The sequence below is a fragment of the Myodes glareolus genome, chromosome 20 (assembly GCF_982192425.1).
Source record: "Myodes glareolus chromosome 20, mMyoGla1.1, whole genome shotgun sequence".
Classification (NCBI taxonomy): Eukaryota; Metazoa; Chordata; class Mammalia; order Rodentia; family Cricetidae; genus Myodes; species Myodes glareolus.
The window spans coordinates 5,796,842-5,868,930 of NC_142045.1; the positions used below are offsets into that span (position 1 = coordinate 5,796,842).

Here is a 72,089-nt window from a genome sequence, read left to right on the forward strand (position 1 = left end):
CCTGTATCTTTCTGAAACATCTCTGGCTACCTCCACTTTGCTGCTCCTTGTGTTTGGGTTGGGCCACCCTTCACCTAAAGAGTTCCTTCTCTTCATCTCTCAACCCCAGTGATTCCTCCTTGGTCCAATCCATCTTTCTCACAGAGACTACCAGCTCTCTCCAGGTGCCAGAGAAAGCTCACCTCTGAATTTCGATACTCACCCCGGGGAGGGTGATGGCTGTCTGAGCTTCCTGCCTGTGGTTCCTTCTTCCTCCAGTGAGCAAGCGCTGGAGAGGCAAACGCAGAAGCCCACAGATAAAGGCTCCAGGGACAGAGTGGTTTTAGTTGTGTGTATGAGCACCACGGAGGCGCCAAGGAGGTCGGAAGAGGACAGGAGAACCTCTGGGACTAGAGTTACAGCTGTGAGCTGCCTGGTGAGAACCCAGATCCCCAACAAGATTAGTGAGTGCTCTTGACTGCAGGGTCATCTCTCTGGCCACAGGAATTAAATTAAGAGACAAACAGAAAAGAAAACAAAAACCCTCGAGTGAAACTGCATCCACGAGAAAGAGCTCACTGTATTCTACTTTACATAAACTAGAAATTTTAGTAGGAAACTCATTTTGGAAAGATGGTGTAAAGCACAAACTTCAAAATTTCAATTCTTTATTCCTGGTGAACTGTTCGGGAGTGACACCCTCAGGAGTTGAATCCTTCCCCACAGGTAGACCACTGGATATAGTCCATGCGTGGTGTTACTTCTGAGGCTGAGGCCTATGTGAGAGCCATGCATGGGGTCTGTGTGAGAATCATGGGCACTAGAAGGGTTTTCCACCTAAGTCCAGGTCTGTACCTGCTAGAGGCCTTCAGAGAAAAGCGTGTGAAGGTCCATTTCATGAAAGTTGCAGTTCTTAAAATCCCACGGTCAGGAATTCCTACATTCCATGAAAGCCTTCTCTCCTTGGCGCAAACAGAGGGAATCTGCTTTCAAAAATACTTTCATGAGGAAACTTTCACATTGTTTAAAGGAAGAGAAATTGGATGTTTAAGAAAAAAGAAAAAGACAAAGTTGCTCTTCCAGAAATTACAGCCCTGCCAGCTTCCTGGGGTCATGAAATAATGCCGTTGGCAATGACATTGAGGTGTTCTGGCACAGGCTCTGGAAGCTTCCTCTCCCCTGGGCCGTATTTTACAGTTACGGCTTCTACGCCCCATTGGCACAGACATAATTTATTATTTGTTTCCATGTTTCATATACTAGGCTAAGGTAGAAAACTAGTGATGCTGTATTGTGAGAGAGGGGAGAGAATATAGTGTGGGAGAGAGAGTGAGAGGTGGGAGGGGCAGACAGACAGACAGACAGACAGAGGGAAAGGCTGTGTGACTGTAAACATACATACATGCTCACTGAAAGGCTCAGGGGGACCTAACACATTCTGAGCCTCTAACTCATCACGGCACAAGTGGCCTTTTCGTAATGACCAGAACCTCCTTGGGCTCCTGGCTTGCATCCAAAGTGTTCCGTACCCCAGAATCTCAGCTCATTGTCTGGGAAGCAGGATGGCCTCAGGGAGGTTCAGGCTCCCATTGGACATGACTCCTCAATCCCTCCTTCAAATCATCATCTCGTGGAAAGATCTGGAAGGGACTTGTGACAACGTGCATAATGCCTTCCCCCAGGCATCTCTTCCCGTGAAACAGACAAATATGTCCACGGCAGGCACAGGGAGGTCAAGGATGTAAAGAATGAATCCAGGGATGGCGAGATGGCTCATCTGTTAAGAGGAATTGTTGCTTTTCCAGAGGACCTGGGTTCAATTCCCAGTATCCACATGGCAGCTAAGAACCATCAGTTCCAGGGGATTTTGGCTTCAGAGGGTAATGTACAAACGTGGAATACAGACATACATGCAGGCAAAACATTCATATACATAAAAAAATCAAAATAAAAATCTAGAAATCCTGACAGAGAAGAAGGTCTATGCTTATTCAGTCACCCACAGCTCTTTACCTGGACTCAAACAGGTCACTAGGACTCAAGAGGTTCACCCCTAAAGAACAGAGAGAGATAACTTGTTTCCCAGAGCTGCTTCTGATATCAGACCAATGGAAAAAAAAAAATTCAGCCAGATCTGGAATGTAACAAAAGTAGCTGAATTTAGTCTCCACACTGTCAGAAAGAAAGAAAAAAGGAAGGAAGGAAGAGGGGGAGGAAGAAGGAAGGAAGGAAGGAAGGAAGGAAGGAAGGAAGGAAGAGGAGGAGAAGGAAGGGAGGGAGGAAGAAAGAACAACAGCAAAGCCCGTAGTAAAATGGCTATTTATAAATGTGCAGTGTGTGTTACCCACAGGGCTGGGCTGTAGCTGAATGTAACTGAGTGTAACTGTGTATCTAAATAGTATACACAAGACCCTGGGGTCAGTCCCTAGCATCATTAAATGAAGTTTAAAAAAAAAAAAAAGAACACATGTTGCCAACTCTCATGGTGTTTTCAAAGCATATGCTCAAACAGCTTTGGGATGTCGAAACAACATTCAAAGGCAGTTCTTTGGCAAGATCGTTAGTACAATAATAGGTGACCTCTGTTCGTTAGAAACCACTTTGCATCCTCACCACAGACATCTGTGGCACTCACCGGTGAGACATCTGCATCACAGGTGAGAACGCAGGGCAGTCTGTTTAAGAAACTTGGCAGTTTTCTTGCTTTGATCTAGTGCTGGACTTCCTCTCCCTGGCACCTCCGGTATTATTTGGGTAAGGAAATCAGGCCCGATGGGATGAGTGGCTTGCCCGAATTCACAAAGAGAAACAGCAATTAAAGTCGATCTGAATGCTAGATCTGTGTTCTTACCACTCAAAGACATCCCGGGGATGGATGACAAGGGCAAATACCTTTAGGAGGCGGGGTCCTCTGAACCCAGGCAAAAATGTTCAGTAGGCGGCGCCGGAGAGCCCAGATGGTAACTCCCTTCCCAGCTCCCTTCCTAGGGGCCCAGTCGAAGGGAAGGGCTTGGAATTTAATCCTCAGCATTCCAGCCAGGGTTCCTGTGACATAATAAAGCCCAAGGAGGGCTCTCGAGTGACTTGTCAGCAGAAGCCCCAGAGGGATGTTCTATAGATAGCCAGGGCGTGTCGCAGGCTCAGTCCCTCTCTGCAGAGGAAAGTTCTTTCATGCCTGGGCTGGGCAGTGCGGTGAGCCGCAGGTGGAAGGGTGGGGACCTACCAGGCACGGGCCCAGAGGACTGTGGGGCTGGGAAACGTGTGTACGGGGGTGGTGGTAGGAGCCCAGGCCCAGGAGGGAATTCCAACTATGGCGTTTTGGAGAAAATGTTTTGTTATTTGCCCTGGCTGACCCCACTCCACGTTAGAACGACTGCTGCAAAGGAGAAGTCCCAAATACAGAGACTGATACAGCCTTTGATGTGGGCTCTGAGAAGATTCCCTGGAACGCGCGCCAGGCTCTCTTTTGGGGAGAGACGTGCCAGGAATGTTGGTGTGCCCCATGCTGTGATTGGAGGTTGCTGGTTTGAGAGTCCCCTCATTTGCATGGTTGAGTGGTAGGTGTGAACATTGTTTCCTACCAGAGACTATTTACCTTCCCACTTCCAAGCCAGCAACTGTCCTATCAATAAAGTCAGATAAATACCGGAATGACTGCAGAGACTCTAGCCATTACTAATATTCTCTCCCACCCCCCGCCTTGTTTGCTGGAAAAGAGAAACTCTCAGAAGCCATGCATATATTTTACTTAAAATAATAACTGAGCTGCCAAGGGCTTTAACGATATAATTTCATCATGGGATTGTGGACTCCTTGGTTTATGTCGCTGTCAGACCCCCAAGACAGGAATTAATTCATGTAACTGGTTCAAATCCAAGTCCCATTTTGTGTATTCTCCCGTAGGGGCGACACACTCAGCTAGCTATTCTGATGGCCCAAACATTGATGGGTAGGGTATGAGATGCAGAAAACCCCCGTCCTGGTGTTCTCATTAGCTTCAGAATCAATTCATTCATGTGGAGTCACATACTGTCATTGTGAAAATCCTGCACACTTGGGTCAAAGAGCCTGGGTTTACTTGAGTCGTGAGTTAGCAAAGCTGAGAAACTTGAGACAAGTTCCTCTCACCTGTAGTTAGTGGCTGTTGGTACCCAGTTCCCGGGGGATGTTGGGATAAAATCTGTGCACAGCTGATGGGCTGGATGAACCAGAGACCTATGAAAGGTCTGTTCCCGGTGCCTCGACAGAGCTGAGCTAGTTCCTGACCCCTTTGAAGATCCCAGGAATCTTAGCCATCCCATCCAGAAGTGTCTCTTTTTAGCCCCTAAATTCCTCAGATGTTCTGCGTATGTGAATTGTATTCTTCCCAGCCCCTGCCCTGTCTGGAATCTCAGGATCCCCTGAGAGAGTCTAGCCCAGCTGCCTGCTGCAAGCAATTTAGGGGATATGAAACAGAGCATACTGTAATTCCACAGCAAGGTTCCGAGTGGACTTGCACAGGTTCTCGTGGGTGTGCTGAGCTCTGCCTGGAAGGGCCCTGCCCCCCCCTACACCCACCAGGCCAGAAGCAGGGGCTCCTCAAGTGGCACGGACTATCAGGCTTCCCCTTACAGCCGGGGCACAGAGTTTCCCCAGTAAGGTGTGTGGGAGAGCTTCCTGGTAGGTGTAATCATGGCTCTTGCCTGTGAGCAGCTCATCCCTCAGTAATACAAAAGGAGGGCCTAGGAGCTTTCCCATTCTGTTAGCTGGGACCCGGGGCCATGTTTCTGAACTTGTTTATTTTGAAATCTGCAAGACGGGAGAGACTAGAGAAAGGTTCTGTGAAATGAGCGGGTCCCAGTGTGTAAAATAGCTTCTAGCATGGGCAAAGAGAAGTAATGATGATAATAGAAGGTAGGAATTGTCCGGGCAACTGGTTGGGATGGGGTGTGGGACCAAAGAAAAGGAACCACTTTCTGAGCCGAAACCAGAGAAGTCTGTGGGCCTCTAGACAGCCTCTCCTGTCAGAGGTCAGAGATGCCAAAATGTTTTGGGGCTCTGCTCCGATTCCTAAATGATTTTAGGGTTACCTTTGGGGAGGGAGGCCCTAGGGTAAAAGATTTCTTGAGGAAAGAGGACCTTTGGCCTCAGTGAAGACCTGACATCCTAGCTGAGCCTGGTTCTTCACTTGGCCAAGGGACCATCCCTAAGAAGAGGGTTCACCTGAAGGCTGAAGTGGGAGTCAGGATAATAGTCTTAAATGAAAGACTGTACTTCACTTCCCAGAATCCCTATGCTGAGTGAAGCCACTTGCAGGCCTTCAGTAGCGTATGGACCACAGCCACGTAGGTTATAAGCCTTCCCACATTTCTGAATGGTTGATGGAATTAATGAGAAAACCATAACTTTTCCATTTCTTCCATGTCTTCTTAAGTACGTTTTCCCTAACACTTTGCCCCTCCCCCCCCACAACAACAACAACGACAACAATAACAGCATTTTGGGCTTCCTTGCTCTTCCTTTAAAGCCCCCCTCCCCATCATGTGGTTGCTTATCTACCTTGTGCCTGGCCACCGCGACAATTTAAAACTCCATGGCCTTTTTCCTTCTCTCCTCCGTTCCTCTTCTCCAGGCAGTCCTGAGATTTCTACAGGTTGTCTGCCCTGGGGTTTTCTTTCAAATTCTAATTAAATTCCCTGAGTTTCTATTTGAGTCAATTCCTACATTCTTTTATTGATGAGACTAAGACTCCCCAAAGGAGGACCCCAATTCCCCTGCATTATCAAGTTCGGTGTAATAGGCCCCTAGACCTTAGCACAATGGACACAATGACAAAAGTCCTGGTCGGGCCCCGGAACCCAGCATGTGGACAGCAACACAAAGACTCAATCCATCGTCACCCACAGTCTGGGAAAGTTCTTAAAGTACTACAACCTTGATATTTTCGTGTCTGCAGTTCTGCTTCTGGTTAACTGTTCTTGCTAGCTGAGGGATGTCAACCCAGGATGCAGGTTTTGTGCTTCAAAGTTCTCCCCAAGAAAAATCCAGGGCTATCCTAGGATCCTGAAGGCTGGGATAGTCATAGGCTGGCTAATAAAGACTTTCTCTTGACTCAAATGGTGCCTTAGGAGTCTTTTCTGGTGGACGCTTCCCTTGCAGGACATGCTCAAGCAAGCTGCAGGACTCCCCCACCCCACTCCCCATTCACATCTCTCTCTTTCTTGACCTTTTTTCCCAGTGCACCAAATTAGGTGATATGAGAAAAGATGTTTCAAGTATTCAGATATTGCTTTTAACAATCAAAGAAAAGGAGATTTTGTTCTCAAAAAAATGATTTTTTTTTTTGGGGAGAGATATAAAATGTGGTTGCAGTATTTCTCCAGAGGCCAGAGTTGGAGCTCATCAACGGTGGGGTTCAGAGTTCTCACATACTCCTTGTGAGGCAGTAGCGGCTTGAAAGGGTAGGGAGCGGTGCATCCCACAGGTGGTGAAGGGTCTCGTGCAGGATTGTGACACATTTGCAGCTGGGGAATGGCAGCCTCTAACGGCCTCTGATGGATGTCTGCTTTCTCCGGTCCTTCCTACTCATTTCGCTCAACCTTTTCTTACAGAGTTCTGCTCTGCTTATAAACATGTCCCTCTCACCTGTCTGGGGAACTGGACACAGTCATTTTTAGGAACTGTGAAATGGAATTGAGTAGATTTGCAGGTCAACTTGGCAGCTGCCAAGTGCCCAAAGCGGATCTTTGGAAATAAAGAACCTCGGCCGCAGCGGAAAAGAAATGGAAGCCTGCTGGTTTTCACCTCTGTGGAAGACACCACACCTGGTAAGTCCTGTGTGTTTCTCCACAGCACCCTGGCCAGTTCTTTCTAGTGGTTGCACCTAGTGGTTGATGTTCCATAAATAGTACATTTCCCTCTCAGGTTCGGGAAATAGCTGTGACACACGGAACGAGGTGAGGGCTGCCTCAAGTGGATGCCTCTCTTTTTAGCGGTGTCTTGTTTGCAATTGACACCGTCCTGAACCACAGAGGACGAAGTAAGTCTACAGTTTTAGTTATTCTGAGAAAGTATCGATATAAAAGATGCTCCGGAAAATGGTCCCTGGGTAGAGGACCTGTTGCTGATCATCACAGACACTTGATAAGCTGTGTGCCATTCCTGGTACCCGAGATACCGGCAATGGTGCTAGAAACCACTGATCCCACACCGCCTCTATGTTTGCAGTGAGCCAGCATGCCTCTTCCTGAGTCTCTTGGCCTTTCTGGGTTTCGGTTATATAACAGATCCTTGCCCTTTTCATGACTCTTTCATCCCCCAAAGCTCTCCCCTGAAAACCAAAACCACCTTTCTGCTCCTTTAATTAAGCAAGATTCCATGCCAGTATACAGCAATGTATTTACTTAACAGAGACCTGAGCGGAAATTAGACAACCCTTCTAGATGCGGTCTGGTTACACTTTGCCTGGTGATGGAATAGATTCATTTGTAAAGTTTTATACACTAAAGAGCTTTGGGTTTGACCAGGCTGTGCATTAGTCACCTCCAAAAGCAGTGGCATTTAATTTCAGCTTCATTTTGAGGCATTAAGAAGTTTATGTGTTAGATTGCTTCTCACAATGTTTTTTTTTTTCTGCATGATGACTTTCCCCCCTCCCAGCCCAGATTCATGGAGTTGTTTGAAAATTTGATGCTAGGGCTAGAGATACAACGTTCCTTTCATCACCAAAATGGGCTTTTACTTTGACAGCTCATCTTCTCGGACACACTTCTGTACCACCAATGAGCAGTCAAGCGACTGTTCCACGTACAGCTGGGCACAAGTCCGACAGAGCTGTTCTCATGCTAACTTCTAGGTATCGAAAGGCCATTTTAAGAGATGCCAAAGGCTGCTGTTTTGAGTGTCTGGCACCCCAGATGACACGAATGTTTAGAAGCTAGTGATAGTGATTGTGCCTGTTTATCCAGCTGTGTAGACAGAGACATTGATTCAGACCCCTATCCTCAAGCCGCACAGCTGTGACTTCCTGCAAAGTCTAGACCAGAACGTGGAGAGCTGGCGACGTTATAACACAAGTCAGATTTGACCTTCAAACTTTCACTTCTGGAAAGATAAACACCAAAGCCAGGCTTGGGGAAGCATGCCTCTAATCCCAGCTGAGGCAGGAACAACATGTAATCCAGGAAGCTGAGGCAGGAACAGCATGACTTTGAGGTCAGCTTGGGCAACATAGCAAAGTCCTGTCTTTAAAATGTCCAAACGTACGAAGGACTGCCCAGCAAGATAACTCAGCAGGGAAAGGTGCTCACCATCAAGCCTGATTGACTTAAGCGTGATCCCTGGGCCCCACATGGTGGAAGGAGAGGACTGACCCTTACAAGTTGCCTTCTGTCTTCCCTATGGCCCCCACACTGATGGCCTGCCTCTATGGTGACTGTAGGGTTAGGGAGGTTCCTAGAGGCTGTTTCATGGGGCATCTTACTGCCAGTCTTTGGATAATTTCCTATCCTATCTCCACGAGCTCATTCATTGCTTTGAAGTTTTAGGGAGCCTTTATGGTGTGTGTTGCATTCTAGCTGGAGTTAGGGTTATTACTTCAGAGAAAACCCGAGGCTATACTTGAAAGGAAAGTATCAGCTCAGGATCCCTGAGGCCAAGTTCTCAGCACAAATGAGATTTACTTGCCCCAGAGGGACAAAGGGCAGGGAATTATAGACAAAGACAAGAAAGAGAGGAAAAAGGAGAAGGGGAAGGAACAAGGGAAAGAGGAGAAAATGGGCAAGGGAAAGGGGTAAGACATATTTGTCCCAGAAGAGGGCAGAACAAAAGACTGGCTCTGGACAGAGAGGAGCAGACAAGGCTCTTCTGCATAGGAAAAAGGCAGTTTAATTTTTTTTTTTGCAAGACAGGGTTTCCCTGTGTAACAGTCCTAGCTGTCCTGGAACTAGCTCTTATAGACCAGGCTGGCCTCAAACTCACAAGGATTCTCCTGCCTCTGCCTCCCAAGCATTGGGATTAAAGGCGTGCACCACCGGAAAATGGCAGTTTAAAAGGTAAAGGGGAAACCCCAAGTTAAGATGGAGTGTTTAATTTTAATTGGGTATGTTAATTAGCTGAGTCAAAGGGGGCTTTTGATTGCTGAACTTCAACACTTTGATAGCTAAACCTTGGTAGTCAGCCTCAGGAGGAGGGATTGGCCAAATAAGGGAATAAACCTTAGTTGTTAGCTTGAGAAATGTAATCTAAGGGTTTTTTTCTTAGCAAGGTAGAAGGAATGGGAGAGAAGGCAAGGTCTGCCAGAGCCCTGTTCGCCAGGTCCGGGCTGGCTAAAGTCCTTTCAGTATTTTTCTTCACAGAGCTGATAATCTACTAGGAGTTTTTAAAAATAACGTTGCTTATATAAACATCTCACATTGTGCAAATTTTGGCTTCCCAAGGCCTGGGAATCCCTTACCCAGAACATTCCTCATCGTTGAACACTTCTAATAGCAACTGTGAGGCTCCTCAGGCGAGATCTTCAGGAAAATCAGTTTCCCAGGCAGGATTCACACAGGGCTAGATAAGGCCAGGAGCACCCTCCCCTGTGTCCATTGATGGAAAAAGACAGAGGGTCAGTGACTGGGAGCTGAAAGGCCTTCAGAGCATGCCACAGCAGGACATGACGTGACCACTCGAACAGGAAAGACATAAGACCACTTCAAACCAGCGGGAACCAGCATGGCTGACCAGGAGCCCCACTGCTTCTCACTATCGTTGGCTTTATTGTAATGCCACACCCACCAATAGCCTTCAGAAATAACTGTTGTTGTCATAACCCTATGCCATGACACATTAAAATAAAACAAATCCCCTTTCCTCGACAACAAATTTATCAGGACAGCAAAGGGGAAAACAAACCTTATTTCAAACAACTTCCTCATGCATTCTTGGAATGCATCTCTCTCTCTCTCTCTCTCTCTCTCTCTCTCTCTCTCTCACACACACACACACACACACACACACACACACACATTTTAACTCATAAATAATATTGGTTCACTATTCAAGTTTGTCCTTAAGAGGAGCCATTCATTCCCTTGCCCTGTAGTCAGACTGATGAATATCTTAAATATCACCATAGAACCTTCATCCAGCAACTGTTGGAAACAGAGGCAGAGACCCACAGCAGAGCTCTGGCTGAGCTCCCAAAGTCCAGCTGAAGAGTGGAAGGAGTGATATGAGCAAAGAGGTCAAGACCATGATGGGAACACCCTACCTACACTATCCTGCCCAAGGAAGTCCCTGTGAGCTGTGTAATTAGAGTTAGATGAGCTGAGTTCAAACCTCAGCTCCGCCCTTCATCGGCCACGACCCTCTAGTGTGATTTGAGATAAATCACTCTTTCTACCCCACTCCCTGTCCTGGATGTCTATGTATTTGTTGTTTTGGGTATTTTTATGGCATGGCACTGAAATGCCTTTCTAGGACTGACATTCAAATTGGCTAGAGTAATAACTGTCCCAAGACTTTATAAGGGAAGGAACTGTCCCCTGTGCCCAAACCCGCCCTCATTCTGTTGCCCCACAGATGACAGCCTCGAAGCCTGTTGATGTTTTCAGTTCTTGTGGCTTCTTCTCTTTTCCAAATGGTATGTTTATACTGCCCTACCTGGATCACCACCTTAGCCTACATCATCTACTGCTTCAATCCACCGGGAAGTCGTAATTCACGTCTCCCACTCCCTCCAAGGTTTTCAAAGGTTTTGTCATTTTAGTTTCTTTCTCTGTGGCTGCTGTAATTATAGATAAATCTTTAGTTCCTACCCTATTGACAGCCAGTGATTCATTTGACTTCTCTTTCTGCAAGAGGAGGAGCAAGGTGCCTGTTTCCTCTACTCCCCCTCTCTCTCCAAGTCCTGGCTACTCTGTAACCACAGTGGATTTCCTCGGCTTTGTTTATAAGTTGATTCTAAAAACTGAAAACCAGAGAACAATGCTTACTTACAACTATGTAAATATATTTAATTACAGAGCAAGTAGCATGCCATGATTATGTTTCTTCTCTCTAGTGCCAATGTCATGACCTGTGTGCCCCTCCAAGCTAACTGTTAGTATCAGACATAGTCTTTCTCGCATCCATCCGAATGCTAGAAATAAAGCTACACTTCCGTTTCTATTTCAGTTATGACTTAGTTATAAAACCTTTTGTTTTTCCTGGGTTTTGATTGCTTCTTTTTTTCCTTGATAGTAGATTATTTTTTCCTTCATCTCCTGAGCCAGCTTTTACTCATGTTCATTTATTCCTAGTAGTGGAGTCCAGTCTTCTTAAAAAGTATTGCTCTTGTAACCTGCTGATATTGTTTTAATTCAAACAAATCTCGGTTAGATCAGTTGACATCTGGTATCCAGGAATTTCCTGGATAAATTTAATCACCTCCTATATCAAAAAGGTTTTCTCCCATATCAGAAAGGTTTTCCTTTCCTGGGAGTTTAAATTTGTATTTCTGGTGTCTGTACACTGGGCTTCTTGAGACGGAAATTGCAAATATAAACTCATTCTTCACTATTGGGTCTGAATTCTGATCTGCTTACCTTTTACATGCTTGTTATTTTGATAGAGAATTGTAGTTTCCAAACAATCTCTTCTCGGAACTTTCAAAGATAGTTTTCCTTCACAGGAGTGTGGCTGTGAATTCTCTTTCCTTCCAGGGACTTAGTTCTCTTTCAAACCTTGTAGAATATTCTGTCCCTTGGTTCTGAAACTCCACAGTACACCGAATGTGGTTTCTTTGTTAAGGACTTGGTCGACTGGTATTTTGAAAGCTTCCAGCCTTCTTTCTTCTCTATTCTCTTTGGTTTGAATTCCTGTTGATTTTTCCTTTTCTCTTTGGACCCCCAACAGCCAGAGCCATGGTTGTCTGTGCTTCCTTCCTTTGCATTTCCATTTTCTGTCCCCTCTGTGTTCTGAAAGTTTCCCCTCAACTTCTTCTTCCATCATTTCTATTGCTCTCCTAATTTTGGAAACATGGTTTTTAATGATTTGTTTTTAATTATGTATGTATGAGTCAGCAAGTGGGTGTGTGCATATAAATGCAGGTGTTCACAGAGGCCAGAAGTGTCAGGGCCCCTGGAGCCTGAAGACACAGGCAGCTGTGAGTCACCCGGTCTAGATGCTGGGACTCAAACTGGGGTTCTCCAGAAGAGCAGTGAGTGTTCTTGACTGCTGAGCCCCTCTATCATATTATTTTTAATTTCTGAGGATTTCTTCTTGGTTTCTGGTTAATTACCCCCTCCCTCTTTCCCCACTTCCTCCAGGAGGCAAATGAGTATGCCCTTGAATTTGGTTAGCGCTTCATTCCAGTTTATTCTACTGCTGACTCCTATCCTTCACTCCCTTACAAATGTGCAGGGACCAGCCAGAACCAGAAAGCAAACAATCTCAATATGGTGGGAACCAGTGCTTCTGGCGGGATGGCCTCCAATTCTTAGGAGAGCTTTGAAAGTAATAGTTAGCCGTAGAGTTCTGGGGCAGGAGGTAAAAAGCCTATTAATAGTCCTGAACCATTTAAAGCCTTGATTTTCTCCTTTTGAATGCTTGAGAACTAGTGTTGGGCTGCTTGGGAAGCCTGCAAGGCTGGAGCCCGTTCTAAGTTCTTGCACCTTCTCTGACAGGCAAGTCACACTGTACCAGCTACATGTTCATGACTCTTTGGATTTTTTATGGCGCATAACAAGCTTTTTCTCTACACCCTTGGAAGGGGGAAGTAATACTTAAAAGTTGACAGCACCAACACGTGAATATAAACTAAAATATCAGTAGCATAACAAAGGAATGAAAGGGATAGAATTAGCACAGTCAGAAAATACAGAGATGAAATTAAATATTACACATTAACAATCCCCCCAAATAAGTGACTCTTGCATACCAAGAACATTTATTGTACACATATTAAACAAATTATTGTTATTATTATCCTTTTTATTTAGGATTTTGAAATATTTCTATTAGTTTGTTGTGAACTTCATATAATGAGTTCTGATCATATAACCCCTCTCCTAGGTCCTCACAGACCCAGCTCCTTTCCCCCACCCAACTTTGTATTCTCTTTTCTTTTAACACACATGATGTCCAAGTTTGTGCCGCCTATATATTCTCAGGTGTGTGGTGTCACATAAGAGCAAGGTCGAGTCAACCAAGGGGAAAGTAAGGAAAAGTTCCTCTCCCTCTCCAGGACGGTATCAATTGCCAATCTGTAGTAGCACGCTGCTTGTTGGTTCCCAGCCGCCCACCTAGCTTAGACCTGAAATATTTGTTGCGAAGAGCCACTTGTTCGTCAAATCCTCCCAGAACCGAAATAATCACATGGAACTGTATTAATTAAACCATTCCTTGACCCATTAATAGCTTTAGCTTCTTATTGGCTAACTCTTACATCTCAATTTCTTCTGAAAAGTTCTCACTTGTTTTGGATCTGGAATTGTGAAACTATATCTGTCTGTTTGATGTCTCTTTCTCTAATTTGTTTTAATTGACCAATAAAAACTGTATCAAAAATCTGTATCTATTTCTCATGATGTTGTCAATATGTATCCATTGTGATATGACTAAATTAGACTAGATAACTACTTTGCACACTTGAACGTGTGCGTGGGAGGGGGAGCATGAAGTTCATTCTCTTCAATTTTCAAGAACACAGTACCAATGTGGTCAGTGTTATACAAGATCTCTTGAACTTCTTGCTTTTGACTGAAATACTTGGACTTCCATCCCTTTGTTACTCCATATTCCCACCCTTACCTCATTCTTCTCTCTACTTCCCTCAGTTAAAATCTTATGGATGTCCCGTGTAAAGGGAATAATGCAGTATTAGTCTTTCCATGCCTGGCTCATCTCACTAAGTATACTAAAAGCAATGCCTTCTGTACTCATCCATGTTGCCTCAAATGACTTGATTCCCTTCGTTTCTAGGGCTGAGCAGAACCACAGATCATTTCCATATTTGACTGTTATGAATAATGCTGCAATGAACATTGACTTAATTTCTTTTGGGTGCTCACAAAAGTGTGATGGCTAGATCACATGGTAAATACTAGTCTAAATTATATTGCCTCCCAGAACTGGCTCTATTAACCCTCCTCATCAATGACCCAGAAAGGGTATATGACCTGCGTAAACAGGAACTTCCAAAACTATAGAAAAGACAGAGACATCTGGCTGGCTGGACATTCACCCAAGGTTCCTCTGCAGTGGTGGGGCATCCATCTTCAACAAACAAGGCCTATAATATCTAACAGACTTTTTTTTGAAGGACTGTCATTGCTTGTCTTGGTAAAATTCAGCAATCACCTTTTTTTTGTGTCCTGCTTGTCCAATCTGAAAATGTTGTGAAATGATCTTTTTGTACACTGTGAAGATGTGTCTCTGCTTAAGGCACCTGTATGGTTTAATAAAAATCTGAATGGCCAATCTCTAAGCAAGAGAGGTTAAGTGGGATTTCTGGGGAGAAAGAGGAACTGGGGAAGAATCTAGGCACACAAAAGACCAATAAGACACTGAGGACATACATTATGGAAGATAGGTAACTAGCCAGGTGACAAAACATAGATTAATAGAAAACAGGCCAATTAAGTTATAAGAGCTAGCTATTAACAAGCCTAAGCTAAAGGCCAAGCTTTTATAATTAATAGTAAATCTTTGTGTCATTATTTGGAGACTGGTGGTCCCACTAGAAAGTTCAACAATGTTTGGCATCCATCATCCTTTCCTAAAGTATTTTGATTCTGCCAAGAGCTGATGTGTCTCACTGTAATGAAAAATCTTGTTATTAAAACATCTCAAATGTCATATGCTATAGGTCTCTGAAGTGTTTGAAGACTATCTATTGATCTAAAACACATCTGTTTGACCTTGAAAACATATGTAACATGGCCACAAATTGAGTGTAATAGATGACTAACATTTCTCTTTTTTTTTTCTTTTAACTCTAACACAGTAAAACTATATACAAAAAGAACAATTATCAGGTAAGAATTACATTTACAATGTCCAGTTTATTTGTATTTGGCAACTTTGGAGAAAGTACTCTATTATATATACTAGCTTGGTAAGTCTAAAGTTTTGTATCTAAATCATTTTCTACCATAACATGTATTACCAGTCTAAAAATACCTCTCTCACCAGAGGTCCTGTATAACTTCTCTTGTCTAACTATTGACCATTTATCTCTTTATTAAACCATTCAGGTGACTTAGGCAGAGACACATCTTTACAGTGTGCAAAAAGAAAATTATCCCACAACACAAATACCTTTGGTGTTAGTGGTCTTTTGTGCTTCTTTATGATTTTGAGATGTTTGTTCTATTTCTCTGAAAAATGTCACTTTGATAAAGACTGCATAGAATCTGTCAATTGCTTTGGTTACAATGGAATCTTTTACAATATTAAATATGAACTTTATTGTGCTAATATATATAATTATATAATAAATATAATTAAATATATAAATATAATATATAATTCCTTTATGCAATTTGTTGATTTTATTTTTATTGGCATGTATGTGTGGCATATGCAGTGTATATGGAGATACACATAGGAAGGACATAGGCCACTCTCTGCCTTCTTACTTTGAGGCAGGGTCTCTCACTGATTCTGGAGACTGTTTAGCATCCAGACAGCCTCAATGATCCTCTTGGCTCTGCCCTCCTTTCTCCTCATCACTGGAGTTAAGGCAGATACATGTGTACCTTGCTTTCCATCATTACTGTAGATTTAAACTCAGGTTCTCCTATTGTACAGAAAGTATTCTTTACCCAAGAACCCAAAGTGCTTTCTTTTTCTTTCTTTCCTTTTTGTAGTTATTAAAGGGATGTCAAAATTTCCCAAAAGCTTATACACAAACACACACCTATAAGAAGGGAGAGGGGGTATGCATAGATTTTTCTCTTTCATTCTGCCGAGGACCATATCATATTTGTAGATCCACATGTTGAACCAGCCTATGGTGATTCCACCCAAGACCAGCTTGGTAAACCAATGGGTTTTTCAAGTCACACACTGGCACAAGAGCCAGGAGTTCCTTTGAGGAGCATGTGGACCCCATCGTGACTGTTACTCAAGAAAGCTGCATTCAAGGAACTTCCTGGCCAAGCTGTATCCAATTCCACCAGAATCTCTTCTGCTGATGTTCACTGGGACAGTCTCCTGGAACTTCTTTCTATGTAACTTTCTGAGTTTTGTAACTTCTCCTTACTTACCAAGTCTTAGGAAGGTCCATTTTCCCTTTGGGAAGAAATGTTTCCATTTGAAGAAAATGGTTACACAATAAAACTTAAAAACAAACAAACAAGCAATCGATTATAACACGGAGCATTGCAATACCACAGAAACACCGAGGATCGTAAACTACTATAAACAATTCTAGGTCAACAAAACAGATAATCTAAAACAAACAAATAATGAGAAACACCTAATTTACAAAGATTGCTTCAGGAAGAACCAGAAAACCTGAACAAAAAACATTGATTGGAACCATACAAGGTCTCCTAATGAAGAAGATCGCTGGACTTCATGGCTTAACTGCTGCTGGATTCACCAAAAATTGAAAGAATGAATATTAAGCGTTTCAAACTCTTCCAAAAATGGAAAATGAAACATTTCTAAACTAATTTTGGGATGCCAGGCTTGCCCTGTACCAAAGCTAGAGGATATTAGGAAACAAGGCACTGGTGACCATCTCTGATGGACTCCGTGAGGGAAGGATCCTCAACAAATCAGCAAGCTGAATGAAAAAGAACATCACGGAGAATACTCACCATAGCCAAGTGGGGTTTATCCGGGCATGCAAAGTTGGTTTGAAACGCTGATTCATTGTATGGAAAGTGGATTGTAAAGTACAGTTTGTTTGATAAAATATTTGCTTTTAAATCATGGGACCTAAGTTCAAAGCACAGACCCCATGAAAAGAAGGTCAGGTATGGTGGTGCATGCCTGTCGTCCTACTGTCAGGGAGTTGGACACAGATGGCTGGAGTCACTGTACCATTTTCCCCTTCATAAGGTGCACGATGACACCTTTTCTGTTTATTTTTCTGGCAGATGGTTCTGGTTGAAGCTTAGTAACCCTTCTCCTCCATCTGTTATAGGATCATCTTTCCAACCACTTTTCGGTGGGACACATGACAACCCCGAGTGACTTAAACTCCCTTGCAGCTAGATGTGGCCATGTGACTCGAGTTCTAGCCTCTAGGCATCAATGGACGGGTCATGTGACAGCTGGACCTGTCTATCGGAGACAGTAAGCATGCACCTTTGTCTCTTATCTTCCTGCTCCTCTGCCCAGCCATCTCTACAGTGGCCATGACATCTCCACAGATGTAGAGAACTTGTGTTTCTGCCCCATGGAGACCAGCACTAGGCTTCCACAGGACAGGGAAGTTGTGTTTTGCTTAAGGAAACGCTACTGTAAGCTTTTTGTCCCTACTGCTAAGTCAAAACCTAACAAATATGATCTTTAAAAATATATCTGTGGTACCGAAAATAATCACTGTGAAAGTGATTTATAAGTGATAAAGGGCTATTCAAATGTCAGGAGCTATTTTTATTCCTCATACCAACTAGAATTATAGCTGCCCCGACTGCAAGGGACGACCCTTAAATTATTCACTCCCATCATCAACAGCTGGCAGAGCACTCGCTGTATTTACTTATGAAATGCATTTTAAGATATTCAATACATTTATGTATTGAACGTACTCTAATGTTTCCAGTATATTTACCAAGTAAATATATTTATAAGTAGAATTCAATATATTTACTTATTAAATAAATGCCTTCACTAATTATTAGCTCTGCCAAAGAATTACAAAATCACAAAAAAAGACAAAAGAAAAAAGGTTAGAATATTTTCAGCTCATTAATCTCTGTGATAAGGAGCGTTAAAAAATTAATAGAACAGAGTGAGCCAAGGACGTGGTATTGAAGGCAAAATGCAAATGATCCTTAAATACATGGAAAGGAGCGCGGCCTTGCTGGCAAGGAGGCTACTGCAAATGGAAAGGCACAGCGACACAGGGTTCCTGAGTCCCTAGGTCATCCCACACCCTAGGTGTGTCTCCATGCTGTGTGAGTTGGTTGTGGGAAGCGGGCATCCTCCCACAATGCCCTGGGAATACAACATGATACTCCTCCATCATGGAGAACCTGTAGACAGCCCCCAAGATGCTGGAGACATTATTCCAGTCACTCAGGAATCCCACTTCTGGGAATCTGCTCAGTTTACCTGGTACTTGTGTGAGTGTGTTCATCCTAACCATGTCATGGGAACAGACTGGAAATGACCCAAATATTGATGGGGCTATATAAATAAATTACAGTACCATGTACAATGGAATACTACACATCAGTGAAAGAGAATGCTATATTCTGTAGAGGAAAGCATAGGAATTAAAAATATCATTGATGTTTTAAGTACTAGGATATAGAAAGGTCAAATGATATTTTTAATTGCTATGTTTTTCTCTACAGAATATATTATTCAAGACAAACTGCAATTTTCTTGCTTCCCTCACTTCTCAAAATAGTTCTCATGTCGATTCAAAGATGGGGGAGAAATCTTGGTTTTGTTTTAAACAAAACTGTATCAATGAAAAGGAAAACATAATTTTAAAAATTAAAAACAGCACGAATGTGATTTCCTTTCTATAGCAGTGTCTAAAGACTGTAAGCCTACTAGAGTTCCTTGACATACAAAGCTTGACCATACTGCTTCCGACTTAGAGAACCAAGGGTAGGTAACAGCATTTACAACCCAGAGACCTGCTTGTTTCTATTTTTTCCATTTTACAGATTAATAAGCTGAGGCTCAGGGAAGTTGACAACCTACTCAAGGATACACAGTCCTTCCTAAAAGTCAGATATTACTCCAGCCAGTCAGTTCCAACTGTATTTTCATGGCTCTGTTCACCCCAAGACTATGTAGGTCACATAGTGATGTAAAATCTCATATCATACTGCTTGAACCTGACTGGAAGCTACTACCCTTAACTAGTTACAAGCCAAGGAGATCTTGTCTTGTTGTGCTACCTGCCTACTGTCTCTCAATAATCCTGTCTTTAAGGAGATAAGACCATTTAGTCCTTGTGGGCTATTTTCCAGGCTCTGTCTTCTGCCTCGTAGGAAATTTTAGTACTTGCTTAGACTCTAGGTCATCCAACTTGCAACCTTGGCGAAAGTCAGCTTTCAAGAAAGCTCATGCTTGATGTCACATTCTAGAGGTATTTGGTCAACCACAGTAGTGATATGCAAGCCTCAAATGTGGAACTTTACATTGCAGAAAACAGCAGATAGGTCACCTTCTGAAAACCCTCAGGGGGCAGATATTCTATCCTATACCTGTGGATATCCCATACCTGGTAATGAAGATGCTTGTGGGGAAATAGTTATTGCTCAGTTCCACCCAGGCTGCGCTTTGGTCGTCCAATCCTACTTTGATGCAAGCATCCATAAGAATACAGATGACCCCCGGTGGCCCAGGTAGGAGAGAGGGCTCCATGGTTATGAGAGCCACATGGCTAACGCCAAGGGCCTAGTGGGTTAGCCACATGGCTAACGCCAAGGGCCTGGGCTGGGTTTCTAGCACCCACTTCAGACAGCCCACAACTGCTTGTAACTCTAGCTCCAGGGAATCTGATGTTCTTTTCTGTCCTCCACAGATACCCAACACACGACACAGGAATGCACACACATACATAATAAAATAAAAACCAATACATTGTCACAGAATGACTTTTCTTTGGAAACAAATACAGGTGACTCTGGAGCAACAAGGCCCAGAACTGTTTGTGTGCACGCACAGGCAGAAAACTTGGAGGGAGAGAGGATTAGATTTAAAACCTTACAGATAAGTCATATAGCCTAGAAATACAAAAACTTAAGAAAGCGATGAATAGGTCATGAATACATATTTAGAGATAATAGCCTATTGCATCATTTACTTTCAATAATGCACACGAATATAAAAACAGAAATATCCTGGAGGCTCAGGAGCAGCTCAGAGATGGAGCTTTCATGAGGACTCGGATTAAATTCTCAGAACTACCAAAAACAAAATCCAAATCTATCAGAACTTGTTCACACAAATGCTTAAAAGCCATAATAATGACATAATTCATGGTCAGGAGAAACACAAACAGAATTAGAGAGACGGGGCTGTCATCAGCTGCAAGGGGTAGAAGGGTAATGGCTTCGAGACCCCTTGTTATTGTTGAAGGGAGTCAGGGTTGTGTGCAGACATTTGGTTTCATGGGAGACAATGCTGTAACCCCTGCTGGGGACACCATGTATGGGTTCTTCTCCTTTTCCTGGGTTCCTGGTTTCTGAAGGTTCCAATGCAGTATCAAACTTACATGAAAATCAACTTGCATGCTTTTATCTTGTTTGTGGTAATCTATTCCAGAGAGTCTCAGCCACCAGCCTTTTGACAGATGAGTCCCCACAGCAAGGCCCAGAATCGCTACTCATCACATCTTGGGGCCATAGGAACCAAAGGTAGAGTTTGAAGTGAGAGACCACCAAGGAAAAAGGTGTGTCACCAGAAGGGTGAAGGGAAACTTATTGTGGAGATGAACCTGTATCTATCAAGGTCGGTTAGGATAGCAGATAACTCCCCAGGTGTCTCTTGCCTACGACAACACACATTTTCTTTCTTGTTGTGAAAAGCTTTCTCCAGCTTTGGCTCACTGTTTGCCATGAGCTCGGTGAGATAGAAAGAGTTGGAGATGGTTGATCTCCTGTTGTTGTTTGCTTATGAGACAAATGGCAGTGAACCCCAGCAAATAGATTCATAGGACAGATTCCTAATACGTCACCTTTTGGCTAAGTTATGGGGTTCCTGCTGTCCTCGGTGTCCTAACTCCTGTCCCTTTAGTGCCATGTTTTCCCTAAGTTGACAGCTCAGTGAAGTGGCACCTGGGCTGCAATGTGGAATTACATGGCTTTTATGAAGCGGGGTGTCAGAACTCCCGAGAGGTACATGAAGACCTGAGAAAACAGTTCTCCAGGGGTCATGGTCACTGGGTGCTGGGGGACCACTGCTCAGGACAGTCCCCAGGATGAAGAAACACATCCCACACAGGTCTGTCCTTCGGGATAGTAATTTGACCAAAAGTCTGTCTTTAATCCTCTGAGCCCGCAACACAAAGTCGGAGGTTTTATTTGTTCAGGAAGTTAAGTTTATTTTGGGGTCAACATATAAGCACTCTGTAAATCAAGGGGAGACAGTTTTTTATTTGGCTTGGAGGATATTTTGCTATTGGGCTGTGCTCATCCATACTTATGGCTATCACGTTCGTGGGGTGTCACTTGGATACGAGCATATGAGCACTCCTCTAGGCCTAGGAATGTGGCCGCATGTGTACTGAGGTCTGTGTCATTCCCCTGGAAGTTACTGTCCCTTTGGTTCTCTTAAACAGTAGCTGGGTAAGCCACTTGTTTGAATTATAAGTGCACATGTGGGGTTCATGTCAGAAGGTTGGGGAGTGTGTTCGTCAGTTTTCTACTGCTGTGAAAAGACACCATAACCAAGGCAATGGTTAGAAGAGTTTCTTTGGGTCTTACAGGTTCAGACGGTGAGTCATGTTGGGAGCATAGCAGCAAGCAGGCTTGGTGCTGGAGCAGAAACTGAGAGTTTATATCCTGACCTACTAACATGAGACAGCGAGAGCAAAGTAGGAAAGGTATGGGCTTTTGAAACCTCAAAGCCCACCCCCCCCCCCAGTGGCACAACTCCTCCAACAAGGTCACACCTCCTAGTCCTTCCCGAATGAGTCCACCAACTTGGACTCAAGTATTCAATCATAAGAACTTACGGGGGCCATTCTCATCCAAATCACCACAGGGAACATAGTAAGCATTTGTTTGGGGATAGGGCACTGTGTCTGATAGTCTCAGGATTATTCCTTGTGCACATGCTTAGAAGGTGACAGCATGCATAGCAAACCTGCCGTGCAAAAGGCGTGGGTAAAACCAGCTAGGTAAAGTCAGCTCCAATTATAACCCAGTTTAATCACTACGTCGCCGGTAATGATCAGGTTTGGGTACCCCTGGAGCGGCTGCAAGGAATCAGTCTGGCTGCAGGCCTGCCTTACCCGGAGTTCAATAGTCAGCCTTGGCTGTAATATAAGGGGTTGGTAACTGCGTATGACAGATCAGCAGAAGTCGTTCCATTTGCAAAACACCTGGGCACACTTCCGAATAGACCACGAGATGATTGTCACCTGATGCATATGTGTAACAGAAGAACAACGAATAGAAGTTAGGGGACTCTGGCCAGTCTGCCTGTGTGGGGAGACGCTGGGAGACTCACTCACCTCTGGCTCCAGTTCCCAGCTGGAGACATATTTTCTCCCCGATCCATCACCATCACCATCATCATCATCATCAAAACATAATCTCGCCGAGTGTTTAATCGCCGTCTCCAGCAGCAGTTCAAGACACCACTCATCCAGCTAACGAGGAAAGCGATCACGATAATTTTTATTATCCGACTTGCTTATTCCACATTCAGCAAATGCCTATCAAGCACCTAAACTGCACTGGGCCAGGGACTGTCAGAACAGAGTCGTGCATCCCAGGCAGGAACAGACAGATGTGTCTGCTCAAGGACTTCACAGATTCGGGGAGGAAGGAGACAATTGCGAAGTTAGTTGCTTTTCTTTGAAAAGGGAGTGAAATTTCTCGGATACCTTTGGGCCCCGAAACTTATCATTTTGCTTCCCCAAGCTTGCTGCTCCCCAGATATTCAGTCTGCGTTCTTTGCACAGAGACATGACTCATCCTAGCAATTACTTCTCTGCTACTTTCCATCTCTGACATCCAATTAATCACCAAGGACTGCTAATTTTACCTCCCAAGTGCTTTTCTGATGTGGCCCTTCTATCCTCACACCATACTGTGGAAGCTCCAGATGGCCTTTAACAGGCCTCTCAGGAGCTTTGTCCTGGTCAGGACTCGGCTGCAGCGAACCAACTCCTCTTTCTTCCGTGTACGTGGAAGGCAATGTGGGAAGGTGACAAAGGGCCCATGCCATTGTTGGAAAGGCCAGAGAAGCAGGCTGAGCTTTCCAAAGTGCCTTTTAAAGTCACATTGAAGAACTTGAATGCCCTTGCTGCCCCTTGCACAGCAGGTCACTTCCGGCCAAAGAGAGAAGCTATGCTTTGGCTGTCAGCTCCAGGACACACTTCCCACACTTCCCATCGGTGTTGGGGTACGAGGAAGATTGAGATGCACATTTAGGAAACAGCCACAATTAGAAGCAACCATGATCATGAAGCCAGAACATAACAGCCCTGCACCTTCACGAGCCGGCACATGAGCAGCAGGAACAACCAGCATCTTCGTGAGCCGCAAACCTCTTATGGAGCATTTTCTGCCCTCTACTAACCTCTGGCTTGGTAATAGGATTTTACTACAACTTATTCACCCTCCTGTCTTTAGACTTATTAACAGATACCCTCACCGTACAACAATGATGATGAGGTATTATCCGAGAAGGCACCTACCAAGGACACCACACACCCACCATCCAAAAAGGCCTCCACTATGGAATAATCCTATTTATTGTATCTGGTCTTCTCTGTGGGCTTCTGATGATGTAGGAGAGTCTTATGTATTTCTGTTGCTTTCATTGGCTAATTTAGAAAGAAACTGCTTGGCCTGATGGGTCAGAACATAGGTGGGTGGAGTAGACAGAACAGAAGGCTGGGAAGAAGGGAAGTGAGGTAGTCTCCATGACTCTCCTCTCCAAGACAGCCACAGGTTAGAATCCTCCCGGTAAGCCACCACCTCGTGGTGCTACACAGATTATTAGAAATGGGTTAATCAAGATGTGAGAGTTAGCCAATAAGGGGCTGAAGACAATGGGCCAAGCAGTGTTTAAAAGAATACAGTTTTCATGTAATTATTTCAGGTAAAGCTAGCCGGATGGGCGGCAGAAAGCAGCCTGCTGCTTCTACTACAGAGTGGCACCCAACGTGGTAACTAAATACACTTAAAATTCTGAGAGAGCTTTAAAAAAAAAGAAAAAGAGAGTTTAACACAGCTTTTTGCTGTTTGTTGGCGGCATGCGGCAGAGAGAATTTCCTGACTCAGCAGCCCTAAAAAAAAAACAAAAAAAAAAAACACAAAAAACTGCCTGTTTACAAAAGGCGTCTTCCTGGGTCCTGCCTGGACCCTGCCGCTGGTGCAAACTCCGGCTATTGAGCATTTCTAGGCCCAGATGTTTATGTTCCTGCTCAGCCTCGGGATCGAGAGAAAAATACTGTGAGGCCATGCCTGGTCTCCCCACCTGGGCAGACTGCGGGACCAGGCTTAGGCAGACGGGAGAGCATGGAGGATTTCTGCCACCATACAGAGAGATGTTTGCAGGCTGTGCATTGCTCTGCATCTCAGATTTGGCTGTAACTTGGATGAAAAGAGTTTCTGTGCTGCACGCTCAGTCTCAGAGTTAAACTGTTGAGTGCGGCTCCAATGTGGACCTGCTGTGTGCCTGGAACTGTGTGCTGCTCTGAGGTTGGAGCGGCTCTGGCTCCACCCTGCCACGCTAAACTGTGCTGACCTCAGGCAGAAACGGTTGTAATTATCAACTGGGCAGAAAACAGGTGGTACCATATTACCCCTATGCGGCACAAGCTAAAGTTTTTAAAAAGTGCTTAGCATTTTAAGAACTGCTCCTAAACAATAAAAAAATTACAGATTCACAATAGGACAGATTCAGACATAAAAGACCTCTAAATGGGTCACAATGTTGGATGACTGTACATAGGCTTGGGAGAGAGAAGAAAAAAAAATAAAAAAATACTGTTAATGCCTTAAAAAAAGTAAAGCCTTTAAAGAGACAGAGTACAGATAGTTATAGATTAAAAAATAAATAAAAATAAGCCACGTAAAAATAAAAATTTCACAGAGAGTCTGGATTATGTACATTGTGTTATCTTTAAATCTTTTGACTGTAAAGGAGCAAAGTACAGAGAGACATTTCATTATATGGGCTGCCACACTAAACCAGAATGGATATCATAAGGGTATTATGACTTCAAAATTTGGATCTAATGATATGATACTTTGAAAAGGAGGTTCTTCTTTTGTTTTCACAGAGGATGAAACCCTGTGGATTGCTTCTATCCCAATATGGTATGATAGACCACGCCCTCCTAAAAGGTTGCTATGAACACCCTCAAAAAATTACTTCATTTAACTGCCAACTGAGATGAACCTAGCACACAGGTTTTACCATAAAAGACCTGATTAACAGTGCCCCTATACAACAGAAAAAAGTTTGGAGAGAAATAACTACGTCCATATTCCCAAATATTGTTTACATGTGTTCTTTTACATTTAAAGGGGGATACGATATAGATATAAATAATTTGCATTGGTATGGATTTTAAGGTCAATTTTGTTATGTGTATATGTATATCTGATATTGAATAAGGTATTATGATTGTGTAGTTCATTTTAAAAATGTAATGTATAATTAGGAAATATAGGTTTTTAATGGATAATCATCGATAATAATCAAGCTTGTAGTCATATTAGTTAGACTTTCTAGATATATAGAGATATATTTTAGTTAGATAGACATTCTTCATATCTTTCAAATACTACAGAATACGGCTTTTTAATGTTTTAATAACTTAGGGCTTTTCATGACAATGAGACACGTCTGCTCCTGGCAGTACCAGTCTACTTCAAGAGGAAGATGGGCATTGAAGAGGTTCCTTATGGAGTTTGATAGCCATTTGGGCAAGAAGCTGCTCTTGCCTGGACTGTTGCATAAACTGGACACAGAGAAACCACAGAAAGAGGACTGCTGAACTTGCCTAAAGGTGAGATGGTCTTTCGGGGTTCCTGATTCATGAAAGAGTCTGCGAGACATTCTACAGGACACAGCAGATAGTGACTAAACTGTCTTTAAAATTTCCTGCTTCATAAAAATGTCTGCTGGATACTATGGGCCTGTAGGCCAAAGATGGATGCCCCAATGGTACAAAAGAACTTTGGATGACTGTCCAGGCAGCAAGATGTCTCTGTCATTTCTAGAGTTTGAAAGTTGCTTATTTCTTGTTTAGGTAATATTATATCCTTCTGGAGTCTTTGATGGAGTTGAAGAATGGATAAATAGTTATAGTTTTCTTTAGTTATGATAGAAGATAAAATAGATATAAATATTGTAACTAATTCTTGCTTGATAACTGTTTTGTTATATGTAATTTTACTATGTTAAAGTTAAAGCCTTCTTTTTTTTAAAACAGAAAAAGGGGAAATGATGTGGAAGGGTCTTCTATCTATCTGTTGCTTTCATTGGTTAATTAATAAAGAAAACTGCCTGGCCTGATAGGTCAGAACATAGGTAGGCGGGGAAGACAGAACTGAATTCTAGGAGGAAGAAAGCAGAGTCAGAGAGCCGCCTGCCATGAAGCTGCCCGGTCAGACATGCTGAATCTCTCCCGGTAAGCCATGACCTCATGGTGAGACACAGATTATTAGAAATGGGTTAAATCAATATGAGAAAGTTAGCCAATAAGAGGCTACAGCTAATGGGCCAGGCAGTGTTTAAAAGAATATAGTTTCCGTGTAATTATTTCAGGTAAAGCTAGCCGGGCGGCAGGAAGCGGCCTGCCGATCTTTCTACATTCTGAGCTTTCTATCCCTCTAGCCTGGTGCCTACACATAACTTAGGAGGCTGCTGGCCATCTACAAGAATCACTCCTCTTGTCCCCTCAAAGTTCCACTACTTACTCCCTCAGTACTACTAGCATCAAAAGTCTCAATCACACGCATTCACCACAGTCTAATAGAAAGAAAATGAGACCATTTAAATCAAGCCTTACTAATCACAATTATGCTCATACACGACTCCCCAGTCCTTCACCTCAGAATACTTTGGAACCCTATTTTTGAGCTCAGACATCATTCGTGGGTCCACATTATTTATAACAACTGGATTCAACAGTCTCCATGTAATTATTGGATCAACATTACTAATCGTATGTCTTCTACGACAACTAAAACTTCACTTTGCATCCAACTTCAGTTTGACTCTGAAGTAGCAACATGATGCTGACACTTTGTAGACATAGCTTGACTCTTCCTAAGTGCATCTATATATTGATGAGGACTGTACTTTCTTAGTATAATCAGTACAGCTACTTCCAATCAACCAGGTAGAGCGTTAATCTAGAAGAAAGTAATGAATCTCTTCATAGTTATTTTGACCTTCGTGAGCTGATTCACCAGCAGCAGGAGCCTGCATTTTCTGCCACTGTTCAGATCTTGGGCAGATTCTTCTGCTGGGTGAAACCAGAGTGATGGGTCTGAAGTACAGATGCCACCGTGCCTCCGCTGACCGCACACAGCACACATTCAAGTTAAGGACCTGACTCCTCCTGTCTCAGCACATCATCACAGCCCTTCACTCTTGACTATCTACTGACACCAAGGTATACTGTCTATGCTCATTTAAACGTTGGCCTTCTGTCCTGTTTCATCCCATCCCTCTGTGCAGAGAGTGTGTCACAACCCACCTAGTGAATAGTTATTCATCCCAGACTTGGGAAAGGCAGGGAATCAGACATTTTCGGGCTAAATAATATCACTGCAGCTTCCTGGGTAGTCCAAGAAATTGTCAGCCCCTGCCCATAGCTGTGCATATGATACGATGTATTATCTGCACTTCAGCATTTGTATGATATCCAGCCCTGAGCACATGCCAAATGAATGACATCGAGCTATGCCTCAGAGTCCCCAAGAATTGGACTCAGAGAAGATGTGACTATAGGAAGAAAGTGTCCATTGTGGGGGTCTACTCTGTCAAGGTGAAGCAAGCGTAAAGAAAACAAGAGTATAGGGAGAAATTGGACTATGGCAGCCACAAGGAGACCTCCATCAGCAATGAAGTGATCTCGAGAACTGGAGAACCTCTTTGAGTTGGCTCGCCTTGGGCTGGGAAGAGTCTGATCCCCTACCTCCACCTATAGAGTGCTGGAATGTCAGGTATGCCACCACGTAGTGCTTTCTAGATCGGCCTTGAACTAGATTGGTCTTTGCCAGGGCCCACAGAGGGCCAATCTAGTTCAAGGCAGATCTAGACAGCATTGCAGGGTGGCCAGCAGTAAGGCTTGGGGAAGGGTTGTGTATGAGAGGAAAGCACATTTTCAAAGTCAAAAGGCCAGGCCTTTATTCGGTGTGGAACTGGACGTCTAGCTAGCTGCCCAAAGCTGGCGGCTATTCCTAGCAGTTGATAGCATCCATCAGTTTGGTAATAAAAGAAAAACTATGCAGACAGGCAGGTGGATAGAGGGATGGTGAAATGGATAGATTGAAGACAGACAGACAGACAGACAGGCAGTCAGGCAGGTAGGTAGGTACACATATAATAGACTGTTCTGGCTTAAATACAAAGCATCCCCAACAAGGTTCAGTGCTGAAGGCAGTTCCATTGTGGTAATGTCAGGATGTGGGGCTTTTGAGAGGTGATTGGGTCCTGAGGACTCTGACTTCATGAAAGTACTGATTCATCAATTGATTTGAGTTTGACGACACCATCATTGGAGGCGACAGAAACATGAGGAAGTTTGTTCTTGGGTCTCTGTCTTTGAAGACTATTATCTAATGAAATGCCCCCTCGGCCTCTCAGCCTCCTGGCTGCCATAAAGTGGACAGACTTTGTCATACACTCTTGCCACCATGATGGTCCCTATCTCTTCAAGTCACAGTAACGAAGCCAGTTAACTACAGTCTGGGACTTGTGAAACCACGAGTCAAAACAATTATATCTTTAAATTGGTTGACTTCAGGGTTTATTGCAGCAATAGAAATCAGAGCTGACGGATAAATGGGTTGATTGATTATTGATAGATTACAGATTAATGATAGGTGATTTATAGTTAACAGATGGTAGTTTGATAGATAAAGAGCGATAAATAGGTAGCAGGTGATATTTATTTGCTGAGACAAGGCCTCACTTTGTAGTTGTCTGACTTGAGAGTCTATATGTGGATCAATCTGGCCTCCCGTTCATGGTGGCTGCCTCTGCCTCCCCAGTGCTGGGATTAAAGTGTGAGCCATCCTGCACAGTCTGGGGTTGAGTTTTTAAAGGACCTCACTAGCGTCACACAATTTGTGTGAAGCTGTTGTTTCTATTTTGTGCTCGAGCCTAAAGTCTGCAAGACACAAATTGGAAGTCAAGATGGGGGTGAGCTGGGGAAAAGGAACAAGCTGACATCTGTAAGGCTGAGTTGAGATTTGAGTGAGTGAACTAGACTCTAATGTCAACTCTCGTCAAGCCACCATCCTGGCCAAAGGATCTGTGGAAGACATGGAGCCCTGTGTCCCTGGAGCTGAGAGCTGTCAGTGGCAACGCTCCCGGAAAAAATGAGGGCCCCAAGCGTTGAAAGGAACTTTTGGCAGAGTCCCAGCAGGGCATTGAATGCTCCCAACAGAAGAGCACAGGGCAAAGCCCATTCCCTTGGGGGCTGACTACAAGGACCACAAATCCTAACATAAACACAGACAGTCCGTGCACCTCGAATGACTAAGTAAATCTATTTAGGAGACAGCTCCGATCCCTTCACCTACTGTGGAGTTTGTGGTGGGAACAAAGAAAACAAAGACCATCTAGGTTGGGATTTTTAGGGAGTTTATGGGTGACAGAGGGAGAGCTGAGCTGTGGAAAAATGGTGAAAGGAACAGATGTGAGGAAGGTTATGGGAAGAACAGCTTCAAGGTTCAGAGACTGACGCAGGCTCACTTAAAACCAGTGTGCGCTGCTAGCAGTGTGTGTGTGGCCTGAAAGATGTATTCATTCTTCTTTGATTTCACTTTTTCTTTTTCCTCAGTCATTGTTTTCATGGGTTGGGGTGGGGGGTGGGGTCACCTCCACTCTCTTTCTCCCTTCTCCCCATGGTAAATATCACTAATTAAGGACGACACTCCTTTCTGCAGGTTACAAGCAAAACTCCAGGATCCTTCTTAGCAACACATTCCATGAAGAACTGACCTTCATGGCTTTTCCATTCATTTTTTTGTATCTACCTTACATCCTCCAAAGATGCTTGTCTTAGGGCTTCTACTACTGCAACAAAATACCACCACCGAAAAGCAAGTTGGGGAGGGAAGGGTTTATTTGTCTTATATTTCCACAGCAACATTCATCATCATAGGAAGTGAGGACATGAACTCAAACAGGCCAGGAACCTGGAGGCAGGAGCTGATGTAGAGGCCATAGAGGAGTGTTGCTTATTGGCTTGCTTCCCTTGGCTAGCTCAGCCTGCTTTCTTCTAGAATTCAGGACCACCATGTGGAATCACCCACAATAACCCCGCACCCATCAAGCACTAATTAAGAAAATGCCCTACAGACAGATCTTATAGAGGCCTTTTCTCAACTGAGGTTCTCTCAGGTGACTTTAGCTTGTGTCAAGTTGGCATAGGACTATCCAGAACAATGCCCACTTCTCACGCCATCTTTACCATAGCAAAGGGCATGCCTAGGAATCAGATTTTAGCTGACTCTTCCAGGCTGCCCACAGGGAGGCAAGGTGGCAGGACTCTTATGCCAGTAACTCTGGTCCCTGCACAGAGGCTCTACTTCCATGGGATGTATCTATTTGGAATCAGGGCCAGTGCAAGTGAGGACAATTAAGGTTGGGGAACCAATCCATCTATGACAGACTCTCTTCCTTAGAGCAGATTTTGGGGAGAGGCAAAAATGAAATAATTCTATACCCCAGAACAACAGTTGGAAGACATCTGGTTTTATTTATAAGAATTATGGAGAAGATACACTGAACACTGCCACCTCCTTCCAGCAATGGTGGATGGAACTGAGTTGAGAAACAATCAATCCACGGGCTCAGATGCTCATCTTAGGAACCGCCACCTCTAATTTTCCCTCGGACACTTTAATCATGCATTCCTCTGGCCTCACTCCCAATTAATTTTCTGTAAGTAATGTAAGCACTTAAGTGTTAAGAATGTTAAGAACTCTCTTTGTAAAAGCAAATGATCCCTTTGAAGTGTAAATATCCCTCTCCGTTTATAATATTGATATTACCTGCTGCTGTCATAGACATTTATATTTTCGTAGCGCTCCTGTGCATAGCTATATTTGATCATCCATTCAGATGGCTCCTCCACTCGTGTCGCTGTTGGAGGACTCCACACGTGGAGCCGCTGTTCTTAACCAAGTTCACTCGGCATGTGGCAGCCACTTGGCAGATGACAGATAGGCTACTTCATGGCCGAAGCAGGCTGACCTCAAATTATCAACTCCTGGGCTCAAGAAATCCTTCCTCAGTCCCCAGTGTAGGTAGAGTTATAGGTGCATGCCACCACACCAGATTTTGGTGACCATTCAGTTGCTACCTCTCTATGTGTTAGAGACAGAGAAGGTCATTGCGAAGGTCTTCATCATACAGCTCAGAGAGGGAACATTGTGAGCCTCGGGTCTCGTGGGAGCGTGGCGCTTCTCAGTACCACATTTCTTCCTTAGCATTCCTTCTGCTGCCCACTCTTCCACAGGGCATTTCTTACAGATGCTTGTAGCATGACTTCTAATTGGCCTTAATAATAGAAACCTGGGGTCATATCTCAAGGGGCTGAAAGCTGAAAGATCGGGAAAGCAGTACAGCCAGCCAATACTTCTGATCTCTATGAAATCCTCAGACGGAAAAGGGGTATCCTGTCTCTACAAGTCCTCAGACTCTATGAATCCTCAGACTGAATCCTGAGCTCCTGTCTCCTCTTGCTTTATATTCCTCTCTCTGCCCAGCCATATCACTCCTGTCTCCAGCTCCCGAGTGCTGGGATTAGAGGTGTGAGCCACCACTGCTTGGTCTCTCTGGCCAGAGTGTGGCTACCTTCACACTCTGATCTTCAGGCAAGCTTTATTTGTTAAACTATGAACAAAATATCACCACAGTCTCCGGGCTCTGAAACTGGACTTTTTAGATTCAATTTTTGATTTTGCCAAATACTAATAGGAGAGTTACAAGAAAGACCCCTGATCTCTGTGTGCCCAGTGTGTCCTGGCAGACAGGAGGTAAATGACAGTGTGTACTTCCCGTAGCTGTGCAGAGAACTGAGATGCACAATGACCAAGTGATCCCTCAGTGGGGCTGTAGTTAGCACTCTGCCATAGCTGTCCTCACCTTGGAGATATTAGGAACTTCAGGGTGACCCAGCCCACAACTCTGCTGATTGTGTGAGCTCATGACCCTGACCTCACAGTCTTTAGAGTTTCCAACAAGTTTTCCCTAGCCAATCCTGAGTGGCACGGCCTAATCCTGCCTGCCAGCTCCGCACAATCAATCTAAAATGACTTAAAGAGGGTGAGTAACCAGGGCTTAGCAGCAACTTCTAATGGGTGACAATGTGGCAGCAGAGGAAGACAGAGACAGAGAGACAGAGGAGGGGGGAGTGTGTGTGCGTGCGTGTGAGTGTGGTGTGTGTGCGTGCATGCGTGCATGTGGTGCGTGTGTGTGCACATGTGCATGTGGTGTGTGTGTGTGTGTGGTGTGTGTGTGCGCATGCGTGCGTGTGTGTGAGCATGTGTGTGTGGTGTGCGTGTGTGTGTGCGTGTGTGTTTGTATGGTGTGTGTGTGCCTGTGAGTGTGGTATGTGTGCGTGTGTGTGCTCGTGCATGCGTGCATGTGGTGCGTGTGTGTGCACATGTGCATGTGGTGTGTGCGTGTGTGTGTGGCGTGTGTGTGTGTGCATGCGTGTGTGTGTGTGAGCATGTGTGTGTGGTGTGCATGTGTGTGTGTGTGAGTTTGTGTGGTGTGTGTGCGTGCGTGTGTTGTGTGTGTGCGTGCGTGCGTGTGTGAGCATGTGTGTGGTGTGTGTGTGCGTGTGTGTGTGCGTGTGAGTGTGTGTGAGTGTGTGTGCATGAGTGTAGTGTGCATGTGTATAGTGTGTGAGCGTGCGTGTGTGGTGTGTGTGTGTATAGTTTGTGAGCGTGCGTGTGTGGTGTGTGTGCATGCATGTGGTGTGTGTGTGTATAGTGTGTGTGTGTGTATAGTGTGTGTGTGCATGTGGTGTGGTGTGTGTGTGTGTGTGTGTGTGTGTGTGTGTGTGTGTGTGTGTGTGTATGCAGGAGCACATAGGCTTCCTGGGCTCAGGATCTGTTCCTCTAAGGCCCCTCATCCCCTCATCTACAACTTTGATCAGTCTGAAAGACTGGGACTAGAATTCCAAGGACCTTGACTTGCTCTGACTGGTCACAGTCAAAAGTACTGTGTTCAAAAACAAAAGACAAAAACTACTCTCTCTGTCATCAAAAATGTCCTGCTCCCTCCAGAAGACAGAGCAGAGGGAAAGGGACATGGGTGAGAGAGAAAAATCCTTCTTCTAGCTCCAGAGGGGAGATGGGTGGTAAGATACAGGGGCTGGCTGAATCCTCTCTCCTTCCAGGAGGCCTGGGGACCTGAATTTGATCCTTGGAAAAGACAGGCTGCAGGTCTTAGGCGAATTCCCAGCTCTCAGCAGTCTTTCTCATTGTTCTTCCTGGGTCCTGGCTCCCAGTACCACTAAGAGTGACTGACAGACAGGTGTACTAAATGGGGCCCTAAGAACCCAGAAGTCTCTCTCTCTCTCTCTCTCTCTCTCTCTCCTCCCCTCCCCCTTCAGTGACTAAATAAGAAAAGTCATCACCTAATCCCACAGTCCTGCCCATACCAATACCAAAAGCTGAGGGGACCAGGCTCCTGGGCCAGTATCCCCCAGGGTGGTCTGTGACCTGTGACTGGGTTGGACCCACCAGCACCTCTATAGCTACCCACAGTACTGACAGGACCACCACAGGCCGCCAAAAGTTCTCTAAGCAAGTGAGACTGTCCACTGTCGGTTCAAAAAGCCGAAGCAGCTTTCTTTTAACTCCAGCGAGGTGATATTCAGCCCTGTAAACAAGCCCAGTCTACACTAAATTGGCTGCTCAGCTCTCCTCTGAGGGGAATGCAAGCAGGATTCTGGGTGCCTGAGTGTGGCCCCTTGGCACATGTGTGATTTATTGGCCCTGTCCCTGGTGACCTCAAGTCCCATCTTCTTCATCATTGAGACAAGATCATGATTCAGCTGAGGAATTGAGGCTAAGTCACATGGCCAGGTAGAAACTTAATCCCTCAGTCTGGATAACAAACAAGAGCGGGTCTCTCTGCTGAGGTCTCAGGCTGTGGTCTACAGGGCAAGCTTCTGCCTCCGTGTCTCCCGGCACCGTGAATCTCCTGAGATTTGTAAAGACAGAAAGGGATGAAAACACCCAGGGCAGCGTCAGAATTGTCTCAGCCTTGTTAGCAGCAGAAAGATAAGGGAAACCATCTCTCTAAAATTCAATTAATTTTTTTTCTTTTCTAATTTGTTTAGCCTTGTTTATCACAGAGACTAAGACGTCAGATCCCGGGGGACCCGGCAGGCCCTGCAGAGAAATGTTGTACATTGAGAAAACAAGCATCTAGATCAAGGTCATTCGGCAGTCGTGTGGTGCTTTGAGAGCCCTTTCCCTGTGAGAGAAAGCAGGGACATATCTTCGTCACTCCTGCAGGGGTGCTCTCAATGCCTACAGATACCTAGCCCCACCCCTACCCCCCACCAGGCTGCCAATGAGAGCTCCCTCATCCCACCCCATCACTTCTTAATAAAACACTTTTACAATTAAAAAGCCAGAATCTCTGTCCATAGAATTTCCTGAGCATATTGTAGCAGAGAAGCTTTTGCCCAAAGCAGTCGAATGTTAAAGACATTAGTTAATTAAGTCTCAGAACACTCCCATGGCTGTCGATTGATTCCCTCCCGGGGCCAAGACACTAAAGAACGTGGTGCAGCTAGCCAAGGCCAGAGGAACAATGGAGAACAGGATCCTCCCAGGCTGGCTGTTCGGGAAAAGCTATAGTCCACGTCACGGCCTGAGAGTGGGCCTACCTTGGGGAGCAAGCCGACTGAGGGTCCCCAAGACTCCAGCTGTTACCCTCTCCTAGCTGTGTAAACTGTAAGCATCTCGACAGTCTCTGATCCTCTGTTACTGAAGAATGGCATCCTGGGAACGGAGTGCAGAGAGCCACTGGAAGAATTATCTACAGGCACATCTGTTGACCTGCCGTGGGGATGCTTGTGCCCAGTGAGCCAGGTGGACCGCCAAGGGGCAGGTGGCCATATTTATTACATCACTCTTCAAGATGATCGACTTACAGAATGGGCCTAGATGTCCACTGACAGAAGAGTAGAAAAAACTGCGGCACACAGACACCGTGGGGTTCTAGTCATCCATAAAGAACAAAATTATGTTCCTTGAAGAAAATGGACAGAGCTAAAGATAGCGTGCTAAGCCAAATGAGCCAGACCCAGAAACTCAGAAAGACAAACATGCCTCGTTTGCAAAACCTAGGCTTTAAGATGTGTGCTGGGGAGACAGCTCTATGGATGAGTCTTGCTGTACAAGAAGAAGCCCAAGTTCAACCCCCAGAGGCCTCGTGGAGCACATTTGCAACCTCATCCGTAAGGAGGTGGCAATGGGAGGATTGGTCGGTTGGTCTAGCCTGCCCGGTGAACTCAGGCACATGAGAGACCCTGTCTCTGGGCTTTCAAAAACAGTCGGACAGCTTCTGAGGAGCAGCGTTCAAGGTTAGTCTCTGGCCTCCGAACACACTCTGAATACACACAAATATACACATTTGTGCACACCTCCATCTATGGCGTGAAGGCAAAGTGAGGCTATTTCAGAAGAGGGAATGAATCAACAGGTGGGAAATGGGGGGCGTGCAGAGACGTTAACAGGGATGGGGATGACCAAAATCCGTAATATGCATAAGAAAAAAATGCCATGATAGAGCTCATTATTTTGAACAATGGCTATGCTCTTGTAAAAATAAATAAATAAATATATAAATGCTACCAAGGCAGAAAGGGGGTCAGGCAAATGACTTCCTGAGACTTACTGGCCTGAAATTGTATCCAATTTCAGAGTTGAAGATTTCACCCTACAAGCATGGGCATGAAAAGATAGGGAAAAAAGATAGTTCCAGGTCAGGCTCCAAAGTCACAGAGAAACCCTGTCTCGAAAAATCAAAAAACAAACAAACAAACACACAAAAAAAAAACCTCTTAGATTCAGATAAGGATGTGATGTGGAACGTCCTTCTATATATGTGTTGCTTTTATTGGCTAATGAATGAAACTGTTTTGGTCAATGGTTTAGCAATCTGAACAGAGATAGAGAGAGAGAGAGAGAGAGAGTAGGCAGAGTCAAAGAGATGCCATGTAGTTGTCAAAAGTGAAAGACACCGAAACCTGACCAGCAAACCACCAACCTCATGGTAAAACAGAAAATAATAGAAATAGAATAATTTAAGATATAAGAGCTATATAGGAATATGCCTGAGCCGTTGGCCAAGCAGTGTTGCAATTAATATAGTTCCTGTGTGATTATTCGGGTCTGGGTGGCCAGGAAACGAAAGAACAGTCTTCGTTGATAAGGTTGTAAATGTTCTCTTTATTTCGCATCTTCAAAAGCCTAATTTCTGCGTTGATTTCTGTTCCCGGAGTGAGCTGGTGCTCCGTGTCTCCCCAGGGGCCTTGATGTGTCTCCCTGCAGCTGCACTTTCCCCACTGGCTCCTATCAGCAAGCTCTCTGCTCCAGAGAACAAGCAAGTGACCGAGCAAGCACTCATGGGGCACTAAATGAGAAAAGTGCCATTTAGAGGAGGCATTTGTCTGCGTGTGAATGAAGACTGGGAACTGCAGGAGCTACCACAGTTGACAGGAAATTGATGTCCCCCTCGCTATTTGCCTTGCGGAAATTGGCTGTGGACGAGGGGCAGAACAGGTGCTCGGGAAGAACGGTCAGGAGAAGGGATTCTCTGCCAGCCTGCTTCTGGCAGCTTTGTTGGGGCCACTTCCGCAAACCGAACCAAGCTCCGCCTAGGAAAGAGAAGTTGCAGAGGGATTAGCAAAGGGACCAGGGACACTCAGCTGAGATGCAGCTCTCCTTCAGAAGCTGAAAGCCAGGAGTGGCACTCAGCACCAGCAATGTCGAAAGGCTGCCATGAGGAGGGCTGCGCGATCTGCAGGGGCTGGAGGCTGTCCGTGGGAGAGGAGGAAGCTTGGTCCCTGGGGCAGGGGAAAGGCCCCTTGCACTACCCAACAGTCCCCTGTTCTTCGTGAATTGTACCACGGGACACTAGCAGGCGCAATGACTCGCAGAGATGCTTTTCAGTAGCTGTTGGTCGGGGAGCAGGGCAAAGATGGGGGCTTTCCATAGATACAGCTATCAAATGAGTTCCTGCATTCCCTGAGCATCCCTTTTCCATCAGGACCCTTCTTCAAGAAAGGGACATGGATGCCATGCTTGGATGGATGGCAGCCAACTTACAACCATGACTAGCAAACAGAGTTATATATAAAATTTTTATATATATGTATGTATATAGAAATCCACCCTTGGATTTATAAAGACATGGACAAAATGCCTGATTTTGAATACATTTCATGAGAAAAATAAGGCACGACTTAAGCTAATAGTATTACTATTTCTGTTTTCTTAATATTCTGTTATTTGATTTTGGTTGCATCTGTCAAACCCATTTCTAACATACATTTTACAAATTTTAAGTCCTCCTAAGACCCAGATGCATTTCTGTCCTTGGATTTTGTAAGGTAGCCCTCGATCTTGGTACTTGCTATTTCTTTTCATCAGTTACCTTGATCAGGTTTCTGCCTCCTGTAATTAAGCTGTCCCTTGCCAAGGATAAGGATGTTTGAGGTAACAACACAGAAAGGAATTTTATAAGGGCCCAGGCTCCACGGAAGGCCAGGCCAGGCACTGTTCCTCAGAAGTAGCAAGGAGTGGAACCATGAGCAGCAAGAAGGCTGACAGGGGTCTGGGGATGATCTTTTTTCTCAGACATTGTTCAGAATAGCTGCTTTTCAGAGACAAGACATGACACAAGTGACCTTGGATGCATGACATGCAGCTCATTTGGGTAACCATACAGGAAGTCTTCAAAGATATCGAAGTAGCCTAGCTTTGACCAGAATGTTGGTGAGGCTTCAGAAGGGAGCTGGAACTGGAAACAGCACATGGGGTGGTCCCTTCTACGCTTTCTTGTCCTGCTTTCGCTTGACAGGCCCATTCATTGGCTCTGTGGTCTGTGTCTTCTGAGTTCCTTCCACAGCAGGTCCCATCTTCCTGGTGTAATGAACCGTCGGTTGAGGTGATGTCTGATGTCCCTGACACCTGCAGGAAACATTGCTCACGGAGGCAGTGCTGACCAGCTGCTGGAGGCACAGCTCTTTGTATGAGATCCTAGCAGTACCAACTCAGGAGTCTTTTGCAATAAAACCCCAGGCCAACCCCTTGAGAGGGTGTCCCATCGAGAGTCACTGCAGCAGCTCCTGGGGAGGAGAGACCCTTTCCCAACTGCAGCCTCTGTGAAAAAAAAGTGTGCCTTTCACAGAGCCCAAGCCTCCCCTCCTCCCAGAAACCCCCCTTCAGCAGGCTCTCTGACATTTAAATATGTCACCTCAATTTCCTGTTTGTAGAAAATTTTAACTTCTCATTTGTTTGGTAGGGAGGTGGGAATGAAGGAGATTTGAGAGTTCTCTTTTAAACGTCTTATGTAAAAGCATTTTCTGAAAGCTGTGGGTTTGTTAACTATTTGGTATTTGACCCCAAAGAGAAAATTGCATCCTGGTGGAAAACTAGAAATTTATCTCAAAACACTAAATTGTAGACATTTATCTAGAAAGATGTCCAAAATGTGCTTTTAAATGAAAAAAATATGGGTTGCCAAACTGTGCATAGAATGATCTTAATTTTGCCTAAATAGAGGTAGAAGAAGAAAAAACAGGAAGGAGAAGGAAAAGGGAGAGAAGCTGAGTGAGAGGTAGGAAAGAAGGAAGGAGGGGGAAGGGAGGGAGGGGAAGGAAAAGGGGAGAAAGGAAGGATAATTTTTCATTTTAAGATTTATTTTTATTTATGTGTATAGGCATGTGAGTATGTGCATGCAGATGTGGGAACCCATGGAGGCCAGAAGAGAGCTTAGATCCCTTGGAGCTGGAGCAATAGGAGGTCGTGAGCCACCCGCTGTGGGTGCTGGGGTCCAAACTCAGATTTTCTGCAAGGACAGGGAGCACTATGTTCAGCCATCTGTCCACCTCAACCCCACAAACAATTTAAGATACATATTTATATCTTATAAAAGAATACAAAATTTAAATCGTAAAGACTATGATAACATTTGCTTGGAGAGGAACCACTTGTGATTCTCAGTTCTTTCACTTATTTCTCTGTTATTTGACAGTGAAGAAATATCATTTCTGTATTATTAGAAACATGATAGCTGACATTATGACATTTTTGAAGACCTCATAGTGTTAGTTTCTTAGTATATCTGCATCTACTTGGATTAGGGGCCTATTTTCCAACAGCTATAATTAGCTGATTTTTTGTTTTTTGTTTTTGTCAACTTGACACAAACGTAGGCATTTGTGGGAAGAAGGAATCTCAATTGAGAAAATGCCTCCGTGAGATTGGTCTGTAGGCAAGTCAATGGGGCATTTTTTTTTTTATTAATAATTGATGTGGGAGGGTCCAGCTCACTGGAGCACTGACACCCTGGACAGGTGGTCAAGGATAGTACCAGAAAACGAGCTGTCTGTCACGGGGAGCAAGCTGGTAAGCAGTGCTCCTCCATGGCCTCTCTTTCAGTTCCTGCCTCCAGGTTCTTGAGTTCCTGCCCCGACTTCCCCTCATGTTGGACTGCAACTATATGCTGAGCAAACTCTTCCCTCCTCACGCTGCTGTTGGTCATGTTGTTTTATCACAGCAATGGAAACCCTAAGACAGATATTGGTACCAGGCCACGGCGAGTTCCCGGGACAGACCTGATCCTGCGTTTCTGGAGGATGGTGATGGCATTTAACTTTGGGTTTGAAAAGCTGTCGAGTGTTCAGAGCTCAGTGGGTTGTTCTGTAGAAGCTTGGAAGATAAGAGCAATGAGAGCCGTGTAAGACAATGTTAAGATTCTGGTTCTCATCGGTGAGGGCTGGGGAATCGGCTGTGATTAGGAAGAGAACAAAACCACTAAAGCAAAACCTTTGCTCTCCTAGGACGATCGATGCTGAAGCTGGGAAACACCTGGTGGTTAAGAAGACACAATCATCATCGGGGAGAAATGTTTTGAGAAGCGTTTCCTCAGGGTCAGAACACATAAGCTGTGGTCCAGAGAGGGTCAAGGCTTCACTTCATCCTAGCCGCTGAACATGGGGATGTACACGAGCTTCTTAAGCGAAACTGATTTTGAAGTTAAGGAGGCATCATAAAGAGCACCTGAGGCTTGGCCCCGTGAGAGTCCGAGGGAGGCTATTGGTGAAGGTGCAGCCCAGTTATGGTGGGGACACCGGCGTTTCTGGGGATGCCAGTGCCGTGGGACAATTACCAAGGGCAGCAGCATGTGTACAGTGGAGCGGACTTGCGCTTACAAGACAAGCTGTGTGTGCTGGAGATGATGAAGGTGGACTTCTCAAACCCTATGATGCCTAGGAGACCATGAGTGAATCCCGGATGTCCAGCACTGGACTGTGTACGCTGCTGGACTCTGATTTCACTTTTACCTGATGGCAGCTGTACCCTTGCTCTTTCTTTTTGAGTAAGAAATATGTAACTTGTTTATGGTTTTATAGGAGCCCACAGTTAGGAGACTTTGGATTTTTAGAGAGATTTGAGAATTTTAAAAAAGACTTGGCTGTTTTTAGAAAGAGTTTGCACTTTGAAAGAGACTTTGGACATTTTAAAGAGAGCAAATTTTTAAAGTCTTTATATTTTTAAGGGCTGTGGGACTTTTTTTTAAGTCGCAATATTTTATATTGTGATATCGTTACTAACACGACATCTTGGGAATAAATAAGAAAGGGTTATGGTTTAATAGCGGTGCCTTGGTATGACAAATTGACAGTCAGTTGTCCCGGCTGTTGCTGTGGTTTGTCAATCTGTCCCAAGCTAAAATTATCTGTGAAAAGGAAGCTCAGCTGAGAAATTGAGAAAATGTCTCCATTGGATTAATTGTAGGCAAGCCAGTGGGGCATTTTCTCAGTTAATGATTGACGTCAGTGGGCCCAATCCACTGGAGATGGTACCACCCCTGGGTGAGTTGCAGAAGAAAGCAGGCTGAGCACGCCCTGGAGAACAAGCCAGCAAGCAGTGCTCTTCTGTGGCCTCTGTGTCCGTTCCTGCTCCCAGGTTCCTGCTCTGCTTGGGTTTCCGCCATGAATTCCCTCAGGGATGAACTGTTACCTGAGAGTGTAAGAGGAAATGAACCGTGTCCTCCCCCCATGCTGCTATTGGCTATAGTGCTTTATCACAGTATAGAAACCCTTACTAACACACCTAGTCACTTGTTTGAATTGATGGAACAGAGCATTGCCCAGATTAACTAAAGCACACATAGACTTTAAACTCTAGAGCCATGTCACCCTGCTCTGTGCTGTTCTGTTTCTAGCTGGGTGAGCCATGCTTCTGTTCCTAGTCACTGCTCTTCATTTTCTCTCAGTATTCTGTGAACACTTTCAGGCTGTAGACCTGAAAGGCTCCCTAGAGGCCACTGATTAGAAGATCGTCCCCAGCCTATGGTGTTGTTGGGAGGTGGTGGAATCTTTAGGAGGAAGAACTTGGTGGGAAGAAGTTAGGTTGGTCACCAAGGGCCTGACCTTCAAGGAGATATTGGAACCTGGCCCCTCTTCTTTTTCTTCTTTTTAATTTTTTTTGTAACTACTACAAGATGAACAGTCTTGTATGCCATATATACAATGTGTCAACTCGGGTCCTGAACCAAAAGAACAACTATGGGTTGAACCTCAAAACCAATGAGCCAAGTGTATCACTCCTCCTTTGCCACATCCACGGCTGTCACGCCAGTGTAGCAGAAATGTTGACTGGGCAGGCAAGTGTTGCCGGAGGATTGGGATCTGTGCTTCTTGGAGATGTGTTCCAGGCGGTCCCTTGGCAATCAGTTGTGGTGTAATGCCACCTGAGTCGCCATTTGTACTGACTCGACTTGGAGCCATATGTCTGTCTTTTCCCTTGTCTGTGTGTTCTTTGTGATCCTTGCATGTTGCTAACAGATCAGACTAATCCAGGCAGTTGCAGATACAAACAAAACTGCTGAGGACATTTTTGAGCTTTGCCCCAGTATTCATTAAAGCCTTAAAAGAAGTAGCCAGTTCTGGGAATTGGCAGGATCATCATTAGGATAATTCTGTGATGATGTGGAACAAAAGGAGTTAATTTTTTCAGGAAAAACCTTAGAAGCCTTCTATAGGAAAATAGTATTAGGCATTTGCCTGGGAAGTATGTGCAAATGTAAACAGAAGGCCTATGAAACCTTTCTCGTGGGAAGAAAAAGACCTAACCTAAGATGACAGTATCTGAGCCTAAGAATTGAGAAGGGAGGAGAGTTGAGGTTAGTGATATGGAGTGAGTTTCAGAGAGGTTCTAGACGATGTCTTAGAAATTTCCTAGCAGAAAGTTTTCCCAGGAAGATAGTAGCCTTCTTCTTTCTCACCCAGGCACACAAGGTCACTTAGCTTAAACCAGGCAGTCACCTGTGCAAGCTGATAAAGATAGCCTAGCTCAAGGGCAATAGCCTTTCTAAAGGCAAGAAAGAGTCAAAATATGAGAGAGCAGAAGTCCTTGTACCTATGCCAAGGCATCTTCAAAGATTCTTTTTGTAAACTGTTTTATGCTGTTCTATGATTTGATGATGTATGCCTTTGCCAAGTTCTTTAACTGTAAAAAATATATAATCCTGCACTGAAAAAAGTAAAAGTGCAGCAGCATTCTCAAAAACATTGAGGGTGGTCTGTCTGTCAGGCTGATTTTCTCATGGGTTTAGTCACAGCAGTGGTCGCCGACACGCTAGTTACCACCATTGCCGTGGCTAACACTAGCACCTCTGTGTACATGAACCGAAGAGAAACTGTGGCAACAAAGGCGTGGTTTTTCTGTCTTTTCTCAGAGGGGTAAATGAGTTCCATTTTGATAGTCAACTTCCACTGACCACAGAGATTGCTGGGATACATAGACAGCTAACGGGAAAAAGCCCTGTCTCTAGGCCAGATGGGCTGTGGACAAATAGAGTCAGACATACCAAAGGTTGGTCAACCCTGCTAAATGTTCACAATCAGGGAAAGAAACATGGGGAAAGGAAGGAAGGAGAGAAAGGCCTGAGCCTGACTGGTTTGTCGAAAAGGTACTCCATGGTAGTCTAACAGCCTATACCCTCTGAAGGCTGTTCGCACTCTGGTGTGGGACAATGGTCTGTATTCTGTCAATTATATTTCAAATAAACGCTGATTGGCGAATAGCTAGGCAGGAAGTATAGGCAGGACAACCAGACAGGAAGTATAGGTGGGTCAATGAGAATAGGAGAATTCTGGGAAGAAGGAAGTCCCATGCTGCAGTCCTGACCCAGCTACAGAAGAAGTAAGAAGTGACTGCCTCGCTGAATAAGGTACCGAGCCACGTGGCTAACATAGACAAGAATGAGGGGCTAATATAAGTTATAAGAGTTAGTAAGAAGCCTGAGCTAATGGGTCAATCAGTTTATAATTAATGTAGACCTCTGTGTGATTTCTTTGGGACTTAATGATTGCAGGAACTGGGCAGGACAGAAAACTCAGTCAACATCATGCCTTTTCATTCTGCTTTCCTCACACTCTCAAGTTCTCCGTGGGAGCCTGGGAGCCAGACCAGGCTAAATCATTTGTTCTTCTAGCACCTTCTAAAACAACAGTCCTAGTAAGACTCAGACCCATGGCTACCTGCTAGCGCCCCATATGTATCAAGATAGCTTGACTGTCCACTGGACTCCGAGTTCACTCTTATTCCCGAAAGCACAGGTTAAAGACTCCATTTTGACAACAATAAAACAGATGTGAGAATGCCAAGATAAATGGATTGCTGGTTCCCCTCTCTGGCTCCACCACTTACAAATCTTCCTAATGTTTGGTCAACATCTGGATCCAATACCTGGCAGTCATGCAGAGATGCCCATAATGGTTATTTATGCTCCTGGAGAGTTTGTTCCCCCATTCTGCCAGGGTCATTATTTCCTTGGGTGGATGGTACACACAATATTAATTTCCATGGGGTGCTACACACTGACATTTTTATACTGCAGAGATGCTTGGGCTTGGGAGGAACACCGAGTTCAGGCCCAGTTTAGGACCAGAGAGGATGGGAGGGATCTGATAGTTCCACCCACTGTGGCGTTTATGCCCTCTGTGGTTTGCTTCATAGTCGTGGTGGTGGTTTGGTAGAAGGTAAGAACTGGTTTCTTGTTTTTCTTCTCATGGAGTCCCATGAGTGCCAACCTTTGTGTTGGGCCCATCTCAGCCTCAAACTTTCTCCTGGTCTTCAGAAAAGTTGGCCTGGCCATCTCAGCAGCAAAGGGAAGCCTGTGAGGGAGTTCACTCAGAGACTTACAGGTTTCTTTGGAGAGAGTCACAAAGCTTGGGAGCATTGAGACCAGGAACACCCCTCTGCAGCTTGGGCCACACCCAAGGAATAAGTTCACCTAGGTCTTAATGCTTGAAAACCGGGTGCTTGAGGTGCAAACTCCTTCTGAAGAGCTTAGGTGGGTATTTGATGGCTCGTGTGGAATGACCAGAAGTCTCAGGACATTGAACAATACATCCAAGGTCTCCAATTACCATTACCTTGCTCTGAGGAAACAGTGTGAACAATTGTGAGGAATCTGAGAGATTTACTTTGCTCAGGCTAAGCATTTACCATAGCAGGGACTTCAGAAGCAGATGGAGGAGCCCCTGCAGACACCAAGTGTCGAAGCCTACGAGTTGGGATTCAACCTACAGGCCTTGAAGATCTTGGGGACTGTATAGTCGTTCGACTATACAGGTCAATTTTACCAAATCAGTACTGGGGTGATCAGTTACCCCAGAGCAGCTCTCGGCAGGCACCTTGCATGAGCCTTTTCAACCAAAGTCTGACACATACCATTGTGAGGCATTTTGTCACCAGTGACAACCTAGCACAGAGAACTCATGACAGAAAGTCTCAACTCTTTGGAAGCAGCGTCTGTGATGTTCCCACAGCATAGGAGGACACCTTGCCAGAGAGGATGAAGACACATATGAATGTTCCACATTCAGCTAAATTAAAGAGTAAATAAAGAAGTATTAAAAAAGCATTGGGTGCGTACAAGAAAGCGACGCTTGTCACTTGACCCAGAAATCTTGGGAGTAACGGGAGAAACAATGGGCGCCTTCTGTTGACAGTGGCCATGGGCAAGACGAGCGGCCCTCTTGGCAGGCTCCCTTCCTTCCGCACTCCTGCAGGAGCATGACTAGCAATGCTGTGTGGACAGAGATGTTTCCATGCAGATGGTCTTTGTCCACCCGCCTGCTGACAGCTCGTACAGAAACCATGCGTGTTCCTGCTGCGATCGAGTCTTGATATTGCCCCAGTGACAGAAACACCATGGCTTCATTGTGTTGTCCCCTCTCGCTTTAATTTCCTCAAACACAGGTTCAATAAAGACCCAGCTAGGATTCTGCCAGCTCCTCTGGCCTGTTTCTATGGAATGAAATCAAAATCATATTGGAAGAGGTTTTTTTTTTTTTTTTTTTTCTCCCCTAAACAGGCAAATCCTCTTCAGAGGAAACGCTGGTCTGTGGCTGAGTCTTTTCATAGTTTTTTGTACTATAATCTGAAGTCAGTACTGTCAATTAAATTATCATTTACTGTCTGAGACGCGTGCTTCAGGGCATGGCTCCCACTCTGCCTCAGTTTCCCCTCCATTTTTCTGGTGTGCTTCCTTGCCTGTCCCCAGTTCCTCGAAGAGACAAAATAGCTTGATGTGGGAATGTGGATTTTGAAACCCAACCACTTGGTGATGGAAATCAGGCCCAGCTAAGTGGTTTGGGGCAAGTCACTTGACCCGTCTGAGCCTAGATCAACGACATGTAAAGCAACAAATACTCCTCCCTCCAGGGCAGTTGCCAGAAATATGTGAGATATGCATTTTAAGTGTTGGACACGTTGGTCATCAGTGTCTACTACCACTGCTTGTTTCTATAGCAACCCTGGGGCCCAGGACTTGGCTCATCCTCTTCCTCTGACTTCATCTCCATCAATCATTGAGTTTTCTTTGCTTCTTTGAGAAAGAGGTGGTTTAATGAATGTAAACGAAGGGTGTAGAAAAGATGGGTGTTACCATTTCTTTTCCTACGTCAAAATACCGACACCCTCAGTTTCCAGCTGTGAAAAGGCGAGCTCAGAAGTTGGCTGAGCATTACGTGGCAGGCTTTTACCACAAAGTTTGGGTAGTGAGACCAGACTGAAATAAACGGTATCGACTAATATTACATGCAGAATGTGTTTGATGCTGTGGGATCAAAGAGGGAAATTACACGTGGGTTTACAGCAGTCGGTCCACTTGAGCACGCCTGGGGAAATCACATGACGGTCACAGTCAGCATGGCATCTTAACAAGGCTGCCCTGAGACTGGTGACGTGATGATCAGGACCCCCTTTGATAAGCACCTACTTAGTAGCCTGTGATTACATAGGCTGCTACCCCCTTCTCTGCCTCCTCCTTTCTGCTCTCCCCTCTGGCCACTGCCTCTGTCTCTGCCTCTGTCTGTCTCTCTCTCTCCCCCAGTCTGGCTCAGCCAGGAAGCCTGCTAGAAAAAGGAGTGTAATTGTTTTCCTCCTGTAAACAGTCACGGTGAGAGTCGCAGGAGAGGAAGAAGGATTACAGAGCATTGCTAGCTCAAATGAGAAAACCTCTGACAATCAAAGGAGTCCTTTCCGGAACAGGCTCAATCTGCAGCAGCAGAGCCGCCTGGGAAGCTCACTTTTGAGAGTCCCTGGGTCTCGTGCAAGCCCTGAGGCTAAGCATGGGGCACTGGGGAGAAGTACACAAATCCTAGCCCAACAGGGGCCATGGAAATTAGAACTGATACTAGCAATGGTTCGGCAGAATAAAGGATTAGAAAGACTTGACAGTGTCTCACTGCTCTCCCAAGTCCACACTTGGCGGCTTTGTGTATCAGTTGGGACAGGCTGGGCTACACTACAGAGACAAATCAGTTCCTAAAACTCAGTAGCTTCAGACAGCAGAGGATTCTCTCTACTTCATGCTGGCCTTTTGTCGTTTTTATTACTGCTACCCTGGCAGCCAGGTTGATAGAGTGGCCACTACAGAAATATAGCCTTGGGAAAAGAAAATAGAGGAGTCTGGGAAAATGGTGGAATTGGTGATATGCTTGCTTTTTGAGCTTGAGGACCTGAGTTTGTATTCCCAACCCCCACAAATAAAAGCCAGGCGCTGCCACACGTGCCTGTAATAGCACTGTGCAGAGATAACTGGATCCCTACAGTTTGTTGGCTGAGCCAGTGAGTAGTTCAATAAGAAATCCAGTGCCAAAAGAAAAGTAGGAAGTGATGGAGCAAGACACTGATGTCAGCTTCTAGCCTCTACGCGTGTGCATACACATGCATCTGCATACACACCTGGACAAGCAAGTAAACAGATACCACACGTACACACACACCCGACACACAAGAAAGGAGGAGAGAGAGAGAGAGAGAGAGAGACAGAGAGAGAGAGAGACAGAGAGACAGAAAGAGAGAGGTATCCAGGAGGGTCTTGAATTAGTAATTATACTCAACATGGAAGAATATGCTCATTGGCCAGAGTAAGTCACATGACCCTACCTGATCGGTGGAGTCAGGATGTGCAACAACACCCTGTGTCTTTGAGAGGTACAAACCCATATTTGATTGACAAACATTTCAATAACGGGATCAACCTTTTTCTAAATTGAAGTGAAATACCATGCATTGCCCACCGTGTGAGATGTTAACCAGAACTAGCCTGGTTAAAGTTAGGGCAGAGGGTAGAACTGGAATTCTCTCCCCTTCCCTAACCTCCTAGGTTCCGAGGACCCTGGATTCCCAGAGACAGCCTGGAAACCATGGTTTCAGCACATACCAAACTGTCACCTTACTTAGATACCATTCTCTGCTTATGTGTGATTAACTGTTTTAATAAATGATTTTATTCTAGTGGAAAGGGTATAATTAAGTAGGAGAGCATCAGTCTGTAGCATGCCTCACTGAAGGGGGTATGGTGAACAAAATGTTCTTTGAAATATCATAAATGCAGGCACACCGCTTGTGAGAAAATAAGCGTCTTTAAAACAGCCCCCCCATCACCAGTACACCCAACACAATCAAATGAAGCATATACAGAAATCAATTTTCAAAAGAAGCCAATGTTATGACTTGCATGACACTCCACGACACCACACTGAGTGGAATAGAGCAATCACAATAAGATGTATGGCAGTGTGTGTGTGAGGTGAAAGCTGATACTGCCCAAACTCAGAGAGACAGAGGGAGAACAGTGGCTGTGTGGTTTGGAGGAGAAGATGGAGCCTTGGTGTGTAATGGTTCAGAGAGGCGTTTTTGCCTTATGACAAAGTTCTGAGTATCACTTGCACAACCAAGGTAAGATACATTATGCCACTGATCTGTACACTTAAAAGTGGTCACCATAGCACTCCTAGAGGACACAGACTCTCAGCAAACGTCCTGTTGTTCTGGCTCTTACGATCTTTCCACCCCCTCTTCTCTAGGTGTGGGAGTTGTGCTTTGGGACTGGGTTCCAAAACTCTGCCCTTTGATTGGTTGTAGTTTTCTGAAAGAGTTTCCGTCTGTGGCAAAGTGAGGTCTCTTGATGAGCGGTGACGACTGCACTTACCTGTGGGTCTAAGAACACGTGCTTAGAACATAGTTAGGGATGATGCTGGGACATCCGTAAAAATCACCAACATGACTGCCTAACCATGGTCTGAACAAGACAAAACCAATCATGTGGATGAGGGAAAGTCCATCAGGCCTCAACCCCACACATAACAGACATCTAAGGAATACTAATATCAGGAAAAATACCTTTCTTCTGAGATGAACACCCCAACTGGGTATCCAATACCAAATTCTCAGCCCTGAATATATGTGGGTAGCATTATACAGACTGAACAGGTTGTACATGGGCTTAGGAAGAATATATATGTGTCTGCGTGTGTACACACACGTGCGTATTTATATGTATGTAATAAAATTAATGAAAAAAGAAATTATGAATTTGAAAGAGAGCAAAGAGGGCGATAAGAGGGTTTAGAGGGACAAAAATGAAGGGGAAAATGATGCAATTATAGTCTCAAACTATAAAGGAAATAAATTTTTCAAAGGTGGGTGGTTTCATTTTCATTTATGCATGACATTTTATTGTTGAGTTAATAAGTCCCTTATTGTATTCCAAAGCACCAATTGAAACATTTGATGTTTGCCTAAGTATTGTTCATTAAGAAAGCATTACACTGGATTAGAAGGTAGAATAAGTATAATACATGCACTAACCTTAAAAATGGGCACAATGGTGAGCCTGGGAAGCTGGCTCAGAGGTTAAAGTGCTTGCCCCATAAGTGTGAAGACGAGAGTTTGAACGTCATTCTCACACATAAATGTTGGGCAGTTGCAGCAGCCTGCCTGTAGTCCCAACACACAGGAGGGATTGAGACATGATCCTTGGAGCAAGCTGGCTAGCCAAACTAGCTAAACAGCAAGCTCTGGATTTAGCCAGAGATCCTGCCTCAGTATAGAAGGCGGGGAGCATTGCAGGAAGATGCCCAGTGCCAGTTTCTGACCTCCACACACATCTGCATTCTAATTATAACAGAGAACTCTGGTCTTTGTTCATTGGTATCGTCGCCCTTCTTCCTAAGACTTAGAACTTAAGTCAAAGTGAGGGATGTAATTGGTCCTTCTAGCTTCGTCTGGTAGAGAGGTTTCTTAGCCCACACACTAGTTACCTTTGCCATGTTGTAACCAAAATCCCCAACAGAAATAATTTATGAGAGGAAGGTTGTATTTTGGTTTGCAGGTTCAGGGAATTTCCATTCATCCTGGCAGGGCAGGCGTGGTGGGGCAGTTTCTGTGACTACGGGGAAAGACCTGCCTCTACTGGTTTCTGCCCAACCAGTAGGCTCCACCCCTTTAAGGTTCCACACCTTCCGGATACACACGATTCAAATTATAGCACCCAGTTACCCTCCCCACGTCTACAGTGTCTATCTCTGGGACTCTAGAGAACCTGTATTGCTGAGTTTTTGTGACCCTCACGGGAGAAGGAGACACTGCTCCTTCTAGAAACTCTGGCGGTAGCCAGGGATCTTGGGGATGTGATTTGGTGAAAGCCGGCAGGTTCAGAAGCCTTGCACCTGAAGACACATGTATGCTATGGGACACACGGTAAATGGTGGCCCTGGAAGACTCTCCAGCAGATGCTAAGCTGCATGGCGGCTTTTGGGTGGCATCCATAAGATCGGAGGGAACTGCTGTGTGAGCTCAAGCAAGGATGGTTGGCCTTAAACCTCAGTTTTCCCATCATTAAAGCAGGAATTATAATCTAAGGATCTATGAGAATTATTCTCTTGCTCCCTGCTTGCCCCCACCCCACCCTTCCAAAAAAAACGTGTATTGAACTCATTCTGTGCTGGGTATTGTACTCAGTCCTGGAAGCTGACCAGCAAGTTCAATCCCTATACTCACAGAGCCAGGATTTTTAGTTGGGGCGGAATATTAATTAATAAACAAGAGCTGCAGAGCTGGCTCGGGGTAAAGAGCACTTGTTGCTCTTGCAGAGGACCTGAGGTGGAGTCCCAGCACCCATGTGGCAGATCACAACAACTGCCTGTGATTCCAATTCTAGGGGATCCGAAGTCTCTTCTGGCCCCCGAAGACACCAGGACACGTGCAGTACACAGATGTTCATGCAGGCAAAAGACTCATATGCATAAAAGGATTAAATAAGTAAATCTAAAATAAATAGATAAATAAATAAATAAATAAATGTTAATGCTGCTCTGTGGACACACTGTGAGTATGCCCGTGCTGCTTTGTAGACACACTGTGTGTGTGCACATGCATTGATGTATTTTAAAATGAGGTAACTAAAGAAACCTCTAAAGAAACAACTTCTGGGTGAAGACAGACTTGAAAGAGACAGAGGGGAAAAGCATACAAATATCTGGCAGAGAGAACACAAGGGCAGGACTGGAGCAACGGCTCAGTGGGTAAAGAGCTCACTGTGCAATCATGAGGGCCTCTGTTCAGTTCCCCAGTACCCAAGAAAAAATCAAAAGTGGTATGGCATTAGTGGCTATAACCCAAGAACTGGAAATGGGAGTGAGTGGGTCCTGGGGCTCACTGGCTGCCCAGCCTAGTGAAAATGGAAAACTTCAAGTTCAGTAAGAGACTCTGCCTCGAAAACAAACAAACAAACAAAGATGACAGGACGATATCCGGTATCTACCTCTAGCCTCCACACACCCACACATGTGAGAGTACTGGTGGACTCACATGTGTACACACATGCTGACCCCACACACATATGCAGCACAAGGGCAAAGGCCCTGAGGTCGGCGTGGCTCCGTTGCAGTGAGGACAGAGTGCAGGGGAGTTGGTAAGAAATGGCTTTAAAAGGATGTCAGCAGGCAGAGCAGACTACAGAGAGTATCAAAGGCTGCCACAAAAGCTTGGCTTTTTACTGGGTCAGAAGAGAGGATGCTAAGGCAGGGGAAGAACATGACCTATTTCACATTTTAATAGAATCTTTCTGGCCTCACTGTGGAGAACAGAAGACAGGAGGCAGGGCGGAAGAAAGACCTGTCAGGTAACCTTTGCAACGGTCCAGGTGAGAGACCGTGGTGATTGGGTGCAAGGTGGTGGTTGAGGAAGGGAGTAGATTGGCTCTAGGTGCCTCCTGTTAAAGCACTCCTGAGTTTCTGGAGCTTCCTAGGAACCCAGTGGGTGGTGATGGTGATGCTATTATTAAAAAATATACGTGGGGAAAACGTGTGAAGCTAGAGGCAAAAGACCGATATAACCTCCAGTGGAACAGGCTTATCTGCACAAGGGGAACAGAGCCAGGAGCCTGGGATAATAACACACTGGGCATTAGGGGTAATCTCAGAGGGACTATTTTGGGACCAGGAAAAAAGATTGTTGTGAGCTTCAAAGGTACCACATTGGGACTTCAGTGAAGGAGCTGCCCCTGAGCCAGAAACTCCCGAGAAACAGAATGAAGGGGAGCCAAGGTCGGTTAGGAGACTCGGGATCCAGAGACTAGGAGAGATGACCATGAGAACATCTTGTCTGTTTGTGCAATCCAAGAAACACCAAGCAGAAACTCCCTGGCAACTCAGCATTGCATTAGCAATTAACACCCTGCTTGTGCACATCCATTTCTCCCAGGCAGGATTCAGTCAGATACAAAGATGGTCTGTTCTTCCAAGAGCCAGATGACCCATCGTCCCTCCAGCACACAAGTAGATCGTGGCCATCTTGCCTTGCTTCAAGGATGGTATTGTCGTCTTCACTCAGTTTAAGGTGGCCAGGCCCGGCCTTGCCACTGAATCACAGTCCCCAGCGTCCACACACACTCTGCTCGGGCCTCCTGCTGCCCATGGGAACCAGCTCTCTATAGTAGTAGGAGAGGTTTGGAGTGCAAGCTGTGCACATGCCGTAACAGCAAGGCTGTGATGGACCACCCACTGGAACCCCAGACACGTGCCGGTCCCCTGCGAAAAATACTTCCTTGAGTTCTAAGGAATGATTGACCTGCAGTTATTCCTTTATTTTGCTTCGGTCTTTGTCCAGGTTGCAAAAATGACCCAGAGCAACAATGTAAAACAGACTTCGGTGCCGCAAAGGAAGCCACCTCTGAGCTGCCCCTATGCCCGCCTCTAGCTGCAGGTGGCTGTCGAGCCTTTGAACGGTGGCCAGTGTGACAGATGGGCTGCATTTTAAAGTCATATTTCCATCAGCTCGACTTTCAACTGACAGAGCCTTACATGGCTAGCAGTCACCCAACTGGACAGTCCAGCTCTAATATGTTTACCAACTTTAACCATAACCTTCTTCTCTACTAGATGAATAATACTGTCAGAGACAGTTCAGTGGGAAAAAATAAAATGTTTCCTTCATAAGTAAGAGGATCTGAGTTCACATCTCCAGAACCTATAGAAATATGGTGGCAGGCACATTTGTATCCCCAGCACGCCTGTCCTGTGAGGACATAAGAGGTGGGCACAAGAGAAAGTAGAAGCCCCTGAACCAACTGACCCGGCAAATGCAGCAAAACAAGAAAGAGATCCTGTCCCAAGAAGGAAGGTCACACCCAAGGTTGTCCTCTGCCTCCACAGCATGCCCGTGGCATCTACATACCCACATGCACAGTGCCTGTGTGCAACCTATACACACAATCATGTGCATGCATCTGAATGCATGCACATACATACATTCATAAGAATGTCACTATCCCTGGGTTTGGGAGACCTTATTTTAGTAACCCAGGGAGCAATCAAAACACTCAATTCAGTGAGAACTGGAGCCATCCTTGGGATACAGGATATTCTAATTGATGGCGTACCCATTTGTCCCTGTGAGCTTCCGTTTTTCCATCTTTCTCTCAAGGGAATGAGAGACTCTAAAATCTTTGAGATTCTTTGCAAATAAGACCGTCCTCTTCCTTTGACTTTCTCTCACGTCTCATGACTCGTGACTTCTGAATAAAAAGCAAATCATTTCACAATAAAGATATAGAACATTCCGAGTCCTTCGCCGGTTTCTAAATCCATCGCATCCTTGGGCAAAAAGAAAAGGCAAGTTGCCTTTTGGCCCATATTCAATAGATTTACAATGGAAAACCTCAAGGCCAACCATAGCCGAAGTGGCAGAAGCCACCCCAGTGCCAAACTCTGTAAATAGCAACGGTAGCAGCCAATCAGAGGCGGGCAGTGCTACCCCACAAAATGGAAAGCGTCACTGCTGTTTATGTAACTTACCTAGGCAGTTCGCATCACAGAAGAGAGGGACAGCTTCCGATGGTTTGTTTGCATCACCTCGAGAGGGGGAGGCAAACAAGAACTGGAACATTGACAGTTACCCAAAAGTGGCTCTGCCCAGGACCGATGTCAAGCTGGGGACTTCAGAGACAGGGCGGGTGTTGGAATGGGAAGCACCAGTCTCGTATAGAGCTGACAAAAAGGTGCCTGTCCCTACCGATGCATCATCTCTCGTTTGATCCTTTCAACAGCCCTGTGATACAGCTATAATGATTTCAAGAGGTTAAGAAACAGAGCCAAGGTCACACAGATGACAAATGGCAGAGCCAGAGTCCCAGGCCAGGTCACCTCCACCCAGAACCTTGGCCCTGCAGGCCCACAGCAGAAAACGCCTGGGAAAAACAATAGCAACAAGAAATCAGTTTTGTGGTTTTTTTGGTTATGATTTGTATGCCCATCAACTTCCAGAAGACTTGAGGGAGCTTGGAGAAGAAAGCCTGGTGCAGGAGAAGGCATCTAAGGATAAGGCTCTTGCTGATGAAACCAGAAGAAACAGTTTCAGACACCTGAGTGAGGCAGATATTCACACTTGGGCTTTTAATTTGGTCCCTAGCTTTTCTGGCAGCTAAACCAAAAAGAGAAACATATTGGATTGCATAGATTTGTGTTTTCTGACAGTATAAAGAATACATATTCATCTGTAGAGACAAAATGTTTCCCTGGAATTAAACCTAGGTAGGAGTTCATCCCGTGAATCCTTGGCTGAAGATCAAGGGAGCTTTACTCAACTCTTTGCAAAGTGAGGGACGATGTCAAGGTCACCTTGCAGTGTTAGGAGGGTGTGAAATATTACTAACTAGGGAGCCACAAACGAGCCAGAGACACAGCCACAGAGTGCTACTTTTGTTGACCCTCTATAAAGTCAGAGGATGTAATATACTTCCGCACAGCTTAGTGAAGGGGCTCTCTGAGCATCCCAGAGCCTATAAGCTGGGGCTTTGCTTTATGGGGTCTCACAGTGAAGGAGAGCCTCGGCGAATACCAGGGATGGAGGGTTACATGGGTCATCCACCCTCGGGGACACCAGGTGTGAAGACTAACAGGGAGTAGTAGCTAAGCATCACTCGGGACAAGAGGCATCTACACACGGGTTTAAACCGTGACCTGTAGATGTATACTATACACAGGCCTTCATTTAGAGTGATTGAAGAAGATGTTATTTCAGAGCTATGGACTGGGCAGAACAGAAAGAACAGGAAGCTTGGTTTCTAATTCTAGACGATTAAGACCTAAACTTGGATGTCTTGACCTTGGATCACTGATACTTGGGATTGGTTGTTTCTTTGTAGCAAAGAGCTGCCCTGTGCACTGTAGGAGATTGATAGCAGCATCCTTGATCTCCACCTGCAACAATAGTGACAACCAGGAATGTCTGCAAACACCGCCAGCTACGCCCTGCTCTGGTTGAAAATCATTGATCCATTATAGAAGTGGAAGGGGGGGGGGATACACATAAAGTAGAGAATTCTAGTGATTGCAATGCAGTGAATACAGACGGTTACAGTGACCCAAAGGCAGGGAAGCGCTCTCTTATCAAGGAAAGCAATAAAGAAGCCTGGAGATTAAAAGGAAGGGAGGAGACATTTGAGTTGAGCTTTGATGGATTTGCTTAGGTTTGCACACAGGCCTGCAAGGGAGAAATCAAGGTCGGGCTGGAAATGAGGGGGAGGGGCTCTGAGTATTGGGCAGCGGGTTCAGAGCCTGATCCAGCAGTCCTGGCAGAGCTTTGAAAGTTTTGAAAAGAAGAAAATTGCTCAGCCTGACCAGAGGAAAAAGAAGACTGCTATATTGAGACTGAGTACTACAGTTTGGAGGCATGAGTTTTTCTACCACTTATGTCAAATGCCAAACCCCAGTGAGAATGGGGCCTTTGGCGGAGTTCTTAAATATCAGAGCAGAGCCCTCATGAACGGTATTGATGCCCTTAGAAAAGGAATCCAGAGATATAGCTGCCCTGGTACCCTATAAGGACAAAGTAACACAGTACCCTCTGCAAGGAAGAGGTCTTTGCAAAACATGGGCTCTGCAGGACTCTGATTCAGGACTCCTTGACATCCAGAGCTGTCAGCAATGAATCTCAACCAATCAGTTTTAAATATTTGCTTAGAGTCATCTGAACAGACTGAGACACAGAGTAAGAGAGAGAGGGAAAATGGGGAGATGAGAGGAAACACAGCAGTCCAGATGAGAGGCTCAAACACAGAGAGACAAAATCCACAGAGCAAGGGGTGATGATACACGGGAGGGAACAGCGTGGGATGAAAGAGAAACCAAGTGCCTGAGGAATGTGCCTTCCACCAGGCTGGGTCGGGAGCATGCATCACCTGCATGCATGCACCCATCAGACAAGGGCACACATCACCTGCATGCATGCACCCATCAGACAAGGGCACACATCACCTGCATGCATGCACCCATCAGACTAGGGCACACATCACCTGCATGCATGCACCCATCAGACAAGGGCACACATCACCTGCATGCATGCGCACGTATGTCACCACACCTACGCACCTCCGGAGAGTTGAGAAAGCCTTTCTGACTATGAACTCTGCTAGGAGCTCGCCTAAGGGACAAGACAAAGGGACATTGTTTTTGCGCTGCCTTTGAGACAAGTCGCCTGTGGCCAAGACTGCCAGAAAGATGCCTGGGAACTCTGAGGCTGGGTTGACTTTCACTCTGTCCTTGTTGAGGAGCCCTAGTCCCTCCTTCTCCAGGCCCTCCACTCTCAGCTCTGCTGAGCATTGCCTTACAAGCAGAGCAAGGAGATGCCTCTTAGGCTACATGACTTCAGGCCTTCGTACTGGAGACATTTTATGATCTCTCTGCTCCTTCCTGGGCATTGCTCTGTCGGACCGAATAAATATTGACTATCCTATAAAACACAAACCCTCGTATTTATACACCCACCCTTCCAGAGGCTGCTGAAGCCCAGCCTCAGACAGCAGTGTTCCTGCAGAGGGCTGGGAGCCCCACTACAGAGCGCACCCAGGCCCCATCTGTTGGGGTGGAGTCTGCTGTTCTGGGAGATAGCCTACAATGGCAGCGGGTACAGGGTTGGCAGGTGCTAAGTGTGGTGTTACTGTGTGGCTGCTTTGTATCCAGTGGGAGCGCTTGAGTTACAAACAGCCAGGAGTAGCCCTGTGGAATGCCATGGAGAATTCCGACTTTTTGTGTCTTTGTTGCTCTGAGCTATGGATTTTGAATCTTTGGAATTGTCCTTTCGTGGCTCCAAGATGGCTGCTGGAGCGCCAACCTAGAGGGAAGGGATCGGGTAGCGACTTGTTCCTCAATGGTGGGAAGCCTTTGTGTATTCACTCGGTACATTTCTGGCTATCCCCCAGTCCGGTGAGGGATCACTGGCACAGAGGAGGGTAGCCACCGTGGTTGACTTAGAACAACCGTGACTTATCCCCTGCACATGGGTAGGGTGGGGAGATGCCACTTCATCTAAAACCAGATCTTTGCCTGATCCAAATACTATTTGTGGTCTAGGCTCTAAGAGGACTTTACCACCAGTGGCCCTGGGCAGGGTCATGGGCAGGCTAGGAACCACTGCAAACAAATGTGGTTTTCAGCAGGTGAGTGACCACTGTCTTCCTTCTCTCTCTTGAAAACCAGGGAGCCAGGCCAGCTCCACTGATCTGTAGGAGACAGACGGCACCAGCGAACTCTGAGGCTGTAGGGACACCGTAGGGTGGTCACATAGACAAGATTATGATAATACTATCTACCCTATATAAACAATTAAATACTTCTGGTGTTGGGGGGGTGTCTCTTAAGCAATAACTGAGGTCATTTTGCATGCTAATGGAGAAATAAAGACTTTATCCTGATATGTCTGAGTGCTTGCTTGCTTGCTTGCTTGCTTGAACTCCTAGCTAGAAGAGAATTCTTCCCATAATACTGTACGCAATATGCATTTTGTTTAATTCCTTGGCACTACCCTTTAGACCCTGGGACAGGCTTGAGATACAGTGGGCATCAATAAACTAAAACTGTAAATCATGGGAAATGTGTGTTTTGATCTAAAGTTGTTTTTGAAGATGGTGATGACTTGACTAAGATATTAAGTCATCCACTAAACAAATCCCAGGGCCCAGAATGGAACCCTGGATCCTGTCTGGTTCCCTGACACGGACAAAGTATGGTGGTATTGGTTCCACTCTGGAGGACAGTGGAATATGTGTTGTGAAAATGATGACGTCATGGAATGGAAAAGGCAGGTGCCCTCTACTCTTCCACTGATGCCTGCTCAAGATCACCCACCGTCACTGGCACCCTGCTCCCGAGGCATCACAGCGGTGCCTGGGAGCACTTCTCACAAGGCTGGCTGTGTGGCCTCTGAGGAGCTGTGGAAATTTGTCTTCTTAGGCTTGCATGGGGACTCAGATGCATTCCATCTGGCTCACCCCCTTTCAGCTCTGTGTCCTTCCTGTCTGTGGCCAGCATCAGCCTGCCTAGGAGGCTGAGCCGAAACTCCTTAGGGAGATGTAAGGAGCTGCCAGAGAACACTATCCAAGCATCTAAGCATCTCTCCTTTGGTTTTGAGACAGGATAAAGGAAAAGCAAGGGGCTGTAACATTCGGGGCCTCTTCCTGGACCTGGCTGTGGCTTTTGTCCGGGATACCTTATGGAAAAAGTGAGAGCCAAGCTGCAGGGCTCACAGCTGGCTCCAGGCCAGCCCAGAGCCTCTCGCCCGCTGCTGTTGCTCCTTTGCTGGAGTAAGGGACGTGGCCTGCTTGGAGTCTACCAGCTGTGTTTCCCTCCCAGGTTCACAATGAAGCTGCCTCAGGGCCATCGGGCTCCAATCGGCCTTATGTTTCCCTGGGCAAAAGGAGTGGAGATCTGAAGCTCACAGGGCCTCATTTGCCTGTTTCTGCCAAAGTTACATATGGAACCAGTGAGGATCATGTGTGTGGATGGGACTGGGAAGAACCAGAAGACAGCAAGCAGACCATAAAGGTGTGTGTGTACTAAACCACCTCTGCCACCTCCTTTGACCTGGAAGTTCTTTACAATCCAACAGCTTGGAAGTGAGGGAGTCCTAAATGGATGCTACAGGCTGGAGCAGGAGTCAGAGGAGAGGGGATCTAGGAAGAGAGTGCTTTAAAGTTTTAGGCCAGAGAGATGAGGGAACATTGGAGGGGGTGGGTACAGAGAAGGGCAGATACCAAGGGTGTCATTTTGAGCATAATATGATTGAGGAACCTATTAGATGTCCGAGCAGATCTGCATGATAAACCTAACTGTGCCTATGGGACACAGGGAGGAAGAGAGGGAGGGGAGGGAAGGCCTGAGGAAAGATGAGGAAGAGAGAGGGGGAGAGAGAAAGAGAGAGAGGGAGGGAGGGAGGAACTGAGGGAAGGAGGGAGGGAGAGAGAGAGGAGGGAGAGAGAGAAGGTAGAGAGAGAGAGAGAGGAGGTAGAGAAAGGGAGAAGAGAGGTGGAAGAGAGAAGGTAGAGAGAGGGAGGGGAGGGAAGGGTGAGAGAGGAGGTAGAGAGAGGAGAGAGGAGGGAGGAGGAGAGAGAGAGAGAGAGAGAGAGAGAGAGAGAGAGAGAGAGAGAAATTGCTGCATCATGCTGTCCTGCCTATCGTTGAAATTCCACATGCTGTGGAGATTAAGCCAGTGAGCCTGTGGAAAACTACTGAAGACTCCCTTGCTCCACAGATTCTAAGTTTGAACGAAAGACTGGCTGGCTGCTTCCAAGAAGTATTTTTGTGAGGGTGTTGAGGGCTTCTTTTTTGAACTGAAGCCCTTGGCTTTGTCAACATGCCCAGAGTGCATTTCTTCCACCGGAGCAAGCTCACCCTGATCACGATGAGCAGGCTTCCAAGAGACTGGAGTAACTCTGTGGGCCCTAGAGAGCAGCGTCGTCTGCCTGTCACTCCCTCTGACCCTTGGGTCCTTCATAGGTGTCCCTGCCTCCCAGGCCACAGCCAGGCTGCTTTCTTCACAGACACATTTCGGTGATGGCACTCAAACCAGGGGAGCCTGGGTGAGCTGGAATCAGAGAGAAGAAATGAACTGAATGACTTACCAGTGTTGTTATTGAAGTATTAAAAAACTCGGAGTTGATTGTGAGCTGAGAGCTGATTATGTCTATCCTGAGTTTCCCATTGTGTTTGTCATAGAGTTCCCTGTTCCAGAGACAACCCCAGTTCTCATACAGCAGAAGGTAAATGTTAGCTACAGTGGATGCCTTGGATGCCCACTCCGGCTGTATCTGAAGCCCCTCATTGGGCTGATGTTCATGTTAGATGGACTGACTGCTAAATATAATGAATCTTGTCTGTGCCTTTGGGCACCCAGTCATGACAGCCTACGGCCAGTCTGTAAGAGAGACACACTGAGAAGGAGCCCCAGAACTACTAATATCCCAAACTTATTACAGTCAGGATGGACCTAGAGATGCCTTTCCCAGCATCCTCCTCCTGACTCTATGGGGCTCCATCTTTCTGAGAGGACACTCTGCTCCTGGGAATGTTTGGATTGTAAGGTCTGGACAGCTCTAGTCTGAAATCTACCCTGCTCATTTAATGAGACTTTGAATATATCTTCTTTTTTTCTGGTCCTGGTTGATTTTATATTTTTTTTCTCTCCAAGGGAAATCCTAGTTCCCTTTTCCAAGTTCTTAGGGAAACCTCAGTCTGACAAGAGTGTCTACTGTCTACTCATAGGAGCTTAATTTTCATGGAATCCATCAGAGTGAGAGCTGCAGAGACCTTTAATAATCATTTAATTCAGCTCTCTAGTTTTATAGGCTAGGTAACCAAGGACCAGAGAAAGAATGACGGGTTGAATCATTATTTATAATGGATATAATATTTACAACCAGTACAAATCACAAAGGAGACATTAATAAACTGAGTGCTCCAGGAAGATGTTCACTCTTGTTTTTTCATACAGTGGCACAAGACAAGTGACCTTCCTGGGGCAGACAGAGACCAATAATCACTGAGAGGGAGGATAGCAGCAAAAATCTGTGAGCAGAGAGCTCAGTTCTTGCCTGATAAAAAGAGGCAAAGAACTCAAGGAAGAAGAGGGAGAGCGCTTGTGAAGACGAAGCATCAGAGGTGGTGTATTTCAGATGTGGTCCGACTCAGACGCTGTCCAGCTCAGATGTTGTCCGACTCAGACGTTGTCCAGCTCAGCTGTGGTTTAGCTCAGATGCGGTCCAGCTCAGTCATTGTCCAGCTCAGATGATGTAGTCCAGCTCAGAGCCTCCTATTTTTCAAGTAAGGAAACTATACAACAAGCATTTGTCATGGATTTTGTTCCCTGATATCTACTCTTCTTTCATAGTTGTTCATCTCCTGTTGAATCATCTCTGTGTCCCTGGGTGACCTAGGAGATGGGCGAACCTTAGTACGTACATTACTTTCTTTGGCAGACGGAATGGGAGCCACGGGTCTGGACCACATACTCTATGAACAATAAGAGCGAGTGCCCCCTTGAACTCCTGAGCCTCTCATCTTAGCCACCCTGACTACTGTTCTCCATCACAGAGAAGTTCCTGAGGCCCCCCTCTTCCATGCCAGATGTGTCAAAGTAAGTTACTACCTGATTCGTGGTCTCACATCATGCTATGAGTTTTCCATATCACCCTATCCAACTCCCTAGATCCTCGGATGAGCCTGAACGACTCCCTACTTCTGGGAACCCAAATCCCTAACCCACAGTCCTCCCAAAAGGCCCTTACTCAGAGGCGAGCCAAACCTGAGACCTGAGATATCTATACAGAAGCTCTGTTCAGGGGTGAATTGGTCCCCACTTATTTATTGCCAACCCCATGACCTTAGATTGAAGCTGCAACCGGAGATAGAGTCTTTATGGAATTAAGGTTAAAGGGAGTCATTGGGTGGGCCTCAATCTGACTCTGTCCTCTTAGGAAGTAGAAATTAGACCGAGAAGGGGGAAGCTGTGTGTAAGAGCAAGAAGATGAACATCTACAAACCAAGGAAAGAGGTCCCAGGAGGAAGAGCCAGCATCTTGACCTTGGAACTCTCCCCGCTGCAGACTGGGAGGAAACATAGACCTCTGTTGTTAAAGCCAGGTGCTTTGTTATGGTCACCCCAGCAACTCCTGGAGCCACCTCCACAGTCACTGCCCCACAAATCGGGGCCTCATGCCAACCCCTTTATCAAGCCAGTCAGCCCTGAAGCAGCTGAGATGAGCAGGCTGTACTTAAGAGTCATATTTCCTAATCAGACTTAAAAAAAAATGTCTCCCTGGTGATAAAGACATTGAAGAGACACCAAAAAAATCCATGGCCAGAAAGGCCATCTTTCCCCTCTTCGCTAATGGACAGAGCCCAGAAGAGCAAGACGGATGGTTTCTTGGAGAACACGATCATTTCCTAATAAATGAATGAGAATTTAGGGCCCCAGTTGACAAGGAATTTTATCTTGTGCTTCCAGCATCTGCCTGGAGGAGGGAGAGCAGACAAAGGCAAGAGACAGTTCGCCCCACCACCCCACCACCCCATCGCACACAACTTATCCTCATACAGAATTGGAAGGTGGGGGATGGTGGAGGCCACAACCCTTTTTCTCCTTCGGACCTCCCTCCTGCTCAACCAAGTAAAACATCAGGGGGCTTCCCCTGACACCGCAAGTATTCGCAGAGGTCTCCTGGGGAGAACAACTCTGATGTTACCTCTTGGAAGGTCACTAGGAAGTGCCTGGGGCAGAAGGAATGGGAACCAGTGGAGGTCAAAGGTCTGAATAGTAATGGCACCTCTCACCACTAGCTCTTAGCATAATGGAAAAGCTGTTTGCAGGGCAGTGTCGGGGCAGCCTCACACAGAAATGCAATCTTCTGGAACACAGGGTGGGCAGTGACAAGCAGTTTGTCTTCCATTACTCCAAGCCCTTAAATCATCCTCAACATCAATGCCGGCATAAGCCACCAAATCCCTGCCTCCTGTGCTGCAGGAGCTCCTTCCGTGTTCCTTAACCTTCCTGGTGATGCTGAGTACGTGTGGCACTGAGGCACACATTGTTACGGATTGAACCAAATCCCGGAATAAAGATGTTGGACTTCTGACTCCCAAGTAGCACAGAATGGGAGCTCATTTGGAGACCAAGTCCTAACAGAAGTAATCAAATTAAAACGAGGTCCTGGGGTCAGGGCCCTTATCTAATGTGATTTGTGTCTTTATATAAAGAGGAAGGAAGACACAGAGCTACACAGAGAGAATGGTGTATAGAGGTGAAGGCAGAGACGGAGGCCATTCTACTCTAAGAGAAATGCCACCAGAGATCCCCAGGGAACAGTCAGAAGCTAAGGGGGAAACCTAGAACCTAGGTTGTGTGTGTGCCGCACAACCTGAGAGGGATGAACTTCAGCCATACTGTGTAACATTCTGTTCTTTAAACGGCTTCGTATGAGGTAGGGGTTAGTTAAGGCAGCCCTAGGGAAGGAATGCAGAGGAAATGCTGCCCAAAGAAAGAAGAGAAAGGTCTCCTTCTCTGCGGAGACAGGAATAAGTGAAGAGAACACTGTCACATTCAGTCCACCAGGAATTTGCAAGATAACAGTTAGCCAAGGGGTGGGGGGCTTGAGGTGCTTTTCAAAGGTCCTTTTCCTTTGTTTCTAACAGGGCTGATCTGAAATCCTGTGAGAGTTACCCATGGTGGCAGAAGGAAGGAGTGCTCCTCAATTGACCATAGACTTCCTTGGTAGGGTTGCCAGATCTAAGAAATGAAAATAAATGCCCAGATAAACTTGACTTTCAAATTTTAGTGTATGTCTTGGTATAACGTGCAATAGACTGCCTCTGTGTTTCACTGGCCAGCCCTCCCCGGTCCCTTCAATTACCCTCTGTGCCTCCCTCGCCCACTGTGAGGAAGGCGGTCCTTCAGCAAACCAGTGTATCAACAGCATGGTGGTTTGTGCCATGGATCCTCCCTGCAAAACCAAGGATCTGGAGGCTTTGTTCTATGGGACTCTTGTTATAGAGCCCCTAAATCAATCTCCACAGCTGAGGGTGTGCATGGGGCAGGAATGAGGAGGAGGAGAGGGAAGTCGAGGGCAACTGGACCCTCAGGCTGGGCTCGGGGACTACAAGATCACAAGAAGAGATGGTTTCTGGACTGTTCAAACCCAAATGTCCCCACAGCTGTGCATTCTTGGATCTGTGGCCTTTCTGCTGAGAAGTGCACATTGCACAGGCTGACCAATTTCATGCACCTTTTGTCTGCTCCTGGGCATGTAGCTGGGCAACTGGGCGACATGCCAGTGGACTCTACACACTGCCTGGCACGTGCACATAGCGTTAAGAGAGCATTTGTTGATGATTCGATGAACGGCCATATCATTAATCAGTCTCTCCAACCTCTAGGCCTTGGATGTAGAAAGCCAGGAAGTCAAACCTGTGGTCCTTCTTATCCCAGGTGTGTTGGATTGGTCAGCCCACAAAGAGCCATGAACTGGAAGCAACTTGGAGCTACAGGTGAATGAGCAAGCTGAGACAAAGCTGGATGGGGTATGTCGCTGAATAAGCCTTGCAATATTCATGAGCGGCAATATTCATATAGCTTGGGAGGCTAATTTGCATGCCCAAATGGCCAAGACTTGGCATAGGCTAGGGACGGTGAATTGATGGGCTTTCCAGTGAAGAAGAGCGTAGGGACAGGGAAATACCAGGAGGTTTTGAAATCCAAACAAGCTGCCTAGGTGATGATTTCTCTTTGCATTTTTTATGAGTTGAACACAGAGCCATGGATCTGGGACCTGCTGAAAAAATGGCAGGGAATGCGACCCTGCGTCAGATGCAGCACACGTGTGTGGAGGGCAGTAATTTGGACCGCAAGAAAGCGGGGAAGGGAGAAAGAAGGAGAAAGGAAAGAGGGAAGAAATAAGGCTGGCCGGAGCCCAAACCTGGTTTTCCTCTTTCAACATGAAATGCCCTGCTTGGGCTCAGGAATTCATTGCAAATCGTTTCAAACAGTTTCTTTTTAAAGAACAAGACTGTATCTGATTACCTACACATTCAACCATAGAGGAAGGCTGGGTGAGTGAGGGAACAGGACAGCAGAAGCTGGTTGAACGGGAACTGCTGCCCCAGTGTGGCTCACAGGTGCTTGAATCCTGAATCCGTTGATCTGCTAGTAAACCCCAGGACAGTGAAGCACATTAGCACAGTTGCAGTTAGGACTTAGAATGTCCCCAAGGGTCCTGTGAAGGTCTGGTGCCTAGCTCCTAGCACTATTGAGAGGCTGTGAAGCCTCTAAGGGGTGGTGCCTAGGGACAGGAAGTTAGGTCCTTGAGAAGAGGAAGTTAAGTCATAGAAAGTGTGCCTTTGAAGGGGATTGTGGGAACTTGGTCACTTCCTTTCCTCTCTGTTTTCTGAGCTAAGCTGTTTCCTCTACCGTGGAGCAAAAGCGACAGGGGTGGTAACTAGCCATAGGCTGAAACCATGAACCAAAGCACCTCCTCCCTCTTTTAGGTTGTTGTCCTAAGGTGTTTAGTCACACTAATGGAAAACTGATGAACACAGCCTGTTTTAATGAAGGCAGCAGGCTCAGCTGGGCACAGGGACTGCCACTCTGTGGGCACAAGTGTGTGTGGGGGCAGGGGAAGGCAGAGGCTATAATTCCAAAGCATCAGTATCCACCACCTTTTGGAAGTTGTGGCACAGACATCAGCCTCATGGGCAGACTCTTGCCCTGTCTAAATCAGCTCCTATCTTCCTGTTATGGCTCTGCCAGCCGTGACAGGCTATTATAGACGCTGCTTCATTTCTCATTTTATATTATACATGCTGCCAAACCCCTGTGTACTAAGAAAATTAAAATGATGAGATTTCTGACATATGGAGCACTGTTTCCTGTGTCTCTCACTTAATAAGTGGGGAGGACCATCCTTCCCTTATGTACCCCACAAAGGCCCTAACTTGTCCCGTGAAATTGCATCCAGCCATCCAGCAAAGCATCGTGGGCTTTCACGCTGTAGTCTGTATGTTGGGCCAAGGGTTCGGTGTTATAGAATGTGGATATGGATCCGCTTCCCAGTTGTGAAGTGGCTTAAAAATGCCACTATGTCTGTCTTACAGTTACCTAGGGAACTTGTTTAAAAGTTCAGATACCCAAGCTTGCGCTTAGGGCAAAAGTGACCCCTTGTCTATACACTAGGGCGCTAGAAGGATGGGTCCTCGGCATCAACAGAGTAGCATGATAATCCAGTGGGTGGTTACAGGGCATGTGGTCATGGACTGAATCGGCCTGCCAGTGTGTCCTGTGTCACAACAGAAACACCCCGGAATGGAAAGGCACATAAGCAAAGGTTTCCCCTCGTGAAAACTCCAGAATCCCTTTGCCTGATTAGTATTCCACTTTGTCTAATTGCATTTTAAAATGCTCAGTGGGAGAAAAAAATGCCAAGGCTTTTAATAAATTGAAGGCAGGTCTGCTTTTTAACCTGCAGCAGGTTTTTCGAGAGTCCTGCTGTGGCCGGCTGCTCCCAGGCCCCGGCTCTTTGCAGATGAAGGTAATTAGACCATGCTCGCCTCCGGAGTTGAGGGCATCAAGGCGTCTGGTTGCAGGGTAACTTCTAACTCCCTGGGAGGACACTGGTCATTGCGAAGGATACCTCGTGATTCAGACGCTATTTTCTCCTTCACACAGCAAGAGTGTGCGGGAACTCCTGGCTCAGGAAACAACAGCATGCAGCGTGTCCGAGCACTGAGGCAGTCTCTATGATACACACCTTGAACAGGGCCACTTGAATGCCCAGTCAAGCCAGATTTAGGTTCAGAGAAGCTGGGCAGCTGTCCCAGTTACCCATCTATGAGGAATGCCAAGGGCTCCTGGGAATAAACCCCAAAGCAATGCCAGTGAACTTCGGCTTCCGGGCATGACTGTTGGTTGGACTGGAGACGTGAAAACTCCACCCAGTGTCTTTGGTGAAGAGTCCAGAAAGGTCTAGGGAGTTTGGAGCCTGTGATGTCAGCCTGCAGGGTTTGGAACTGTCTGCTGCTGACTCACAGAGCCTGTGACCACAAGTGGGTTCTTTCACTCCTATGTTTGACAAGTTTAACCATAAAATGAGGATAATAACAAGGCTATTGTGTGTATAGGGGATTGAACCCAGGACCTCATGTGTGCTAGGCACACCCGTCATTGAGCTACACCTCTCTGCCAGTTAATTTTTGTCAACTGGACACAAGCTAGAGTCATGAAGAAGAAGGAACTTCAGCTGAGGAATGGCCTCCATCCATCAACTTGGGACAATGTCTGTGGGGCATTTTCTTTCCTTTCTTTTTCAAAAAAAAATTATTCTGTGTATATGAGTGTTATGTGCACTGTGTACATGTCTAGTCCCTGTGGAGGCCACAAGAGGGCATAGGATTCTGCAGGAGGCAAGGAGGTCCTTGTGCATGAGAGGAGCCAGGAATGTTAAACACACAGGGTTCTTCCTGGAAAGGAAGGGATGCAGAACCTGTTATCTGCTCACAAGACTGGGAACAAATGTGGTTAATAGCGTGTTGCCCTTTGTGCTATCTGTGTGGCCGAGAACACATCCGATCCTCCCCCATCCTTTACGATGAGCTTGCTTCCTTCTTCCTCGTCAATCTGTAGAACCCATCTTTATGGAAAGAAAGTGTCGCGTATACTCCACAAAGTTTCGATGTAGTTACATCTGATCTTTATTTAGCTGAGTTTGTGTTTTATTGTGCACATAGGACTGAATTGCTTTACTGTGCACACAGGACTGAATTAATTATCACCAGGAAATTTTCACCAAAATACGCTATCCTTAAGTATGCCTAAAATACACTACTTGGAGTTAGACTCCTGAAGTTTGAACCAACACCACCTACTTAGTTGTGTTAAACAGAACGACCTTCTTGCCTGTTGTGAATCATTACTCTGCTGGCTGTGGTGGTTGCAGAGACCCACCCCATCATCCCCTTGTCCTCCTATCCTTGGGCAAAAGATTTCTCAAACCGGTGTTTCAGACAGTTGTGAACCAACCACCATGTGGGGTGCTTTAAACTGAACTCAGGTTCTTTGCAAGAGCGACAAGTGCTCTTGACCACTGAAACAGCTCTCTCCAGCCCTATGAAACATTGTCTTAATTGCTAATTGATGTAGAAAGGCTTAACTTACTATGAGTGGTTCCACCCCTGCAGGTGGTCCCGGGTTGCATAAAAAGCAGGCTGGATAAACCAGGAGAACAAGTCGGGAGGAACTCTGCTCCTCCAAGCTGCCTGCTTCCCTCCTGCTGGAGTTCCTGCCCTGGTTCCCTCAGTCATTGGCTGAGGCTGGAATGTGGAAGTCAATTAAACCTTTTCCTCTCCAGAGCTGGGGTTTGGTCAGCATGTTGTCATGGCAATGTAAAGCCAATGAGGACAACCCCCCAGAACCAAGTGCCAGTTTGGAAGATTAAGTAGGTGCAGAAAGTTCTTGGAAACCAGCCCTGCACATTACAATGGCTATATAAGGGTTCAAAGTTCCTTAGCGTTTGTGTCATTAGCTCAAGCAGCGGTTTGGGGCTTTGCCAGGCTCTACCTGCAGCCTGAAAGGCAGCCCCCACCCCACCCCCCGAACTGAAGCTCGCAAAGGAACCATGGCATAGGAAGTGCTGCTTATGTTCGTGGATTTGTTTTCTTTTAAAAACACAGTCCTCTCAAACTACCAATAAAGGAGCAGACTGATTTAGCAGATACAAAAGAAATCTGAACAAAGTCAAGCCTGACAGAAGAGATTTACTGACACGAAATTCCACCCACCCTACATATGTATATGTCCATATACGCATTGCTTTTATCCCACGTGGGTAAGTAGCCAGCTGGTTGCCTCTATATAGGGGTATTGGAAAAATTGCGAATGACAGATCATTTTAAGTACGTTGTGGTATCATACACCTTTAATGCCACACTTGGAAGACAGAGGTAGGTGGACCTCTCTGAGTTGGAGGGCAGTCTGGCTTTCACAGCAAGTTCCAGACCAGCCAGACCTACATAGTGAGACACTTCTATCTTCAGGTTTCTATTACTGTGAAAAAAACACCATGACCACGGCAACTCTTATAAAGGAAAACATTTAATTGGGGTGGCTCACTTACAGTTCAGAAGTTAGTTCATTATTCTCATAGAGGGAAGCCAGGGAGCATGCAGGCAGACATGGTGCTGGAGAAGGAGCTGAGAGTTCTTACATCTTGACTCACAGGTAACAGGAAGTGAACTGGCTATCACAACTGACTGAAGCTTGAGCATATATGAGACCTCAAAGCCCGCCTCCACAGTGACATACTTCCTCCAACTAGGCCACACCTACTCCAACAAGGCCATACCTCTTACAAGTGCCACTCTCTATGAGCTTCTGGGGGGCAATTACAAACTACTACACCTGTAAAAGTAAATAAATAAACATTAAGTGTAAGTGCTAGTTTTAACAAGTTAAAACACTATGTTTGATGTTCGTAGCAAGTTACTGATGTTAAGCACAGAGACATGACTTTTACTAGCAGAAAGCTAGACTGTTCAGTATGTCCACCAGCATGAAGGGATCCATACACAACCTTACTGGCTTGCTCAGCCCAATCTGTCAGCTGGACTGAGGCCCCTTCTCCCTCCTCCCCACCCTACCTCAAACATAGTTGAACGTGAGGCCAGAGCTGAGACCATATCTGAAAGCTTTCAACCCTACAAGTTTTACTAAGCACCAGGCAGGTGTAGGAAAGTATCTCAGTGGTGGGTAAGATATGATGAATAAGAGTAGAGACATAGCAAAACCTCCTACCAAAATATTTATATTTCTTTCTATGCTACAACATAGAAAGAAATGTATATGTATGTGTCATGATATATTATCATGTATTTACTCAAAATCTATAATCTATTATTTGAAGATGGCTGATTTAATTATCAGTTTTGTTTTTAAATGTATTTTTTTTCCATTTCAAGTGGATACATGGTTATTTCCAAGAATGCACACAATAGGCTGGAATCTCAGTGGTCAAAGTAGAAGAAAAGCCACAAGTTTTAGGCCAGTCTGGGCTACATAGCAAAACCATGTCTCAACAAGCAACAGCAACAACCGCAACAACAACAACAACAACAAAAAGCAGACAATATAAAGTTGTGCAGAGATTAAAAAACAGCCTGCAGTCTTGCAGCGGTGACACAGTGACAGGTCCTTGATGTTTCTTTATACCGTATTTTCCCTCTGTATATGAATGTTTTCTCTTTCTAAATATTTTTATTTATGTACAAGTTGAGGTTGTGGTTTCCAGCCTTATTTTTTTTCCCCTGCATTGCATCGTGTAGAGTCCCAGTAGAAAACACATTTTGTTTTCCTTCAGCAAATCCTACCCGTGTGTGCCACGACAACCGGCTTGTTTTCCGTTGGCCTCATGAGGGCCCTTTGAGGGACAGAAGCTGCTGAACCGCAGCTGAACCCGACAAAGCTTCCCGTTACTGAACCTGAGCTAGGCAGGAGCAGTTACCCACAGTGGTTTGCAAACAAAGGCGGGACCGTGAGGCTTGGTGGCATCCACGGCCATAAGTGGAAAAGCAGCCAGAATGAAGACCCTGTCTTCTGACGCCCCCTTGCCGGGCCTCCCGTAGGAAAAACCAAAAAAAAGGCAGCCAGTTCTGGAGGATGGAGATTGAATCAAGGTGGCGCGAGAGAGATTTGGAATGTGTCCCGAAGACCCATGTGTTAAAAGCTTTGACTGGGCTCAGCTCTGTTGAGAGGTGGTAGAAACCGTATGGCCGCGTGGGAGGTCTAACCGCTGCCCTGTGTGAGGCAGAGTGGAAACGAGGAAGACTAAGGGGGACAGAGGAGTGGGGTGTTGCCTTCTGGGAATCTGGCTGAAGCCCAGCTCCAACCGAGAATCAAGCATCCCAGCACAACGTGTGCTGTAAGTTTGCCGACATAGACATCGTATTTCTCTCATAGAAAGATATTTTAAGATAAAAATGTGAAAATGGTGACAAACTATGCATAAGGTCGTAGTATATGTGAATTTGACTTTGGCCTTCTGTCTTTCCCAGAAATGTCCAAGAAATCTTACAAACAAGACTATTGACTTTCAATAACAGTCGAGACATCACTTCCTGGAGCCATCTTAGGGTGCTGACATACCAGCTGTAACCCTAGTGCACTCAGGAGCCAGCCCAAGATCCCATTTAAATCCCTTAGCAACCCATCTCTGTCACCGGTGATCCGAGGTCAGTGTGGGGTTGGATATTTCCAGATTCTCAGCCTCCTTCCCAGAGAGCTGAAAACAAGGGCCACACAGATTTCCCAATGGAACACGAGAACTTGATTCAGAATACAGACCAGAGAGGGAAGCCCTGTCAACAGTGACAGAAGGCCTCATGAGTGAAGGGACTCAAGGGTCCCAGGTCCCAGCCTGGGGTCCTTTTTCCTTTAATGGAATCTAAGGACAGAAGGAGCTGGTTATTAAGGAGTGTGGTTTAGGGGGTCCTCTACTATGATTGATAGATTAAGTCATACATTCTTTTCCTTTGGTGCGTGTCTCTTCCCATAATGTATCTCATCTTAGCCATAGGCATCCCTAATTGTGCATGCCTAGGCGTAAGAGGGTAAGTAGGGGTCCTGCCCTAAGAGTTCAGTTAACTAGGCTGAACAGAGCCTTTCAATTTCCATCGTTCGGGATACATCATGAATACTTCTGAATAGAAAGCAGCTAATTTGATCGTTTTAGTGGCAGAGAAACTTAGACAACTGTTTAGAGAGAGGAATATGTAGCCCAACTGACATGATGTTCAAAGGGGTTCTAAAGTTGCTAGGTGCCTTATCGGGAGGTAGGTATATGTGTGTAGCATGTGCAGGTAAATGAACTAGGCTGTCATGTATGTTATTAAAAGAAAGGGAGGGTCTACACAGTTAAAACCAGTAGAGTCCTAGGCCAAATCATCTCCTATGCCTGTTTGCCTCACAACTTCAGAACCCATCAAAATCATATATGTGGCAACCGTAAAGACAACTAGCTAAACATGAACCTCTCACAAAAAGCCTGTTTGGTTGTGCCCTGCCCTTTCTGGGAGCACTTCCCTTCCCCCATGTTTCAATCTGCATTAAAATCTCTCTACTACCTTCTACTCTGTTTCATCTCTGCTCCTCCTGAAACTCTCTTCCG

At 45.6% G+C, this 72,089-nt stretch overlaps 3 long non-coding RNA genes across 3 annotated transcripts in view; 2 read left to right on the forward strand and 1 right to left on the reverse strand.

The window, feature by feature from the left end:
• The first annotated feature begins 6,573 nt into the window (after positions 1–6,573).
• On the forward strand, positions 6,574–34,602 carry LOC125393856 (uncharacterized). The gene is made up of 4 exons (XR_015735718.1): positions 6,574–6,785; positions 14,930–14,960; positions 25,632–25,819; positions 34,352–34,602. It is a non-coding gene; the product is annotated as an uncharacterized LOC125393856 (long non-coding RNA).
• A 1,851-nt stretch (positions 34,603–36,453) lies between these two features.
• On the reverse strand, positions 36,454–54,154 carry LOC146890116 (uncharacterized). Its single transcript, XR_014999272.2, has 2 exons — positions 53,912–54,154; positions 36,454–36,901 (listed from the first exon to the last, which is right to left on the reverse strand). It is a non-coding gene; the product is annotated as an uncharacterized LOC146890116 (long non-coding RNA).
• Positions 54,155–70,714: 16,560 nt separating this feature from the next.
• The window catches only part of LOC125393841 (uncharacterized), a 2,787-nt gene continuing 1,412 nt past the window's right edge, over positions 70,715–72,089 (forward strand). The window contains exons 1-2 of the long non-coding RNA XR_007229980.3: positions 70,715–70,844; positions 70,978–71,154. This is a non-coding gene — a long non-coding RNA (uncharacterized LOC125393841). The remainder of the gene's footprint in view (positions 70,845–70,977; positions 71,155–72,089) is intronic.